Source organism: Manis pentadactyla, chromosome X (genome assembly GCF_030020395.1).
Source record: "Manis pentadactyla isolate mManPen7 chromosome X, mManPen7.hap1, whole genome shotgun sequence".
NCBI classification, from domain to species: Eukaryota; Metazoa; Chordata; class Mammalia; order Pholidota; family Manidae; genus Manis; species Manis pentadactyla.
The window spans coordinates 17,705,174-17,777,262 of NC_080038.1; the positions used below are offsets into that span (position 1 = coordinate 17,705,174).

General features: G+C 37.8%; 1 pseudogene; it reads left to right on the forward strand.

Annotated features, from left to right (window-relative positions):
* The first annotated feature begins 17,529 nt into the window (after positions 1-17,529).
* On the forward strand, positions 17,530-39,225 carry LOC118926173 (40S ribosomal protein S7-like; annotated as a pseudogene).
* Positions 39,226-72,089: the final 32,864 nt, after the last annotated feature.

Sequence of the window (72,089 nt, forward strand, 5' to 3'; positions counted from 1 at the left end):
AAGGGACTGAAGTTGGAGGTTTCCCTTCCAGCAGCTGGCATCATCTTAACTTGTCACCATTGTTTGCAGGGGATCAAAGGCAGAGGCAGCTCTCATTACAGAGTTGTCAGAGTCACGATCTTTCCAAGATTGAAGTTGCCTGAGACTCACACCGTCAAGCAATGTCAGAGCCAGAGAAAGAAAGCCTTTCACATTGTGCTGGCATCCAAGGAGTAAATGGAATTCTTCACCTAAGGAAGGAGACTCAATGTGGGCCATTTGTCCTTCCCCACATCAGACATTCCAGCAGGCCCATGCTCTCAGGCGAGAATAAATGCTGTATTAAGTTCCTGACATGAATGTGTATAACTAAAATAACAGATTTATCAGAAAGCATGAATATATATATATATATATACACACACACACACACACACACACATACACACATACACACATATATATATTCTTTACAATCTTTTCATCACTTCCTTTCACATGGTATAAAACTCCATTCATTCCACAAAATATTCATTAAGCAATTAGGAACTAGGAAATATTTCATCAGAAGTGACATGCAAACCATTGCCTCCAGCTGCTGAATCAATTTACTGAGAAAAGATGAGAACTACAAAATTCTTGGGAATGAACCCTAGGCAAAAACTAAGTTTTATGAAGCAGACTGAATTTTTGATATTCTGACTCAATGACAGACTGTGTCAAATAACATTTCTATGTTTTTGAAAGAGAAAATACAGTGACTGTATTCATGCTCCACATACAATATGGAAAGAAAGGTCCTCATTTCTGGTAGGAAGGCTATCTTGGCCCAACATGACTTGAACAACCAATAAATATTAGTATTTGTCAGGTATATATTCAGTGTCAGAAACACCAACAGAAATCTGGGAGAGTTCTGCTCTGTCTGACAGAGACAACAAAATAGCCCGAGCTTCAGGCAACAGGAAGCTTGAGGAGGAGATATAATCCAACCTAGACTTTGAACTTGAACTATGGGGTCTTGGTAGGCAGAGTAATGTGAGGATAATATTTCAAGAGGAAAATGAAGTCCCATGATATCATATTAGTGGAAGAATCAGGAGTGGAGATCAATACAGAAAGTGGTGTTGTCCTTGTATTTGTATCAGAGGATCCTGTTAGAGCCGGTCCACATTTGCCCCCTCCTCTGTGTATCTTCTACATTTGGTTCTTGCCTACACTGCACTTCCTGTTGTACTACACTGACATTGTCTGTTTGTCTCTCCCATTTGACTATGAGCTCCTCAATGGTGGTGACCATCTCTTGTTCATATTTATCCCCAACATTTAGCTCAGTGCCTAGAAAGAGCAGAGGCCCAGTAATTACTACCGGAAAAGATGAATGGGTGACAAATATTTGCAGCCAGCCATAGGCATTCCCCTCCCCTGTAACCACAGCAGGGCAAAGCACCAGTAAATACAAAAATATCCTTCAGGGTGGTCCAACCCGGACACTTAAAATGGCTACACTGTTAGCATATTCTTAAATTCAAAGAGAACCAATTCCATTAGACAACCAAATTTACATGTCTTTTAACTTGCACTAAGTATTCCCAGATTCTCTCTCTGAGGTGTGTATGTGTATGTGTGTATGTGCATGTGTGTGTGAACATGTCTTGGAAGCAAATCAGCATTGTTGACTAAAGCATAATTTCATCCATTAAGGCTCTCTTGTTCTAATCACACTATTATTTTAAAATCTAACTTCTGAGAACTATGCACCTAATCTGGGTAAATAATTAATCTTGTTGGGAACTATCTTTAGATAATAGGCCCAGTTCAATAACAGGCTTCTAAAGAAATGATACTGTTCAGGTAATCAGTATGTTAGTTATCAGAGTTTTGTTAGGGTTGTTCCTGCAAATTAGGTTTGACATATGGTACTTTAGACGTGGAAATAATCACCAGGGAAGATTCTGGAGAACACATCAAGACTCTAAAGTAGTTATCATGGTACCGAAACTACCAAAAAAATGGTAATTTCTGCCATTTTCCTCAGATACAAATATTTGGAGAGATTTTAAACAGGTTTTTTAGCCCTAGCTACATTGGGAAGAAAAAAATGCTCAACTATTTAATCAAAGCAATTTTCAGATTTCTTCCAGATCTGAAGCAAAGGAAATATAGGCTTAAGTTTAACATTAGAAAATAGCATTTTGCAATGTGTTTAAAATTTTTAGATTTGTTTCTATATTAGAGCTTCTAAATTGAATAATTGGCCTCCAGAGAAACACAGAAAAAATTAAGTACTACTTTTCTCCAGATAAAAAAAAATGTAAATAGTTTCATGGATACACTAAAAGAAATAGCCTTGCTTCCCTAGAACTATCTGGTAAAAATGCATTTTTATAAATTCAATTGGCTTAACAGGAAAAAAGTCTTATGAACATTACATTTTACTTTTACAATTTCAAAGTTATGTCTCACATTATACATATAAATTACTTCTAGTTTTAACTGGTATTTACATAATTTTTTAATTCTTTTTCAGTTTGAATGATTAATAGCCACATTTCCATGGAACAACATGATCTATATGTTGGTCAGTTTAATGTCTGTGATTCCTTCTTGTGTCAATGTACCACGGACTTTGTCATTCTCAAACTAGTGGGTGTTTTCATCCAACCAGTATATATTTCAGTTCTGTTTTAATTTGAGGTTTTATATCTGAGTACATCCCGAAAGTATATATACCCAGTCAAAGTGTCATGACTGTTGTAATAGATTGTCAGCCTTTTCCCCACCAGGTAAAATCAACGTGAAGTGCAGGTAGTGATGCCCACTGCATTCAATCAAACATGAGGCACCATCAGTTGTAAGACATCCCATTGCTTTCTGTATCACTTAGAAAGTAAAAAAAAAGCTGCCAATTTGATGGAGACTCAAGATTACAATGCCCTCTATCCTAAGAGGCATCCTGGTTCCAATGAAATTGAAGTGTTCTTAAGAAATGTGCATCTTACTACCATTTAAATGCAGGATTTTTTTTTCAATGCCCCACTAACACTGGTTATATCAGCATTTTTCTTTTGATAGTTTTAAGTTTAATGTGTATATGATGTTCCCAAGATGTTTAAATTTGCATTCTAACTACTACTAAAGCTGAGCTTTTTTTAGTGGGATGACTTTCTCATGTGTAAATTGGGTCTTCATATTCATTTATTAGGAGACAATTTTATGAGTTTATATATACATATGCTAGAGTAGTAGGAGAATTTGACAGGTATGTGGATATATACTGTGCTGCTTCTACCCCATTCTGCTTTTCCCTTTTTTGTGTTTTTGCCGTATGACACTTTGAATGGCAAAAGCTATTTAATTTTATACCTTTGAATTGACCTGTAATCAAAATCTCCATTTCTTCAATAATGTGCAATGTGTCTCTTCTCTGAATAGCATGAAAATATGATATGTTCTTTTATATGAACTCTTCATTCCAACTCAAATATACCACAATGTACAGTTGGAGGACGGGCTTGAGTTCACATTGATGAGTCTCCATATTCCCTCCTAGTTTTCCCAACCAGGTATGTTAAATTGGTGCTTCTTCTCCCATAACTCAGTTGCTTCTAACTTTTCACATATACGTTTCTTATGAGTCATAGATGTATATAAATAATATAGCTCGCATATGGCTTACGAAGTATGGCGCAATCTCCCATAATATCAGTAACTCTTTGTGATAAGGCACACATACCCGATTTTGCAAACAAAGAAACTTAAATAATTTAGAAAGACTGAATAAAATGCCCAGCAGTGCGTGACAGCACTATGACGAGAACCATGATTCTTGTCCTGATTCAGAATGCTTCCACTACCCCACCTGGAAAACACAGTGATCTGAATATTTCTCAAGAAACTGTATTTCACTCTGTCCTTCAGTGGTTTTATATCTACCTCGATGCCATTCAGTTTTTATATCTGTATATTTCGAATACATTTTCAGGTTTGAATACATTTGTTAAATCTGATGGGGACCATCTACCATCATCACATTTTTTTTAATGTTCATTAGTATTATTAGCCATGTATTCATCTAGATAAAAATCACTTTTCTTTCAAAATTTATGAATTCTCCTATGAAGGTATTAATTATATTAAGTCTATAAAATCGCTTAGAAAAACTGCCGTCTCTACTGCAGTTAAGATATATCACCTCATTTGTACCTCTTTCTTTGTTATCCCATAGTTTTTTATATTCTATAATAAATTCCATGTACCCTGAATTATATTAATACCAAATCATTTTAAAGTTATTGTGAATAGATTCTTTATTCATTACATCTTCAGGCTGTCTTTCATTAATATATCAATTTGAAATGAATATTTGTGAATTTGCTTTATAGCCTGTGACTTTCCTGCACCAGTTTACTCCCTCGTAATTTCTTCAGTTACTACGCTAGGACAGTCTGAGAAGGCAACTGGTTTCTTTTAAAAATACTTTGGAAGCCAGGGAAGAAGATGGCAGACTAGGAGGCTCCTGAGCTCACCTCCTCGCATGGACACACGGAGACAACAACCACATGTAATGCAGCTCACTCTGAAAATGACCTGAAGACTGGCAGAGCAGATCTTCCACAGCTAAAGAATAAAGAGAAGGCCACATCAAGAAGGGTAGGAGGAGCAGAAGCACAGAAGGGACACAAGCTTCCCCCAAACCCTGACAACACAGCAACTTACAAGTGGGAGGGAGACCACAGGCACAGAGGAGCTAGGGGATCAAACCCCACGATGAGCACCCCTGGCCCCTGAAGATCTGCACCAGGAAGATGAGCCCCCACAATGTCTGGCTTTGAAAATCAGTAGTGCTTAACTCTGGTAGAGCAGGAGGGCTACAGGAAACTGAGTCTCCACTTTTAAAGGACCAGAGGGCATTATCAATTGATCTGAGACCCAGCACAGAAGCAGCAGTTTGAAAAGCACCTGGGTTACAATAAACGACATTTATTGATTAATATTATGCTGTGTGCTAGAGAGGCAGGGATCTGCATGAGATTTACTAGGAGTGGAAGTTCTGGCTGGTGCCACTTTTCTTGCCCTCCTTCAGCCTAGCTAGTTGACGCTGGCAGGAGCCAGTTCTGACATGCTCTAACAACCGTGTTAGCACTACTAACTCCAGCCTGATGTTCCCCTGTGGGCCCACCCCACTCACCCATCCTGGAAGCTACCCTATAAAGCAGTTCCCACTCAGGCACACCCAGCAGGCAGCCTCAGTCAGGACAAGAAATCCAAGAGCAACCCCTGCTATAGGGAGGTAGGGAGTTGGCCCCGTCCACCAGTACCCCAGTAGCAGCTGCAGTCAGGCCTCTCAGCCAGTCACTCTGGAAGCAAGCCCTAAGTGACATAAGTCAGACAGAAAAGGACAAATTACACATATAAGCAAAATCATATGGAATCTGAAAAACAAAACAAAACAAAAAAGAAACAGACTCTTAAATACAGAGAACAGAGTGGTGGTTGTCAGAGGAGAAGGGGTTGAGGGGATAGATTAAATAGGTGAAGAGGATTAAGAGATACAAACTTCCAGTTATAAAATACATAAGTCACAAGGATGAAAGTACAACATAGGGAATATAATCAATAATATTTCAGTATCTTTGTATGGTGACAGATGGTTACTACACTTACTGTGAGAGCATTTTGGAATGGATATAATTGTTGACTCACTATGTTATACACCTGAAACTAGTAAATCGACTGTACTTCAAAAAAAAATTTTTTAAAGAAAATAAGAAGTGGTTTGTTATCCCTTTTATAGACGTACCTTTAGTTTTTCTTTTCTTTACAAGGAGCTATTGCTAGCATTTCTAATACATCTTATGAGGGTTCTTATCCCAACCCTCAAAAGGCTTCCCAAAGTTTTCTCTGTTTACAGTAGTATGTCCATTGCTTCCTATGTTAGTCTTTAGTTTTAAATATAATTTGTGGATATTTGATTTTTAGTTTACATTAATAATAGATATTTTCTTATATGACTTCTTGGTATCTATTGAAAATAGTGTTAATTTTTTTAACCTTTTAGTTTATCGTAAACTGTAAAGATAATCCATAAAGAATGCCTGGGTTCATTCATATATTCATTCAATAAACATTTGTGGAGATCTGTTGTCTACTCTGGTAGTGATGTACTGGTGAACAAAGCAGATGATGTCCTGGTTCTCATCAAGCTTACTTTTCACTGGGATGTTAACTACTTAGTCCAAATGGAAAATTACTCTGTGATAACATATTCTGTGTGATAAAATTGTATTGAAGAATTCTGGATCCATAGTAGAGAAGAGAAGGATTAACAATGAGTCTATAACTTGATTCTTTCCTCCATGGGGGATACCTGAATCCATTTCGATCTCAAACCTGTTTATAAATATACTGATACAATTTACTAGCTGGAATATAAACTAAACTCTCTCGGGAATTAAGGATTCTTTTTCCCAGGGTATACCTGATCTGTTTGGATTGTTTATTGTAAATAACTCTGCCGTTTATGGATAAATGAGCTGACCAGAGAATGGGAGGTAGTTACCAAGGCCTTTTGGCTATATGGCTAGCAAAGTCTAAAAATGAGAGACCTCCAACCTATGTGGATTTCCTGGGCTATCTTTTACCACTCACAGTTAGTCCTCATTATTCCCACCACAAACGTATCCTGACATGGAAAAGAGATTAGGCACCTGCAGCTCAGGGATGTGGGCATCCCAGCTATCAATACGGGGTTTGCTGAGGCTCCTTTCATGGATCCTCTGCTAATCGTTCACAAATTGTAGTGCTGGGTAAGATTTCTGTCTTGTATGAATCTGACTGACAATTTAGCCCTGTGTGGAGTCATAAGGAAAACGTGTCATCCTGTTTTGCCCAACCCCTTTCAGCAGACACAGTCCCATCTGGTTCCTAACCAACACCACAGTAACCAATTCAGTTCAACAGACACATATTAAGTGTCTGGGCATGTGTTAGGCACTGACTTGCTGCTGAAAATACGAGGGCAAATCAATTCTGTCTCTGACTTCCATTCAGTTACAGTCTGCTGAGTCAGGAGACTCAGGTCCTTGAAGGCTGGAGAATGAAATTTGCCTTGTTAACCTAAATCTGGTGTAAGATATGCCCACACACTCACCAAACTGCAGCTTTCTTCAAACCTCAGTCCCACTACAACCAGTGTCTTTATCATTCATATAATAGAGATTCTGGCATGATTTCTATTTCTGGAATCTCGTCTTTAGGAACAGGAGACTTAACCAGGATTGGAGATATTTTACATGCTTTACAGAAGCTGTCAGAGCCCAACCTATAACTCCAGGGCCTACCGTGGATATCTTCTGCAGCGAGTTCCTGTGCAAACTGCTTCCTGTGTCTCTGCCTGCAGGCATTCTCTGGCTATAGGATCTGCTGGACCTGCTCTTGGGGCAACCCAAAAGTAAGACAAAGTTGACCCCACAAGATCAACCTCAACCAATAAAGGATGAGAACTGCAATAAATACCCCAGCTTTCTCACCTCACAGTGGGCCCATCAATTGTGAAGCATGTTCCCCCAAGTCTTTCAGAGCACCCCACCTCAGAGTCTGAGCCCAGATGACCCTAGGTTTCCATTTTACTGACTTTCCTCCTTTCCCTCTCTCATTTCCTCAGTGTGTCACCATACTTCTTTGGCTCATCACCCAAATCCAGTACTTGCATATGTAGCCTTGTCTCGAGGTCTGTTTTGGAAGAACCCAAACTAAGACAATAGGAATTTTTGCACTTTTTAAAGCTGTGACCATCATCTCTCCCCAGAGTTAGACCCCATCCCAGGCCCCTTATCCAACAGCCAGAGATTTGCTAATGTGAGGACAAACAGACCAGCTGTAAAGTTCCTTTTCTCCTCAGTGTAAGGCTGGAGGCACTGAAAGGAGTAGGGCGAGGACAATGCAGGTGGAGCAGAGACAGCACCAAGTAGCTCTGTGCTGTATGGAGAAGGAACGAACAGCTCTTTCTGGATTCCAGTCCCATGACGTGCCAACAAACCCTGAATGCAGACCCCCTTCATCCAGAAGGAGGAGACCTCTGGCTGTCCATCACCAGACCCTGAGCCAATAAAAAATTCCCCACCTACCCCTAGCGCGGCACACTTCCCCCTCCCTTCCCTGTTCTCCTAAAAACTCCCCAGCCTCCCCTCCTGGGCGGGACTTCCCCAGCCTGTGATAGCCAGACTGGGGAACCTCGCCTGGGAATTGCACTCAAATAAACTGCCTGGCCCTTTGTTGCCTCTCGTTGCCTGCTTATTTTGGCTAGAATTTATCTTACACTCAGTAGATTGGCTAATTTGAGTGTTTAGATCAGACCCTGTGCTACACCTTCCTTTTTCGTTCACTATACATTAGACTAGGGATCAACAGATGTCAAGACCATTTGTAAAGCCAGATGAATTCTTATATCCCTGATACCATTGGGCAAGGTTTCCCTACTACTAACTTCAACAAGCTGCAGACCTGTGTACCAGAGCAGCATTTTCCGTATTGCATTGATTATATGTGTCAATTCTTTGTCTCCTTTATTATATAATAATAATTTTGAGGATGCAGACCATTTTGTATTCAGTGCCTGATACAAAGAGGCTTTCAAAAACAGCTCATGTATGAATAAATGAATAAGTAACCAATATACCACTAGATATCACTCAACAGAAGATCCATCAGGCTTTTCAAGCTCAGTATATTGAAAATGAATTCATCATCTCCCACTCCCCGATTTTCTGCTCTATTGTTTTACTTCATACTTCAATGAATGGTATAGTAGGGGCCAAGGGCAGTCTGCTGCAAGATGTGCCACTGTGACTTGTGAGCGGAAAACAATCAAGGCCCGAAGACTCAGAAAGACACTTTGACCTCCTCCCCCACCAACTGTATAAAAAGAACTTAGATGGAGGAACTGGCCCAGGAAGAGTTATCACCCTAGGTAAATACATTGTAACATGAACTAGACATTTTAATATGAACTAGGGGTGGTAGATAGGAAGAGACATGGCTAAGTCTGCTGAAACTCCTATGTCCCATTGTTTCTGGGGCCCAGCAAACATTTGTTTACCAAATATTTACTCTTGTCATATTCCTGTGAATTCCTTCCCTTTGAAGTCCCAGATGCCTACCGCCTTCTTCTTGGTTTAGGATGATATATATATACTTCATTGTCCCTGACTGTCTCTAGAATCTATATCTATGGATTCCCCATATGTATGTAATTAAATTTTCCCCTGTTAATCTGTCTCATGTCAATCTGATTCTTAAACCAACTAGAAGAACTTCAAAGGGTAGAAGAAATTTCTTCCTCCCCAACAGTATTGTTTTTATCTTATTGATGTATGTTGAAACAGTTTCTACAATATGGAAATTATTCCTTAATGATTTGGCAGAACTTACATGCAAACAATATGGATCTGGTGACTATTTTGGGGGTAGACCTTTGACAAATTCTTCAATTTTCTTCTATGGCATCATACTGGCATTACACTTTATATTTTTTGTGATTTTATTTATATTTTTAATTAATGATGTCTAAGTGTGGGTAAAACTGCAGTATTTCCAGAATCTCTTGCCTGGCCTTAGGGCATCTCCGTATCAGTAGGTGTTTCCAAGGGGTGGAGAGAAGTCTCCATATCTTTGGATTGATATGTCTCCATATCAATAGGTAATTACAAGGGAGAGTGAGGACATATCTGGACCAAAGAGGTTGGGTGGGGTCCCTTTCTGCAGCAAGAGACACCCGGCAAGCCGAAGTGGACTACTGCCTGTAAGCAATAAATTCCCTTTGACTGATTTTTCCCTTTGACCTTATTTTTCCCTTTGACTGATTGACTTCGAAGGTAATTTGACCCAGACTGGGAACATATTTTTCCCCCAGAGTTACAATAAGTGTTGTCAATTTTGACCATAATTTATCAACTGGTTATCCATCCACATTTTTTTCCTCTATTTCCCTTTTCTTATTGTTTTACTCATTTTAATTTTTCTGTTTTAGTTTAAATTTAGGTTTAAAATTTTTTTATTAATATGCATATTCAGAAAAAAGGGAATTTAACTCTACTTATTGTTTTGGCTGAAGCACATTAATTTTAATGTTACATTTTCATATTTTATTATGATTATTATACTAGATTTCCTTCCAGATTTGGAAACTATTTAGAGAGTACTCTATTTCTGTGTGGGTGACCTGTTTTATAATTTTTTTTTAATTTACTTATCTTAAAATGTTGTAGATTATCTCAGCATCTTTGTGTCCACATATGTGATTATTTTCCATAAAAGTTATATAAACTTAAAATGAAATGTATTTTTCTATTCACTAAGACAAAGCTTTCTTCTTTTTCTTCTTTCCTACATTGTTGAAGAGTGTAATTTCTAGTTTGAGTGTCTGTTTTCTTAGTTTGTCCTGTTCGGATAGTAAACATAGAAACTAGTTGTGGGTGAGGGTTCCTGAGGTCCAGCATCTATGGAAGGAGTTATACCACGCTGAGGTAGACTTCTGGGTATGGTGTCAAGTGACAGGACAGGGGTTGAAAACTATAAAAGTAAAAGAAGAAAATGAAATATGAGCAGGAGCAGACTCTCGGATGACAATCAGAATTCTGTTCATATAGGACACAGGTTTTTTACCTTGTTTTGTCTTTTAGATGGTTGTGATACCATAGTTGTTACACATGATTTCAATATTTGGGTTTGGGTTGCTTAATTTATCTTTTATTGTGATTATCAATTTGCTTATAAAATTTACTTTCTCTAGTCTCAGATTCTGCATTAATAGATAGACTTTAGATGATCCAATTATTTCTTTATCTGTAAATGCATATTAGTTTAGTATGTCTTGGTTTGATTTGGTATTTTAATATGACTGTTGACCTTTCTTGTTCACATTTAATGTTATGATTTTTATGTCATTCTCTATCACTCTGTGTTTATTTTTAATGTTTTAACTGACTTGCTCTTTGTATTAATCAGTTTCTATAGATGACTTCAAAACCCTTAGGCTGAGCCAGAAGGTAATTTGATCTGGTTTTCTAGCATCATTATATCCACTAAAATTTGTCTGAAGCTTTATATTTCATAAAATATTTTTATGGAGCATTATTGTGTGCATGCTAATTCAATCATTTCCAATATTCCCTAATGGAAATACCAATTGCTATTCCCAATACTTGCCCTGTCTTAATTTTGCATCTGAGTAACCAGAAAATATCACTAATGTGGGTGGGCTTCATCCAATCAATTGAAGACCTGAATAGAACAAAAAGGTTGAGTTAAGAGGGAGCTTCTCCTGCCTGACTGCCTGGAGCTGGAACACTGATTTTCTCCTGCCTTTGTACTTGAAACAAGACACCTCTTTCTTGGTCTTGAGTCAGCAGCATTCGGACTGAACTACATCTTCAACTCTTCTGGGTCTCTAGCTTGCCAACTTCACATTTTAGGGGGGGCTCCATAATAACCAAAATCCAATTCCTTCCTTATAATCAATCAGTCTCTCAATCTCTATGTATATAGAGCTAGACACACACACACACTCTTATACACACATATATAACATATATATATACACATATATACATATATATAATATACATCTATCTTTTTATTTCATGGAGAACCCTAACTAATATAATCAACAAACAAGAATTACCAATTTATTCTCAGGCAATCCTGAATTAATTGAGTTATTATTGGGAGTGAAGTCTACCGTATTGTTTAAACATCAGAAGAGGCTCAATTGCTGTTCCTTATATATTAGTAATAATAGCAGAGCTTCTTCCTAAGTCTTAACTGAATACTTCCTAGTGTTTTGTCTTCACTAGAGAAGATGACCTATGCTTCACAGAAGATTCCATCATATTCCTAAAGATCATTATTAAATCCTCCTCATGTGGTGCATCCTTTATTCTGAAGAATTTCACTTTCTTCTTCCTCTCCTCCTTAGTCTTAACTTTGTTTTAATGTGAACCCTATCCATGTTCTCCCCATCCTTCAATATTTATAAGTAATGAATTGCACAGCAGTCAAATAAGCACACTTTAATCAAAGACTATCTCCCAGTACTGTGGTCAGTTGGCTACTGGTTAGAATCCAGATACCACTTCCGGATTTCCTAATATCCAGAGGGAAATTCCCTACTTTGTCTCTCTGGGCCTATGTTATTCCTCCCCTAGTCATCCTTTCCTCCAACTACTTCTCCATTGTACCAGCTTCACTTTAAATTCTGATATTTGTGCCTCCATGTGTCAACTCAACCATTATTAAAGTCATCCATTTAATATGTAAATAACCCAGTGGAGTCAAACTGGTTGGAAGAACTTGGGAACAGAATTGGCCAATGTACAAGGTTACCTATAGACTTGGTCAAAGGTTTCTGCTCACTCTCATCCTCCCATTCAGCTTATTTTCTGTTGCCCTTTTAAGAAACATTATTTATTCTATCAAAGTCACAGATGAGAATATCAAACAACTTATCTGCAAACTTAGAATTAAATGACTTCACTTAACAATTCCTCTGAGGTACAGCAGTACGTTAATTAGCCCCTGAGTTACATTGTTCAGGAACTTGGAACCAGTACATAGTCATCTAGCATACACAGTGTTCCCCCTTCATATCTATGAGCTTTCTTTCAGTCCGCTGAAGTTATTGTTTTAGCTCTCTCTCATTTACCAAGCTCATCTCTGTGTCACAGAAGGAAATTAGGTTGGAGAGTGCGTAATTGTTCTGAAGCCACAACAGTTATCACCAATATACTCTATTTTTCAGGGTATGTACAATTTGGTCTTATTCCCTTTAGCATATAAAAAAGCTAATTTATTGATTTGTGGTCTCCTTTTAAGTACTGGTACTCTGTACTGGAATATTTTTCATCTGCTTTTGCACACATTATGAGTTCTCAAAATTGTACTAAGCCTTAAGCCCACTTATTATAGGAAGAAAAGAAAGGACTGCTCTTTCATCTGACTCCAGGTTTACTACACTGCTAAACAGATGGGCTTAAAAGAACAGGGGAAAGGACTGTTGTTGCTGATATAAACAGCTAGTTCTGCACTTTAATTCTTAAGATATTTCTCTAAAACATACAGCTACTTCAGCCAATGTTTCCTTAATGGAAGAATTCATAAAAAGAATTGTATGTTCATCATGCATGTTATCTTAAAGCTGCAGTCTCCTTTCAGAAAGCAAAGAACTTTGGATTTTGTTTATGCCTTTTTAATTTTGAAAAAGTAATACACGCACTGGGTAAAAATTAAAAGATTCTGCAGGATTTATTATGAAAAGCAATCCCCCCGACTCTGCCACACATATACATCAGTTCCACTCTGCAGAAGCAAACTATTTTTAATAGATTTAATTTTTATTTTTTTCTGGTAGTCATCTTCCCAAATCTGTATGAAATTTATTTCACACCCTACCCTCCTTCCAATTTTGGGTAGTATTAATTTTAGTCATGTTGGCAGGATATACCCATTCTAAGTTTAAAATGCTTCTCCCCTTTGTTCCTCTCACCATTGCTTCTTATCCTCCAGATTGCTAAAGAGAAATCTGATGCAAATCTGGGTTTTATTTTTGTTTTTGTGTTTTGCAGGAAAACTCCTGCCACCTTCCTCCAATCTTTTATGATCCTCCTTTATCAGCTGTTTCCTGACATTTTATAATGTGTCTGTCGTTGCCTTTTTTGTATTCCTTTACTCCATATTCATTGGATTCCCTCAATATGATAAACATTTCTTTTTTCAGCTTCAGGAAATGTACTTCTAACATTTCTTTGATTATTTCTTCCCCTTTATTTTCCATTATCTTTCTAGAACTCCCATTAGCCAGATGGTAGTCTTCCCAGATGGATCCTTTGTGTTGCTTATCTTTTCTCATATTTTCTCTCTATTCTGAGTTCTCCTTGACTTCACGTTCTAAAACTTCTATTTAAAAGTGTATGTTGGCAAGCACATGTTTAATTCCCAAAAGCTCTTTCTTATTCTTTCATTTTCTTTTCCATATTGTTCTGCTCTTGTGTTGTGATCGGTACCTTCTCATCATTCTGAAGATACGAACTAGAGATTTCTTTGTGTTACTATTTCCAGAACTCTGTTTCTAACGAGGGTCAATTGCTCTCTTGTATCTGCTGTTGCTTTTGTCACAGATTTTAATAATTAAAATCAAACTGGTCTACATGTAGACTTCTCCTTAGATCCCTTTCATGAAGGAGGAAAGAAAAACACAGGGCCTGGTCTGCCTACATGAGCCAGAAGCCAGAAAGGATTTGTGGATGAAATTGCAGTATTTCCAGAATCTCTTGCCTGGCCTTCATTCATCTCCATATCAATAGGTGTTTCCAAGGGGTGGAGAGAAGTAACCATCTCCATATCAATAGGTGACTACCAGGTGGAAAGCGGAAAGCCAGTGCACACTGGGATGGGAGATGTTTGGTGGGGCCTTGGCAGATGGGTATTGAGAGACATGGGTGAACAGGAGAAGACAACTGCTTATAAGCAATAAACGGGTTTCTCCCACTTTATTTCTTGCTTTGACTAATTGAGGCTTCAAAGTTCTTTGCCCCTGGCTGGGAAGCTACTCCCCACCCCAGAGTTACAGGGTTATTCTCTTGTTCCTTCAAAAATGATACACCAGTAATTAGTCAAAGTGTGGTCCCTGAAACACCGGCATCAACATTAGCTGGCAAGAGGTTAGCAATGCAAGTTGTCTGGCACTAGGCCTACTGAATCAGAAACTCTAAGGTTGGGGCCCAGAATTTTGTGTTTCAACAAGACCTCTAGATGATCTGTTGCATGTTCACATTTGAGAATCTCTGAACTATACACACACAGTCATCCATCTCCCTAAGGCTAAGGACCCCTGTTTGCAGCTCCACTGGCCAGGAACCATCAGGTTCAGTGTGATTTCCAGCAGTTGCGTCCCTCCCCCATCTTTAGCTAAGGGCCATTGATTCCCATATGAAGGCCAAGCCCTCCCCCATGTCCTGGGTGCAAAACGTATTATAGCAGATGGATTCAGCTATAATACTGGAATCAAGTCTGGAGCTCTTTGAGATTCACCTTGTTCATATCCTATTTCTGGTAACTGGACATCTGCCTTCATCCCTGTTCTGGTAATCATACTAATATCCCAGGACATCCAGGAGGCTGTCCTACTAGCCCCCACTGAATTGGGCTATTCCTAGTGTAAAATTCAGCAAATTGGCTGGAAACCTGCTTGACTTTCTCGCTTTCTGGATTCTCTGTCAGAAAATAGGGTCATTAGCCCCCCATGACAGCAAACCAGGACTTAGTTATAGCTTCAATCTATCCCAGGAATGTGACCTTTTAACAGTCAATCTGAAATTTCCTGATCAGCACCAGGTAATCTGCAAGATTAAAAAATCCTGATATTTCCTTCCCCCCAAAAAGAATTTGTCCTGGCCTGAAACAGTCCCTTCTTTTCCTTTGCTAATAACTTCCTTTCCCCAACCCCCTGCCTATCTAAGCCTTCCATTTTGTGCAGCTCTTTGGAGCCATCCCTCTACTTGCTGGATGGGATGCTGCCTGACTCATGAATGGCTTAGTAAAGCCAATTAGATCTTCAAATTTACTCAGTTGAATTTTGTTTTTTAACACTGTAATACTATATTGTATCCACTATTGGGAATTGTCCTTGGGTCTGACAATGCAAGCCTGACGGTGATCCAATATGTAACCACAAAGGAGAAATCAAACAGTAACTTTTGTCGCATTTGCTCCATACCCTCATCAAAGAAGCTGACTGGTCACCCGCAAAATCAATGGGCAGCTGACACAGGCAATTATGTGTGGCAAGCCATTTTTAGAGTGTCACTTGTGAATACATTCAGGCTGGGTCTAAGGAGGGAAAGTGCATTTGCCAGGTGACCTGTGGAGCAGCCTGCTGGGGAAGAGTAAATAAAGGGAGAGCTGACCATTTGGTCCCAGGAAATGACACCTTGGCTTCCCTGATGGGAGTTCCTTTGATTTGCTTTGGTGGAGGCCATCCTTCTCCATCTGTGGTGATTTCAGCAGGGATCCATACCGTGTACAGCAAACAGCAATGAGCAATTATCTCACTCTAGCAAAACAATGGGAAAGAGCTTAGGAGAAGAGGAAAGCTTAACTTGCTCCATGCAACCGACCAAAACTATGACTAGCATGTTTGTTCCACTCAAACCTGTGCTCCTGCCTTGGATCCCAAAGCTCCAGAGATGCCTTCCTGTTCAATTCATATTTTGTTCCTGGCTATATTTATAAACAAATAAAAGGAATTTCTGATTCTAGGGCATGCAATCTAAAGAATAAAGGGGTCTTTTGTGCCTTAAGAAAAACAACTCAGTGGAGCCACTAAGAGTTAAAAACGATAAGACCCTAATTTCTAGGTCAGTTCATAGTGTAATGAATATTATGGATTAAAATCCTTATTGATTCAGATGTTACAGAACTTATTCAGTGAGGTGATGGATGGATAACTGAAAAAAATGTTATCCCAGATGAAATTTTCAAATGGAATTATATATTTCTTTAAAGAATTCACACATAATCAAGCTACTCTAAAACATTCAATTATACTAAGGTTCCAGAAAAAAAAATAATATGAGAGAGAGGGATAATAACCCTTTCAGGTGATACATTTTGGCAATGTGACATGGCCTAGAGAAGTCCGGTATGTGGCTTTATATATATAAACACGTATTACATAATATGTATTACATATGTATTTCTACTTATTGCTTAAATAAAAATAAAAATAATAAAGTATTGTGTGTTTATTCTTAGAAGGCATTATCCTAAGTACTCAGGAGTTACAAAAATGAATATATTTTGTCTTGAATGAGATCACTGAACTATTGCGGATGAAAAATATACATGAGCACATTCAAGAGGAACCACAAAAAGCATTTGGTTGCTGGCTGTGTCTCACAAAGCTGCTTTGTCCCCATTCATAACTTCCTCAATACTCATTAGTTCAAGGAGCCATGGGAAGGTGGTGAATATGGTGTTACCTATTTTTCAGTGCACATCATCTGACCATCTAGTCACTGCTTAAATGACTTGCATTTTAAATTTTTGTCTGCAGAAAACATTAGGAAAAAATAAGAAGAATTCAATTTAGCAGAGATCTCTTTCTTGTTTTATTTTCTATTCCTAGTATTTTGTATAGAGAAATTGAAGGGAAAAAATCAAATGATCATAATACTGGACACTAATTTTCGTTGCAATGTTTCTTACGAGGATGAATAGCTAATCACTGGAAGTACAGGAATGCGTGGGCCTTCGACTCCCAGAGTTACTGAGGATTTCACAGGACTTTCAGAACATGAGTATATGGCTCACTACACACAGTTGTGAGATTTGTGCACTACACAGATCTCGGGTGCAGCCCTCACAGTCTGTCCTGGGAATGAGAAGCCATGTATTTCTGCACTCCTGGAGGTTGCTTAACTGCATACCTTAATTTGGACTCAAATGTGAATGTTATCTAATAGAATACCTGGCCACTACATTATTTATATCCACATGCCTGAAAAGGCATCAAATGGCATTACTGTCATTCCATCGAACAATACCATTATAGCCTGCGGCTGTTCAAATGACAACCCCCTTTACAAATCTCTCAAGACTTCCCTCTCCCACTCTCCAGCTGCCATATTGTGCAAGGTAAGTTGGAAAGAGCCACGTGACTCCAATGTTACACCTTGCTCAATTCTAGTATGATTAGAGGCACTGGACCTATTACTATTTCATTAAAACAGACAACCATATTTATAGTCATATTCTACTACATGCTTGGAAGGAAGACAACAACCCAATTTGTAGTATGATGAAGAGGAAGATGCCCTTTATAAACACCATTTCATATTCTAGTTAAACATACACATTTGCTCCAGAAACTTCCAGGAAATGGATACAAAGTATGCCATACACATATTAAAGATGAGTTTGGGGAAGACTTTTTTTATTAATTCCTTTTTTCCCTGACTACTAGTAGTGTTTTATAATCTTTCAGTCCCTGTCCTCTTGTGACAGTCAACTTCTGACTGATGAGAGGAACGTTAGTACAGATGCAAAACACTGTTCAATACCCTGGTTTTTCCCCCTAATTCTGAAGTGGCATTTAAAGCCAGTATTCTAATCACAAGCAAGAGTCAGGCAGCTGCAAGATAGTTCCAAATAGGCTTGGGAAGATGTTATTTCTACCCTTTGGTATGGTACCAGTCCAGTAGTTTTCTGTTCTCAACAAGAAACATAATCTACTAACCTAGTGGAAGCCTTTGAAACATGGTCATCTCCATGGAGCATGCCAAGGGTAAAGGACACAGGTCATAAGTCCATCCAAGCAATTTCCCTGGCCAAGCCTAATTTCAGGCATGTTGCACAGGTATATTTTTCAGCCTTGTCTTGTCCTTATTTGGTCCTATCATTAGGAACTTCTCAAAATACATAAATAGCTGAGGGATCAAAATTCTCCAAGTCCACCTTAAAAATCCATGTTCCAGGGTTAGCTGATGAGTCTTCAGTTGGGTCACCAAGGGATATGAAATGGTCTGAGATAATGTGGACTCTCAGGAAGCAAAGGGAACTCAGCAATGAACAGTTGCAACTAAGGAGGTTCAAAGAAAGCAACTGAGACCTGCTACCTGGAATCCTTGTCAGAAATGAAATTACTTGGTGTCATGGAAAGAGGGGTTGTCTTAAAGATAGAAAAATTTGTTTCAAATCCCAGTTCTGCTACTTATTACCTGGATGCCTTTAAGCAGACCACTAAAACTCTCAGACTCAGTTTCTTCAGCTATAACATTGGGATAATTTTTGTCTTGGAGGTCCAAGATAGCAGGGTTATTGAGAGGAAAAATTAGACCATAAATGTAAATGTGTTTTGTGAGCAACAAAGAACTATACAAAACTCAGGAATTCATTTTCTGGGAGATATCAGTCAGAGGACGTGAAAAAAATATCCCTGAAGTGGAGTAATAATAAAATGTGACCATACTGGTAGGAAAAAAAAGAGAAAAGATTTAAAAGAAAAATCAAGGTTACTAATCATTCCCACTTCAAGACATATGATGAGCACATCCATATCTTCAATCACAATGGAGTCAATACAAAGACTTTATAGAAACCATTTTCTCTTATTATTTGTAAGCTTTTTTACCCACTAGTGTTTAGAAGAAGCTATAATTTCTTAAATAAAGTCTGTCTGTAGCACAGACTGTTGCCTACTACTGCCCATTCACTCTTGTTCATAGCAAGCCTTGTGTTATAGATGGCAGCAATAGAGGAAAGCAGGAAGAGGGGGTGCTATGGAGGTATAGAAAGAAAGGGGGGTAAGAGGGAGGGAGGAAGCCTGTAACAGCCTACTACAAATAGTGGTAGCCAGTGAGATGGAAGCAAAAGTCTCCAGGTGGGACTTCTAGGGACTCTTAAAGGGGACTAATTCAAGTGGTGTGACCTGTCTTTCCTTCTTCTAGGTGTCTGGAACATGGAACACTGAAGTTGCAACAGCCATCTTTTGCAGATGGAAGCTGAGAACTAAGGTGGCAAGGAAAGTGATAGCAAATGCTGGTGAACCCAGCATACCTGTTCTGGACTGCAACCCCCAAGCTTCCATTTTCACTCTTACTATAGTGATAATGTACTATCCAGACTTTACTGTATGATAAAGGTTTAAAATTCATTAGTAAGGTCCTATTTCATAAAACCAAGCTTGGGTCAAATAAGATCTCACATCGTTACATCCAAGACTATTTCACATCAAACTCCTTGTTGCATTATCTTAATTAAAATCCATAAGAGTTTTGTTTTTCTTTTTTTAGTTCCATATTCCGGGCAAAGCAGAACACATTCTATTGGCTTCTACAGGAATTAATGTTGCCAAGACAGCTGGAGAAGACTATGAAAGCCCGTTGGGCCTTGCAGTCAAGCTTTGTGTGTACTTAGGGAAAACAGCTGAGAACTCCACATCCTGATTTACATAATAAGGACAAACTTGCATTTCCAAGCCACACTTAGTTCAAGCACCCAGTCTTCATATAGTGATAACAATATCTAGTAGTAGCTAGTCCAATTTCTTCTCTAAATATTTATGCCAGATTTCAGTGGGAAGCTACTCATCATACAGGACCAGAATTAGTTTAAACGCACCAGGGAACTAAGCCATAGTCCCACTCATTTTCAGACACAAGAGCATCATTCTTATTGTGATGAGCTGGCATCTGTGTCAACAGAGTACAAATTATTCTATTTTTTTTTCTATCTCCAAAGGGATGTCATTGCATACATAGGATTTCTAATTTAAATTATTTAAATTTGGATAAATCAAGTCACTTGCAGAATACCTCACCATTCTGCCTTTGATGGAAGGAATTGGAATGAACATCACTCTTTTCAAACTCAAAAGATCTTTTAAGACTGAAAGAGCATCTCATTGTTTTATCCCCTAAAACATGCGGCACTCTGCCTGTACATACATTCAGTAAAAGTTGGCTCAATTGAATTCACTCAATTGTTCAGCATGTTTATGGGGTGACTTGAGAGGCAGACATGACTTAAGGATACAGAGAACCTCAGAGTTCTGCCATTCACGACCACAAAAACTGGCATTTATCAATCTCTCTACACCTTGGTTTCTCATTAATAAAAACTCAGCAACATATTTTTTGTCCAGCCCATCTCTTGGTGTCATTGGGTGGGTCAAATAAGGTAAATGCCTATTATTTTGTAACATACTGTTTTTTTTGTAAGGTATTATTTATTATGTGTGTCTCTGTGACAATGTTTTTCCCTTTATTTAGCCCTAGTGAATGTTTGCTTTGTTTGTGAAATCATATCCTTCAACCAAGTACTGCCTTGCAGCAGTGGCACTACGTTCATCCGCCCGAGCTGAGTTGCAGTCACTTATACAGTGGTGACCTTCTAGCAGTACAAAGGAATTCGGGCTTCCTCCTTACATAGTTACCTCTTCTTTCATATGTCAATCAGCTCAGAGACAAAGTAGGGATATCCCAAACATCTTCTGCAGAGGCCCTTAGCATCAGCAATTTAAGATCGCCAGCCTTAAGGGGGAGAGATGGGGGCGGGGCACCTATGTGGGTTCCCTGACCCCCACATATGACTGTTTCATAAATGAATGTAAAAGCGCTCTGTAAACTGAGTATCTAGAGCTGTGGGAGGTTTCTTCTTGGGCTACATGTAACCCGTATGTCTTTGCTTGACATGTCGAGGGGTTTGGAACACTGGCATACCCATATGCAAATGTGAAAGCAAATCCCAAAATCAAAAACAATTTTTATCGGGATTAGAAACCATCTGGAATTATCAGCAACATAGAAAACACATGAACTGTACTTAGCTTCCACATATTCTAAATTAAAGGCCTTACTTTAAAATTTTGGCTAGAATCAGAAACAATAATATGACTCAGAAAATCATAGAAATGAATCCCTGAACACCACAACTGGTCTTTCTGAGTCATTTGAAATATGCCAACCAGCTCAGATCAGACTAAAACCCATCAGCAATACAACAAATGTATGGTCTGTGACACTATGGATACCCACACAAGAATAACGTAAAGAAATACAATCCTGTGGGGCCTCCAGGAGCTTAATTAAAATAAAATTAGGAAAGGCAGAAAAATATTTAAGACTGTTCCTCCTCTCTCATTTTTCCATGGGGAAACACCAAAAATTAAAATTGTGCATCATCTTAATAATTGTTTTATTTAACATTTATCGAGCATGAGTTAATATAAAGGATCAGATTACTCATGGGAGTCAGAGGTATTACTCTGTAATATTCTTTACTAGTAAATTCAAGAATGCATGCACTCAGAGAATAGGTGAAGCAGAGAGAGCATCAGGGCATGGAATACAGTCTTCCCACATCAGAGATGCAGTCTGACCTGCGTTCCAAGATGAGGTCTCCAAGTTGGGTGTCCTGTCACCTCATACAGCAGGGCATATTTTAGGTTATGAAAACACCTCCATTTACAGCCAGATAGTCACATAGCTTACAGGACATTCTCCAGAGAGCCATGACCCATAAATCCATGGACGTGTTTACCAAAGGCAATCCTAACCCAGAGATGCCCAGCAGCCCATGGCCACGACTTCTCACAAACACCATTAGTCTGTTCACCAGCTAGCTTATTAGCAAGTTTATAAGGAGATCAGCCCGAGTCATTTGCCTTCTTGCTGTCTCATGACTGCTCCCCCCAGTAATGAGAGAGAAATGAACTGAATTGCAGGCCAAATTGGTGAACCCCTTCCTGCCCAGAACATCCATTATATTCCAGGTACAATTCCTAAATTCTTTGCATATGTTACTTCATGGAATCCTCTCAACTCCATGAAGTAAGTACTATCATTCCATTTTCCAAATGAAGAAATTCAGGCAAGAAAAGCTAATACAACTTGCTGAAAAATCCCACAGCTGGAATGCGGCAGAGCCAGGATTTAAGACCTAACACTTTGGCTTCAGATTGTTTTCTAAGACATGATATGATTCACTTCTGGAATTCTAAATCTTTCTGGGATCTCTCTTTTGAGACTTATATTACATACTTAGGATTAAGAAGGACAAAGATTCTATAAGCTGGTTTTTATATCTTCAACTGTGGTGGATTAAAGATGGATGACAATTGTTTTACTTTCGTCCCACTGAGACGGGGTCTATTTCCCCAACCCTTGCATCTGTCCAGGCTTCTGCCTGTTTTCGCAAATAACAAAAATGGTGGAAGTGACACTGTACTACTTCTTGACCTAGCCTTAAAGAGGCCTGACAGCTGCCACCTCTGTCTCTTGGTGCGCTGAGCCACCACAGAAGAAGTGTGACTACTGTGATGGACAGACCATGTGGCGGGGCACTGGGAATGGAAAGGGAAAGTGGCGCAGCTGAGCCCATGTCTCGGGACATCCCTGCCAAGGTGTCAGGCATTAGTGAAACTGTCTTGTACCCTCCAGACCAGACCAGCTAGTGGCTGAATACCACTGCGTGACCTCAATCAACAACAAGTCGAAGAATAATCCAGTGAAACCAGAATTGCTGACCCACAAAATGATGAAAATAGAGACACGGTCTCCCATTCCCCATAATACGCCTGGGTCATGGAAAGAGAATCCCTAGAATGGTATGAACTGCTGGGCCACAAGAAAAAAATGAGAAAATAAAGAAAACAGGGGCCTCTTCAAAACAGCCTTATTTAAATTTTGGTTTTTTTAATAACAAAAGTGAACATGAAAAGTTGTATTTAATAAATGGTATGCTCTTATCTTAAAAGTTAAGGGCATTCGAAGGTCTAAGAGGTCAGGAAGATTACTTCATAAGTTGCAAAATGAGTTTGCAAGAGTCCAGAGCACAAGTAATGAGCGTGGGTGAGAATTTTGAGAGGGTCACATGTTTGTGTTTTCAAAGGAAAACTGTGTGGGTGGTTTAAATTACACCAAAGCACATTTAAATTTCTGCAGCTATGTTAATATTAACCACATCTATACTGTGCTAAATTTCCCAAAATGAAAGTGTCCAAATCTTTCTGTGTAGGAGCTGTGTGTACTGCCTCAAGGCTAATGAAGCTACCGGCCTCTCTCATGCCTAAACATCCATGACCTTCATCAATTATGGGCCAGAGAGTTCAAGCTAACTCCTGGCCTTGCATATCCTAGCAGCACAGTTCTCACTGCTATTCTTCCTCTATGACTTTTTTTTTCCTTTCTCTGCCTGAACTTCTTTTTCTACCTCTTTCCAATACACAATAGCCCCTATACTACATATGCATGTGCACATGTACACCCCACACACACATACCACAGGGACATACAATGCAATACCAATGGTAACAAAAGGGACAAGGATCATTCTTTCAGCCCTGCATCTAGTATTAAAGCCATCAGACATGCTTTCAAAATGTTACGTCCCTAAGCATTTACATCTATTATTAATGGCCCAATCTCTCTTCCTTAAAAACCTTTAGCTCCAAGATGTCACATACGTTAAAGATAAATCTGACCTATTGAAATATGAAAATCAAGCAGATTGACCATTAAATTGAACATCAACACAACAAACCAGAAATGTTTTATAAATGTTACTTACTGGATAAATTATCTGTTCATTTATCCAGCTGACATTTACTATGTATTTTCAATTTGCCCAGCACGAGCCATGTCATTCTGTCTGATATGCTGCTCACAACAGCCCTGTGAATTAGGTATCATTTTATCCATTTGCCAGATGAGGAAACAAAAACTCCAAGAGTGTAAATGGCTTATACAAAATTACAGAGATACTCTCCAGTAGTAACCAAGATCATGGCCCTATTTTATATTCACTCTCTTTTTAATATGTCCAACTCAAGCCCAGTTCTAGCTAGAGATTTGTTCCTCATAATTGCAAAAGATTCCATTATTCACAGAAAAGGAAAAGCCAGTCTTTAACAAGTTTACATGATTTTATGACTTTAAAGAAGCCCCACTACAGACCAGAACTAGGCCCTCTGATAACTATGATGTTAGGTCATATTCATATTAACTACTAAGTTAAATATGGGAAAATATCAGTATGAAAGGCAAACTTTTATTGTATATCAACGTTATGATACATGTAACAAAATAAACCCTGCAATGAAGTGCTATTTTACAGGAGACCAAGAAGTGCTTCAGTAGCTGAAGCTATTGATGTCTCATCCACACCCTTAGGGCCCCCTCAGAAGTCACCTACAGCTTTGTGGATAGTTCCTCTACATGCCAGCACCTGTGTCACTCAGTCCAGGGAATTTTTCTGGCTACAGGAGTACGTTCAACACTCTTAACTTGAAGAGCTGAAGAGTTTAGGACCCCCAAAGCAATTCTTAACCAATGAGAGATAGGAGTTGGCAGGTAAATATCCAACCTTTCTACCCTTCAGTAAGACAATTCCAGGGTGTGTTCTCCACAGACATTAACAAGCTCTGGGTGGGACTGAGACACAGTCACTCACAGTAGTAACCTGTGTACCCATTATTGTAATATACCCATTAGAGCTCTTCCCCCTTACTGTCTCACTTGCCCACATGTTGCAAGACTTCCTGAACCCATCTCCCAAATAAATTGCTTATTCTCTAAAGCAGATCACATTTTCTAAAGATAGCTGCATCAGTATATCCCATCCCACATATTTTTCTTATAATGTGACATTGACAGTCTTCCATCAAAAGAGGTGGAGTATATGTCCCTTCCCTTTGCATCCAGGAAGGCCTATGATTACAGCAGAAGAAACACAATGCGACAGCTCAGCCTAGGTCATAATAGGCAGTAAAGCTTCTACCTGGCCTTTTTGAAAGGCTCACTCTTGGAATCCAGCCACTGTGCTATGAGCCAAGCAAGGCCATAGTAGATGGCTGCAGTCAATAGCCCCAGCTAACTTTCCAGTCAGCAGCCGACATCAATATCAAGACATAGGAGTAAGTGTTCAAATGATTCTAGCCCCCTGGCTAGAAGTCAAGTAGTGCAGGAGAGATGTTCCTTCCAGCCATGCCTAAATTACAGACATGTGAGTAAGGTAAGTGCCACCACTGTTATAAGACACCAAATTTTGGAGTTGTTTGTTACTCAGCAGTAAGTAACTAGAACATACTAAAATTTTTGTCTCATACTCAAATTCTGCTTTGGGAGGAACCCCAAATTAAGACGGGGAGGGCCCAAGGTCATTCAACTAGTAACCAGCAGTAAGTGCACATGAACTCAAACTGCCTACTCAAAGCCCCTGCCGTGTCCACTATACTCTACCACCTAATCATTGAGCCAAGTAACTATTTGGTCTCTTAAATGTAGAGACCCCAGCATCTCTAAAAGAGGAAACAAGATGGAACTGTGTTCCTCAGTGTTCTTGTTATGTAATAGATACTAAATATGAATACAAAATAGTCCCGAATGATCATGCCTCAATTATTTCCACTGCTCTTAATGCCACATTCCAAGTCCTACCCATTATTCTAGATACTTCTGCCAGTTCCAAACCAGGAGAAAACTTAAAAGGACATTACTGCAAGGGAGGAGAAAAATATAAATAGCTAATTATAGGCTTTAATGTTTTGCTTTTCATCAGAGTATTCTCAGCTGAGCAGTAAAAACTAGGCACATTTTCAAGAAATTTCAGATGAAAAAATAAAAAGGCAAATAGTGATTCATCTAGATTTCTGCCCCATACAGTGTTTAGAATTAATGTTGCTAACAAAAGAATACAGACATGGAAACATAATGTATATTCTAAAGGAAATTTCACTCAATATACTTTTTTTAAGAATAGAGATGACTAAAAATTAATCTGCAAAGATGAAATCCAAAATCTGACCCAAAATTGTAATTCTCACTATTAAAATAAAATTAAAAGGGAATTTCAAAATTGTTCTATCCTAAGCATGTTACCCACCACATTAAATCCACCTCAGCACGTTCAAATAAAGACCTGCTAAAGGAATTAGCACATGGAAAGAATAAATCTCTATTTCCTTAAAGTTCTCTGTAGCATTATGAACACAGTACTTACCAGAGGTTAAGTACAAGAACATCAGTTTCAAAGAGACAAAGCACCAACTCTATCAAACCCTTAAGTCTGTCATTGTGACTTTGTAAAACATGCCACGGCAGCTATTTCAGTGGATATATCTAACCTAACTGGATTTCTTTTGACAAAATTTATTTACTGAAATAAGATCTCTGCTTTAACTCCATCGCTCAACCTTTGGCATTGGTCCACTGCACCCATGATTAATTTAAGACTCAGCTGGTATTTTTCTTAAATATGTTTGCTTAATAAAATATACCTTCAAATTAGTTCCAGGCTCACTCTTCCATTTTGAAACAAAACAATGATCAGTAAGATAGATCTTTGTAAAATGTTAATGGATTTCAACCAAATCTAGTTAGAGGTAGAGTTTGAGAGAAGAAATTTCACTAAGTGACATCTGGCCCACTTACCTGTTTATCAGCAGTGATGAAAACAGTACTTCAACATACACAGCTAATTTCAAGAATCATTAATTAAGCACTGAATCTCCTAGAAGGTATGAGATATACAAAATGAATCCTCGGTCAGCCTAGGAACTTGCTTTCTATTCGGTCAAGGATATTGTTCAGAGTGTCTTGTGAGACACAATCTAAAGTATTAAAATCTCTTTCAGAAGCATGCGATTCCACAACCGTTCCTAAGATCTTTGAGGCAAGGATTTCTCCCATAGGAGAGGGCTTAGCTCATATCCAGAAGACACAGACACTTTTTATACCATTACTATTGTTTTCCTGGCTCCCTCTAGAATTTTAACATATCTGGACTGTTACGAGATTCAGTGCATTTAAATTTCTTATCTGGGCCATGGCAGCAGAGTAGTGGGGAATAGCATCTAGGAGGTAGAGGCTTATTAATGGTGGTTATGATCTTATGACCTACAGTTAATGCACACAGGGTATGTCTGCCTTTCCTCCATTGTAAATAGGGACAATCATTTTGTGTACTTCTCATAGGTTTATTTTGAGAATCAAATGTTGGTAGGAATTATGCATAAATGATGAAGTCCTATACAACCCTACTACAGCACCTATCAGTTAGCTGCCTGTCCCCTTAGACAACTGGCATTCATTGTATCAATGCACCCTCAACTTGGAGGGACCTTGGGGTCTTGTAACCCAATCTCTACTCAATGTCAAAATCTCCCTAGCACATCAGTCCCAGCAAGAAGGAAATTCCTGCTGTGAAAGGTCTGTAATTTCTGGACCCACAGTCCTTAGGGCATTGGCAAGCAGCCACTACAGCTGGGGAGGAGACCTCTCCAAGCTTTTATCTGGTTGAAGCAAGAAGCAATAGGCAAAGGAGACAACTAAATATGAAAACTGTTGATCTCTCTTCCTCTCCCGTTCTAGCTTTACCCTCAAAGTCATGACTGTAATACAAATCTCAGGAATCATATTTTTTCATCATTCAGCACTGGCCCTGGTGCATAATAGGGGTTCAATATATTCTAAATGTTAAAAAGGTAAAGTGAAGGTCCTTCTACCCCTCCAACTGTTCCTTCAGACTCTAAGATTCAGAACCCCTTTAACAGGAGACAGAGGCTAAAATATAAATACTAAAATGAGAACAAAAAGTTCAAAATGAACATGAGACCTCAAGAGTTGACTTCTTAGGATAACTTATTTCTGTCACAAAAAGTAACTGGTATCAGACACTTTTTCCTGTTGAATAATGGAGAAAGGTTTGGAGCATAGCAAAGGAACTAGTTGAATTGATCAGTTTTACTTTTTATTTAATTATAATGCAGTTCAGAATAATATGAGGTGGGATTCTTTTAGAAAGGAGGTTGGGTTTTTGTTGGTGCTGAGAAAAGATAGAAAGAGAAGAGCAATGAGGTAGACAGAATTACAAGGAGGAAAAAAAGGATAGTACCACAGGAAATGGTCTGCAAGAAAGCAACAGCATCTTCCTTCAAGACTAATAATGTGCTAACCTCCCAGGAACATATCTCCAGGAGAATTAGAGAAAAAGGCATGGATATTGCATGGAACTCACCAAGGAACACTAAGCAATACCTCTGGAAATGCAGAGAGATCAATGCAACGTCTAAGTGCTAGAAGTGTCTCTTGGCTGAGGCTCCAAGTGGTAATCCATAGCAAGAAGAATCCTTTTTTCACATCTCACCATTCTCCTTCCCTCCTTACTCACATTTCCTCCTTCCCTTGCCTCCTTCATCAGTGAATGTGAAATCCATATATTTCCCTTTACCCATGTCCGTCACATTTGGAACAGTGGGAATGAGACACAGTCTATCATTAGAAATAAAACTGTACTAAATAGTCACACCTACAACTGGAGATAATAGCCCAAGATGGTTCTCATTTTGCCCACTGACTCACCGCCCATCAGTCCACAGAAAGCCTATCTTAAATCTCCCTCTCCCTACACTCAACTCCCTGTGTAAAAGTTTCCTGAAGTATTATTAATGCTCTGACTTCTGGCTGTCAGCTGATTGGTTCAATCTGGCTTTTCTCCCTGCATGGAGCTAGAGAAGGGACAAGAGTACTTCAGAATAATGTGAATAAAGCCACAAAGTGAGAACCCGGAGCATCCACAAGCCAGACATGCACCAATGTGGATGAATTTTAGAAACATATTGAACAAAATAAGCCAGACCAAAAAAGCTACCCATGAGTCTATTATATATAAATTTCAAAGAGAGGCAAGGTGAACATACTCTTTGAAGCTAGGATGGTGGCAACCTTGGGATGGAAGGAAGTAATGACTAGAAGGGGATGTCTGGCACCCAGTGAGTGCAGTGTTCCATTTCTAGATGCAGTTGCTGGTTACAAATGTGTGTCCCTTTTGATAAAAATGCACATCCATCATTTATATGTATATTTTAATGAAGTCAAGTTAAGGAAATAAATAAATGGAAATCCAGAAGCATTTGAGATGTATACAAACTAACCTTAAAAATAGTTACAGTGAAACAAAATAATGAGATCAGATGCTAGCTGGATTCTCTGGCCTGTTGAATGCTCCAAGTTTGAAGCCTGCTTTGTCTTTGCTAAACACGGAAGCTAGCAAGTACAAGTCTGTAAGGACTCACAAGCATCCAACTGAAGAGTTTCTCCTGGAGATGATTAGATGGATTGAAAGAAAATAGTGAAGAGAATGTCTCACCGTGTAATTCAGTGCTATTTCATACCCTGTCTAGAGTTACCTAAAGTTATCCTTTTTTCGCCCTTGGATTCAGTGCCATGTGACCCACACTTTTATGAGAAACAATACACAACTTAGCTGGCTTGCTGAAGCAAGAGTTTCCTTCACGGATGCTATGCTCCATCTCCTTTAATCTTCAATCTCAGCTCATTTCTTCCCTGCCTGGCCACCTGAAGGTGCTATTTTGACATGCATACTCTATGCAAGCGTACGGAAAGAGGGTTTGATAACTTCACAAGTTCATTGGTCTTTTCTACATCTAAGTAAATTTGATTCAATATTTAAAAATGGGAAACACTGAATATGTCAAAATCAAATATAAAACTCAAAGGTATTGGCTGTAGCTGAGTCTTCCAAGTATATGAAAATGTTTTTTTCAGCATCTTCAAAAGAAAAAATGTTTTCTAGTTTAAATGCATCCACATATTTCCTCCTAACAAGTGGCTTTGAAACAACAGTAATTCAGTATTTTTCCATCTATTTATTCATCACTATGTTCTTATAAATAAGAGCTGGGTATAGAAAGGGTTATTTTTATTTTGTAACATTGATACATCCTTTTGTAGCTGTATGTCTTTAGGTATTTTGTCCATTTGGTTTCACAGTTGGTAAGGTTGTTAGGGGTTTGCTAACTCCTTGGTGTCTTTGATAAAAAGAGCAGTTTTTCTCATTGTGTAAATATTTTATTCTTGTTGGACAATGTTCAGAAAATAGAAGTTTAAATAAGTTAAAAATACAGAATATATATGTGAGAAATTAAGAATAGCTTGCATACGGTTTTTCAAAGCTAATTTACAAAGGTGGCAATTGATCCAACTACCCTCCTGTGGGGAGGTCACAGGTCTCTTTGCTCTTTGGTCTGCAGGTTTATGATCAAATCACCCCAATACTCACTGTCCAATCCCTGAGCTTCTCTCTGCTCAAGTTCAGCAGAGGTTAAGTATGTTAATGACAGTCATCTTCCTTTCCAGGGCATTAAAAGGTGGGGCAAGAGATAATATAGGGCTTCGAATCTAATTTCTACTCATGTTATATATCCCAGTCTTCAAAACTTTCTGAAAATATCAGGATCAGATACCTAAGGTAGCTGAGAAAACTTAATTTTATTGAAAGATAGAAGGGGAGGGATTACATATTTTGCTTTTTATCACAGTGGCTCCAATTTCTGGCTATTGAGTTGAACATCCTATAATTTGGTATATTCAGATTTTGTATTTTATACTACAGCTTGGAATATAATGGTAGTAACAATGCTATTTCTTTTTTAAAGTGTCTCTTTAAAAAAATCAGAACAGAAATAGCTCCAACTACCTCAAGAAAAAAACAAAAATATTATCTATAATATGCCACTAATTTGGAATTTTAAACAAAGAAAATGAAATTATGATTACAATTCTGGCTCAGTTCAAGGGAGAAAATCCTAATCAGAGCTGCCAATGGTCAAATGGGCTTTGTTGTGGATTAATGAGTTCTCTGCCATGAAAGAAACTCAAACCAGGCCTGTAGATCCATTTTCTATAAATGTGTTCTGATGTTTCTACAGAGTGAAAGACAGAATTGAATGAAGGCTCTTGCTTTCTCAAATCCAAGTTCTACAGTACCCAGTGGAGCTCCCATCAAGACCCCAGCTCCTCTAATATGTCACACAGCCCTTCTATAGCATGGTGAAAGTCATGATATACAGTAGAGTGGGTCGTAAGGACAAAGGGTCATTTACTATAGATTTCTATATAGATTGGTCAGTGACCCAGCTTCTCAGCTTTTACTTTGACCCCAAGAGAAGTTTGAATGGGTCACTCTGCCCCCATTCCTCACTTCTTCATAGGAAAGTAATATTCCAGAGAAGTAGAATGCAACCTCCTTTGCTACCTCCTTAAAAAGACAAAACAGGAATTCAGAACTATTCATCTATAATGTAACCAGCAAAACGGTAGAAGCATTAGATTTAGACACTGCCTCTTTACATTTAGGCCAATTCAACAGACCAAAAGGCATAAAAATCTTACAAACTGACTTTGAATTGTAGAAACCACTGGATCTATGTTCTTAAACTGCAGTCTCCAACCTTCTGTGATCATGCATAAAATGTATGCATTCACTCACTGAACAGATGTCTACTGAGCACCTACTATGTGTTAGGCATGCTTAGGGGTTAGCAAACTTTTTCTATAAGGGGCCAAATAGTAAATGGTCAGCTTTGCAAGCTGTATGGTCCCTGTCACACCTACTCAATTCCCCTGTTATAATGTAAAAGTAGCCACAGGCAATCCACAAATGAATGTGTATGGCTATGTTCCAATAAAACATTATTTACAGAAATAGGAGGTAGGCTAGATGTGGCCTATAGGCAGTAGTTTACCAACCCTCGGTCTTGACCCTTGAGATATAGCAATGAACAAAACAGAAAAAACCCTTCCTCATGGAGCTTATATTCTAATGAAACCAGTAAAAAAAAGTTAGCATGTACTCCAAATATATGTACATGCATTTATTTTTAAATTCTATGCGTATAATAGCATATAAACACATTGCATGCATTACAAAATTTATGCAATACACTAAATTATAAAACAAGTATTAAACAGATTAAAATAAATCTCATTTTAATTTTTTCATACTTTTATTATTTTTTTCACATTTTCACTAAAATTCTCACTACTATTATATTTTGGTGAGAGCAATATTTTTTTAAATATTGGTTTAACATTTTGGGAACCAATTTTAAGCCAGTTGTTTCAGATATAATGGCTGTCACAGTGAAAAATTCATCTCACAAAGATACGTAACTCCAAATAGGAGAATTGTATTATTGGCTGTGCTTCTGAAACCATAATTACCATTTATAAATCTCATCCTCCAATTATGCAAAGAATTTCATTAAATTTTTGCCTTATATATTTATAGCTTCTGCAGTGTAAATGAGTTGTGACTGCCAACTAATTGGAAGGTAAATATTGGAAGGTAAATAAACATTTGTTGACTGACTGAATAAATGAATAAAAATTCATTGAAAGCATTTGAAAGATTTTTAGGGATGTCTCAAAATTGACATAAAATATGCTGATGAGTTTTTTTATATGTGACATACTTACATGGTTTTAAGCAATAACCTATTATTACTAAAATTTAAGGCACATAAACATATTACCTGACAGTACACTGGGGAAAGGAAGGAATACGGAGGTCACCGCCAAGCTCTCCGTGCAGTGGAATGCCATACTTCCCCAAAGGAAACTCACATAAATGATGTAACAAAGGACCATTCAGGAATCAGAACAGATGAAGGCTCCAGGGTCAATCCTTATGTTTAATATCAGTAAGGTTTTCTTTGGGTTTTTTATTTTAAAAATGTATAGGATCGAATGGACTCACTGATCACGTGGTACACCCTTTGGGGTGCTCTTTGTAAACAGTACTCTTCAGAGCTCTTTATTATGTCTGTAGTTTGCATTTGGAGAATGCCCTTTCCAACTCTGGTCTATTTGTATAGAATTTTAACCTATATTGTTGCATGTCACCAATTTCAGCAATCTAGCTCACCTTTGTGTACTCATTCTTGAGAGTAACAACTTCTTATCACAGCACACAAGTATAATGATGCAGAGAAAACTCACATTAAATGAATCTCTCATTCACACCTAACTCAATCACAACCACTTAGTTGGCAATTTGGGGTTTCTAACTTACGTGTGCTCCAGTCCAAAAGTTGAGAATCAGCAAGTTTTAACTATCTGAACTGTTTGGCAGAATCTTGAAAACTTCAGATGAACTTTAGCCAAGTTTTTCTGTCCTAATGAGAGGTTATTAATCAGTAGTATGTTTACAGTCATGAAAGGGCTGTTCAGAATTTTAATAAATGTCACCTAGAAAATTAACAAAAAAGTAATTAGGAAGATTTATTACCTGATTCCCTATCACCTTCATGGTCAAACCAAAGAAAAATGAAATAAAGAATGAGGATTACTAAAATCTGAAAATTTTATAAAGATGCCCTCAAAATCCTCCTCAAAGAGCCAGAGAATTTGGCACGAGCTCCTCCCTGATCAGCTAACACCTGTAGCATTTTTCAGAATGTTAAGTGTTTGTTAATTTCTCAACCCCTCCCTCCACTCTGGAAACAACTTTAGAGCAGGAAATTTTATCTTTTTATCTTCTTTGTGTCCACTATCACATAGCAGTGTTCAATTTTCATTTGCTGAAACTGAATAAAATGTTGTAGAGGTCTGAAGGCTATTTTAAATTTCCATGGTTCACGATCGAAGAAAACCTTAGGAAAGTGAACTTTATCTCGTGTTCCTGAAAAAATAGGTAGGAAATATTTCCTTCTTCATGTCACAATTTTGATTCAGTTAAACTGTTGTCTTAATACTCTTCTTGAAATGTATTTCACATAATTTCACATACATGAAGTTTAAAAATGTGAAATTAATTTGACCTACCTTCTTATAAAGGGAATAGTTAAAACTCATTATTTGGTAGTGATATGATCAACAGCATAAAAAACATCTAAACCAATCACAGACAAACTTGGAACTACTAAGAGTCCTGTAAAGTGACTAGATATACTATCAATAGACTTTTTCTTTATCAACAATAGCCAACTACAAAATACAATCAAGCATAAGATACCATTAACAAGAGCACCAAATTCTGTACATGTTCCAAGAATTAACTTCACCAAGAATACACAGGACTGCTAGAGAGGTTTTTGTTTTTAATTCAATGAAAGAACATAAAGGGAAATCTGAGGAAATGAAGAACATTAGCATTCCATGCTCTTGAAGGGATGATTTATTATAAAGATGTCAATTTTCCCAAAAATGACCTATAGTCAAACCAATTCCAAGCAAAATTCCAGCTGGATTTATTTTGATGAACTTGATAAACTTCTTCTAAAATGTGCACAGAAATGTAAAAGTCCAAAAATAGAGAAGACAACTTGGAGAAATATGACAAAGAGTAAAGAATTGCCCTATCAGATATTAAGATATACTAAAAGTCATAATAAATAAGACAAAATGGAGTTGGTGCAAGAACCAACAAACAGAGCAGTGGCACAGAAGAGAGAGTCATAACAGACCCATGTCCCTAACATACAACAAAGATGGTCCCATACACAATCCAAGAACAAAGAATGAACCAGTTAGTATACAGTGTTGGAAAACCCTTTTTGAGAAAATTAAACTGGATTCTTATATAACACCTTATAAGAGTTGGGCTCTAAGAGGACCAAAGACCTAAGTCTGAAAAGTAAACTATAAAGTAATGAAAGAGTAAAATAGCCTCATAACTTTGGAATGGAAAGGATTTAAACAAAATTCAAAAATCACAATCTATAAGGTAAAATGCTAGTGAATATTATCATATCAAAATGAGGAATTCTGTTCAATGACAAATTAAATAGATAGATGACAGAATAGAAGTACTTTATAATGTCTAAAATTGATAGGGACTACATCTGGACTATAAAAGAAGCACCCACCAAACAAGAACCCAAAAGCAAAATGGGGAAAAGAAATGAACAATTAACTCAAGAAGAAAGCAGTTAACTCAGGCATATTAAAAGATGCTCAAGCTCTCTAGCAATTAGAGAAATGTATACTTTATTAATGTCAGATAAGCAAAAATTAGAAAACTGGTATTCCTATTACTACTGTTGCATGACAAATTATAAAACTTAGTTGCTTAAAACAGCTACAGTCGTTTCATATCTCATGGTCTCTGTGGGACAAGGATTCAGGGAGGGCTTGGCTGAGAGGTCCCGGCTCAAGGCCAGAAGGTGTCTGGAGTTGGAGAACCTAGGAAATGACCAGACACCTCTCATCCTCATGTAGCCTTCTCCCTGTGGTCTGTCACATGAGCTGGTTAGGGATTCCTCAGAGAAGTCAGATGCCAGACATGGTCGCTCAGGGCTCCAGGGCAAGTGGTCCAGCAAGCAAGGTGGAAATAGAATCACCTTTTATAATCTGGTCTCAAAAAACCACATGGTTATTTCTGCCATGTTATTTTGGCCAAAAACACTCAACAAAAGCCTGCCCACATTCAAGGGGAGAACTGGACTTTACTTCTTGGTAGTAAATGGCAGATTTCTGTGCAGGATGGGAGACCCTGTTGCAGCCATCTTTGGAAAATGCAATGTGCCACAGCTGGATAATTCCAAGTGTTGGAGACATGTGGTAGTATAAAGGATGGACAGGTACAGATATTCTAGAAAACAATCTGCCAGTGCCTAGACAAATTAGGTCTATCTATATCATTTGATATTACAACTCTCACTTCTGGCTATATATGCCTGAGAAATTTTCTTATGTTGTATTAAGAGGTCATATACAAGGATGTTTATCACAACATTTCTTGAAGTAGCAAGGGAATCGGAGATAATCTATGTTTCATCACCAGAGGAATGAATAAGTGAAATGTGATTAATGCTTACAAAGGATTACTGTACAGCAGTTTGAAGCAATAGAGTAGATGTACACACAGTTAACATGAATAGAATATTAAAAACCATGGAGCTGAAAAACAGAATAAGAATTATAGTACAATATTATCAATATTTTTAATAAAATTTCATGCCCATGAAATAATATACTGTTCAAGAACACAAAGAAATGAAGGGTAGATCTCAACCAATTAAATGTTTGCTTAGTTGCAGGGAAGAATATTGGGGTAAAAATGAAGGAAAATAAAGAGATCAAGAAAACAAGACAGGGCCATTGCGTTGACCAAGGATGCACCTTGAACTGAGTATAAGTAATTCTAATTTAACATCTGATTTAATAATAATCTCTAAAAGCATAGTAAGACTAATTATACGAGGTAGGATTTTAGTCAAAAACCTTCTAGAAACTTATAGAGTGACACTTTGGCCAAGTTACAGATGTTTCTGTAGCTCAGTTTATTAATCTTTTAAAATTAATCTTTGAAATATAGTCAATGATTGGGGACCAATGAGAAATACATTTTCAAGCAGAAGTGGTTTCTCAGAAGTCTTCAATTAACATATCACATAGATGTCGCTTTAATTAGGACTAGAGCAAGAGTATGTGAAAAAAATGTATTTTAACAACACAAAGGTTCCTAGGAACCTTAGGAAAAAAAGAAATAAACAAGATTTCTTAAAAAAAAACCTTTCCAGTAAATTAAAACAGAGGTATGCAAAACAACAATACACATTTTGCATTAGAAAGGCATTGAAATGCCTGCCTATAGGGTAATGGGGTGCAGGGAATAATTCATTAACTAAGTTGTCACATCTACATTTAGATTATAAATTAGGCAGATAAATATTCTACCAAAATAATTACATTTCTAAGAGAAAAATTTTAATATTTTAACCATTATTCCTATTTATTAAAAGATTTTAATCTCTCTGATGTCTCAGGGATTGAAACTGATTTCATACAGTAATAAAACAACCATGGGTCCAATGGCAGAATGGTGGGAAATAGTCAAAGACAATTTCATTTCCTTGATATGACTTTGACATCTGAGTTCAGTGTTGGCTGACTGGTGTGTGCCTCTCCTTGCTTGGCATTCTCATTTAATAATGTAGTTACAGCTGTTAAAGTGGAGATAATGTCACAAGAGACAGAGCTAAAGCTCAACTAAAGTGCAATGAGAATATTAGCCCTTTGGGGTGCAAGAAATATTAAGAAGTCAACCAAGGCCCAACCAAGACTGCCACACCAAGATCCTTTACAGATTTAACAAAAGGCTGCTTTAATTTCCAACCCCCAGAAGACACCCTGATGAGACTGCAAAAGAAAAAGTGCCCTGTACCCCTTATCCTCTCCCATTCGGAACCTGAGAAAAACTGAGCAATTTGCATTTAACGTCTTTCTCAAGGTCACTGACAGCAACATTCGCTTATGGGTTTTTACTTTCTAGGACTCTGAATGGAAGGAGGGTGAAAAAACCATAGACCTGAGTTCCCCATATTAGTGAAATTCTAAAAAAAAACACCAAAAGCAACTGCAGCCCATTGGTCCTACGTGCCGATATCTGCACATTTGCGGAGGCTCCAACTGAACACAAGCCGAGAGCTATCCAGCAGCTCCAACTTATATGCCCAATCAAAATTTAACTTGTTGTGAGTGACCTCACACTTTGGGTTGTCTCTTTTTAAGAGATATTAATGTTTAATAGTTTCTCCAAAACAGCAAAATGAGCTGGTATAATGCATAAGGGAGAAATATATTTTTTAAATTTCCCCAAATAAAAAACCCAGTTTTCCACAAAAAGATAAACAGTTTACACACATTTTTCCAGTATGAATAATCTTATCTTCATTCCTTAACCTCTACTTGAATTTAAAAATGTAATGTATACAGTAGGTTCTCCTCAAGAAAAGAAGCGCCAAGAGGTACATGAAGAGGCATTCATTTTTCTCCTGGTTGGTAACTGCAATTAGAGGGGGAATTCCATTGATAATAATATGGACTAGCAATTATGTAGGAACTTTGGAAAGTACTTAACTATGTGCCAATGTTACCCCCTTTTTACAGAACCTCAGGAACTGAGATATGAAGTAACTTGCGCAAGCACAGAGCTAGTAAGTGGTAGAACAGGGGCTCGAACCTAAGGAGTCCAGCTCCAGAACCTGTACTCTTAAAATTCAATCTATTAAGAAAATATTTCCAGAAGATGGACTGAAACAATTGGCTAACGTTATTTTTTATGGTAAGCTTTGATTGGTCAATAACAGTCTCGATTTTTCCTTGTTTTCCATACGCACTGTCTGAATCATGTATCCCTTCCCGGAAAAGCTAAGGGAGCTCCTGTCCAGGAAGTTACTTAAAATTCTCAGGCTGCTCTTTCCAGGCCGGCACTAGCCAACCTATGTTGACTCTCTCAGCAAGGAGAAGGCCACGTTCAGTTCGAGCGCATAGATCATGAAGCCCAAAGGCGAGAAGCCAGATGACCTTGAGTCAGGCATCTCCCAGGCCTTCCATCAGCTGGAGATGAACCCGGACCTCAGGGCCCAGCTGCGGGAACTGAATATAACAGCAGCCAAAGAAACTGAAGTTGGTGGTGACCAGAAAGCTATTATAATCTTTGTTCCTGTTCCTCAACTGAAATCTTTCCAGAAAGTCCAAGTCTGTCTAGTACATGAATCGGAGAAAAAGTTCTGTGGGAAGCACATAGTCTTTATTGCTCAGAATAGTCTGCTTAAGCCAACTCGGAAAAGCCATCCAAAGAATAAGCAAAAGCATCCCAGGAGGGGATTAACTCCCAAATCTCCAGCCTTAATTCGTCCTTATCCCAAACCTTTGTTTTCCACATGTTCTCAGCTGCACTCTGACAGCCATGCACGGTGCGAACCTGGAGGACTTGGTTTTCACAGGTGAAAGTGTGGGCCAGAGAATCACATGAAACCAGATGGCAGCCGGCTTATACAGGTTCCTCTGGACAAAGCACAACAGAACAATGCGGAGCACAAGGCCACAACTTCTGAAGCTCACAGGCAAGGATGTTAATTTTGAATTCCCAGGGTTTCAGTTGTAAACAAAAATGGCCAAATAAAATATCACTCAAAAAAAATTCTCAGGCTTTAGTTTTCTTACCTATAAAGATATCACAGATCCACAATCCCTAATCCACAATTCCAAAATCCAAAATGCTCTAAAAACCAAAAGTGTTTTGTCAGTCAGCCTATTCAGCCTACCTGACTTGACCCCCTTTGACAGACTCCTCACCTTTCCTCCCCTGTCCTGCCCACTCTTATTTTGTGAAACCTTCTCTGGAGCCTCCTGCTCTTCCAAGGCTGAGCCAAGTGCTTCTCCTCTGTGCTCCCAGGAGCCTTTCAGGTTAGCTTTGGACTATGTGGGAGTGTGTCTTAGTCGGCTGCCTCCTCGACCTGCCTGTTTCTCCTCTCCTCATCTTTTAGTTAGAAATCAACCACAGTGCTCTCCTTAGAGACAAAAAATAAATAATCAAATTCAGGATTCAAGTTACCCAAGGTACACAAATTTTTAAGATATAGTAAGGCAAAACACCAACTTAGGAACCCTAATAAAGCATCCCTGGATGCAAGAGTACACATACAGGGAAAACCCGTATGTTTTGTCAAATAATACATAGTGGTTTTAGTTTGTAGCATGATTAACATGAAGACAATAAACTATCAGGTTTTGAAATTGTGAGTTTATTGTGGTGCTCAATGCCTTTTTATTTTTAAATACAGAGGCAAGCTAACTTCCTCTATTTTTACTAGGACACGGGCTCATAAGTAATGCTTATTCATAAACAAATGTCATGTAACATTAATAGCATAAGTTATAGTTTGAAAGGGCCTTTAGAGGATTACAATGCTGAATTTTTCTGCCTGGTAGTCAGGTTTGCCTTAGGGAACAGCCATTCAAAGTTAGGCATCACATAAGATGACATATCCATAAGATGTGGTGGTTATAAAATCAATCCTTTTAATAATGTTTCACTGAATTACAACATGCCATCCAAGGGTTGATGGCATTTTGAAATTTGGTTTGCTCAACTATGAGAAACAAATGCAGATAAACCAGACAAATCTCCTTAATGTATTCAGTGGTCTTGTCTAATTCAGAGCTTTCACTCCTGTGTTATGATAAAAGTATTTTGATGCCACATTTTCCTAAGCAATATAGCCAATATCTAACCAATACAGTGGTTCTATTCATTAATAGACTTACTTGCCTTGAATAAGTAACCTCATAAAGTCTTGTCTTTTTCTCCCTGCTTCTACTGACCACTTCTCCAACAGTGGGGAAAGAAGTCTTTGCAATAGAATGTCAATTTGCAAATGCCTTGTTTATATCTTTATGCACATTATTTATCATTTATGTCATAGTTCTCCCACTACCATTTTCTCATTTCTGCCATGGTTTATTCTCTCTTCTCTGGTCACACTTCAATGTGTCACATGGGTGACACAACGCTGAAGTGGCTTAGTTTATAGACCATGAAATTTTGGTGACAGTTAAGTTAATTTTGCATGAAGATCAAGAAGCCAAAGCTGCAAAGTCATTCATAGAAAACAACTTTGCAAGGGGAAGGCTACTGTGTAGTTTAACTGAGCCTAGCCTTTTGTCTGGGATTATTTCAGATTGCATTATTCATAGCACATCTCCTGCTTGTAACAGCGTTTTCCTTTCCAAAACCCTTATTGTCTAAAATTGACAGCTTCTCTATGATCGATACATTTGGTCACTGAAAATACAATACCCCTTTCTACAATAAAGTCTGGATCTAACTAGATAATTAAGCAAGTGAAAGCCTGGGATTTTTCTTTTCACAATTATCAAATTTTATTTTCCAAACACCCATAGGCTCATGACTTTCTGAAAAGCTCTGTGTAAGTCAAAGAGAACCAGTTAATAATTCTAGCATAGTGGCTCTCAAGATAAAATCAAATTACAGGGATTCAGTCATTCATTGATTCATTCACAAAAACTCCAGATACAGAATAGCCAAAAGAACACAGCCTGTGCCCTCAGAGATGCTGTACACCAGCGGGAAGAAACTTTTTTCATCAATCACATAAATGAAAAAGTACGTTATTAGGTATTTATTGCTGCATAAAAATTACCTCAAAATTTGATTTAAAAATAAACATTTGTTATGTCAGTTTCTAAGGCTAAGAAATTCAGGAATGGCTCAGCTAGATGGTTTTGACTCAGGATCTTTCATGAGGTTGGGGTCAAGATGCCAACCAAGGTTGTAGTCATTTGTTAGGTTGACTGAAGACTCCAGTTTTTTTGAGACAATTCAGGCCATGCCCCCTTTCCTGGCATAATTATAATCAGTATTCCCTTTATTTTATAAAGTTCCCTGGATTGTACATTACATTCATCACTGAATTTAGAAGCTATATCCAAAGCAAACTACTCCTAAAATGAAGAAATGTCTGCTGTTTCAATTTCTCAGCCTCTCACATGCTCCCATCCCAACATATAGGGTGGCTTTCCTTCCTTGAACATACATCAAGGGGGAAGCATTGAGGAGTGGTCTGGGTTACAGAGATATTTTCATGTCATCTTCCTATGGATAGTTAAAAAAAAAAGAGCCATGGATGGAGTGAGGTCACCTAGATGAGTGCTTAACCCTAACTGAACATTAGAATCACCTAAGGAGTTGTTGTTATAAAAGCTGATGCCTGGGCCCAGACATTCTGATTTAATTGACTGTGATGGGACACTACGTTCAAACACTTCTACATGAATAAAGATTAGGGCAGAAATAAATGAAATAGACAACAGGAAAGCAATAGGAAAGATTAACAAAACTAAGAATTGGCTCTTTAAAAAGATAAACAAAATTGACACACCTTTACGGTAGACAAACCAAGAAAAAAAGAGAGGACTCAATCAATAACATTATAAATAAAAGAGGAGACATTACAACTGATACCACAGAAATATAAAGGACCATAGCATACTACTATGAACAAGTATAAGCTAACAAACTGGCCAATCTAGAAGAAATGTATAAATTCCTAGTAACATACAACCTACCTAGACTAAATCATGAAGAAATAGAAAATCTGAACACACTAAACAAGAGTGGCGTCTGAGTCAATAATCAAAAACTTCCCAAAATAAGACAATCCTAGAACCAAAGGCTTCACCAATGAATTCTACCAAATGTTTAAAGAAGAATTCACACCAATCCTTCTCAACCTCTCCCACAAAAGGAATGAGTAGGGAATTCTCCCAAACTCCTTTTGTTAGTCCTGCATTTGATACCAAAGTCAGATAATGACACTACAAGAAAAGAAAATTACAGGCCAGTATCTCTGATGATCATAAATGCAGAAATTCCCAACAAAACACTAGAAAACCAGATTCAGCAGTACACTGAAAGGATCATATGTTACAATCAAGTGGGAATCATCTCTGGAACACAAGGGTGGTTCAACATATGAAAAATCAGTTTGATACATCATGTTAATAGAATGAATGATAAAAATCATATGATCACCCTCAATAGCTGCAGAAAAAGCATTTGAGAAAATTCAACATCCATCCGTGATAAAAACTCTCAACTAATTAGGTATTGAAGGAATGTACCTCAACATAATAAAAGTCATACATAATAAGCCTACAGCTAACATCATACTCAATGATATGTTGAAAACTTTTCTTCTAGGATTAGGAACAAGACAAAGGTGTCCGTTCTCACCAATCCTATTCAACACAGTCTGGAACTCCTAGCCAGAACAGTCAGGCAAAAAAAAGAAAAAAAGAGGCATCAGAATTTAAAAGGAAGAAGCAAAATTGCCTCTGTTTATAAATGACATGATACAGAAAATCCTGAAGACTGCGCTAAAAAAAAACGTTCGATCTAACCAGTAAAGTTGCAGGATACAAGATCACCATGCAAAATTCAATCAAATTTCTATACATTAACAATGAATTATGTGAAAAAAAGGAAACAATCCCATTTATAACAGCATCAAAAGCAATAAAATAATTATGAATAAAGTTAACCAAGGAGGTAAAATATCTCTACACTGAAAACTCTAAGACATCGATGAAGGAAACTGAAGAGGAAAAAATTAATGGAAAGATATCCCATGTTCAAGGATTAGAAGAATATTATTAAAATGTCTGTACTACCCAAAACCATGTACAGATTCAATGCAATCCCTATCGAGTCTAACGGCTTTTTTTAATAGAAATAGTAAAAACAATCCTAAAACTCATGTGGAACTTAAAAAGACTCCAAATAACCAAAGCAATCCTAAGAAATAAGAACAAAGCTGGAGGCATCACACTTCCAGATCTCAAACTATATTACAAAGCTATAATAATCAAAACAGTACAGTACTGGCATAAAAGTAAATACACAGACCAATTGAACAGAATCAAGGGTGCAGAAATAAATCCATGCATATATGGTTGACTAATATTTAACAAGGGAGCTAAGAATACTCAATGGAGATAAGACCATCTCTTCAAAAATAGTGCTGGGAAAATTAGATATTCATATGCAAAAGAGCGAAACTAGACCCCAGTATTACACCACTCACAAAAATTAACTTGAAATCAATCGGAGGCTTAAATGTTAGACCTGAAACCAGAAGAAACTCCTAGAAGAAAACATAGCAGAAAAGCTCTTGGCAATGATTTTTTGGGATATAACACCTGAAGTACAACCAACAAAATAAAAAACAAGTGGGACCACATCAAACTAAAAAGCCTCTGTACAACAAAAGAAACAACAAAATATAAAGACAAACTAAAGAATGTAAAAATATTTGCAAACTATACATCTAATAAGGATTAATAAATAAGGGTTAAAAGATTAAAATTAGAACTACCATATAATCCAACAGTTCCACTTCAGAGTATATATACAAAGGAAACAAAATCACTCTCCTGGAGAGTTATTTTCACCCCCATGTTCAATGCAGTATTTACAATAGAGCCAAGGCATGAAAACAGCCTAAGTGCCCATTGACAGATGAATGGATAGAGAAAATGCAATATATATCCACACATACACAATGGTATATGCATACAGTTCAGCCATAAAAAAGAAGGAAATCCTGCCATTTGCATCAGCATGGATGAAGCTTAAGAACAATAAGCTAAGTATAATAAGTCAGATACAGAAAGACAAATACTGTATGATCTCACTCACATGCAGAATCTAAACAAACTGAATTCATAGAAACAGAGGTCAGAATTGTGGTTGCCAGATAAGATATGGCAGGTGTGGGGTGGGGGTATTGGGTGAGTATGGTCAAAACGTACAAATTTCCAGTTATAAGATAAATGAGTTCTGGGAAATGTAATGTACAACATGACAAAGTTGCTAACAGAATTGATCTTAAAAGGTATCATGAAATAAAAATGTTTTATAACTATGTGAGGTAATGGATGTTAACTTATTGCGGTAATCATTGCACAAAACATACATATATCAAATCATTGCATTGTACACCTTAAACTACAATGTTATATATGTCAATATGTCTCACTAAAGCTCGAAAAATCAGCTCTACGTGATTTTAATAATCATCCGGGGTTGAGAACTACTACATAGTAAGCATATGGAATGAGAAAAGAAGGTTAAGACTGAATCTTGAAAAACTTCAACACTTACTGGTTAGTTAAGATGAATTGGCAAATGAGACAGGAAGCAGTCAGAGAGATAGGGATAAAATAGCTAAACACTAGATTTCCTCCTGGTTGCCACTTTTTTCAAAGGAGTCCCACATCTACCCATTACCAATATCTAATTGATGAAGGCAGTGTGGGCAAAGAAGGAAGAGATCCTCTTTCAGAATTCCTTTCACCACATGCCAATCCAGTTCAATTATCAAAGCTGATCTTGAGGAAAATTATGACAGAGGTGACAGGTACCTTCCTTCCATATATCCTCCATGCATTACCATAGTGATCTTTCTAAAACAGGTTTATGATGCTACCTTCCCTCTGATCCAAAGGATAAAAACCAAGCTTCAAGATGTGGGGGTTGGGATCTTTTATCACATGGCTTCATTTCCCTCTATGCTCCCTGAAAATCTCCAGAACCCATTCCACGTCACACACTTTCTTGTTTAACAACCAGAACAGCCTCCCTGCAGTACATTTAACAGTCCCTGCTGGCTCGTGCCTCTATACCTTGTTCGTGTTGGTACTCTTCTCAAATACCTTTTTCCCTCTTGTTCTGCCTGGAAAATTCCTAGTCTTCCCTCAAGATCCTGTTTCATCTATTCACTCATTCAAAAAACATTTTGAGCCCTTCCTGTATGTCACACATTCTCTTAGATCTTTGGCATATAAAGCCATACAGAAGAAAGATATTAGCCACCCACTCTGTGTTGTATGGAACATACCAGGAAAGGATACACAGAAGGGATGTACTATATACTTCAGTTTTTTCCCACTGAGAGATAGTAAAAATCCTTACATAACGTGTTCAGAGATTTATTCTATTGTTTGCTTATACATTCTGAATCTCGGTTCCCCTTGCCTTGTCTCAATTTTGGTGACCTTTTTTCTTAAGTTTCTGGTTCATGCTATTCTGTTCTAAAATACATAACATTTTATTTTACCAGGCCATTTAATCTTACTATTTGCTTTTCTAATTGCTCAAAAGTCCACTCGGATTTTTATGAAGGTTTGTTGATTCCAACATATAAAATGTCTGCCACTACTTATATGGGGTCAGCCTTTCTTCCTGTTTGCAAGACTGCACTGACCAATCTCTTTCTCAGGCTTTCAATCTCATTTATGTGTGCATGCATGCACACATCTGTCTGTCTCTTTCTTTGAAGTATTCTGAGTTATTTCTTCATTGGACAGATACCAGGACTACATACATTCCATATAACATCAATAGCCCAAAAATTCCCCTGTAACCACTCAATGACCTGTCAACTATTACCTTGTATGGGCCAGCACTTTCTCCACCTCCAAGTAATGCCAGCCTTTTCAGTATTGATTAATTCAGCACACCTTGGCCCTTCCATCCCCTCACCCTCCCACTCCCTATATTGGCCACAGATACACTATGTGTTCTACTTCGTGGAATCAACGGTTGGAACCTGCACCACACTTTGGAGGATCCTACATCAGCACACCAACCATGGACAACAGCCAGATGCAAAGTGAAGAACTGACTTCAGTCTGTTTTTAAAGTTATTGTCACATATTGGGGAAGTTTATTTGTCTCTTGGTTGCTTGAGAAACCCTGAACCATCAAATAAACGAGATATTTGAGATGTGACGAAAACCATGTTATTCATGCATAGTAAGGATCCAAAGTCTATATGTCATCACAAGGGCTTCTGGAAATTTTAGTAACACTTATCTTTCAATGATCTTGACATTCTGTCTCTTTGAAGGTGTTTGGAAATGAAACAACTACAGAGCTGAACTTGCTTATAGACAGGAACTCTTCCTCGCAGTCTAGTGATATGAGCAACTCAAGAAGAAACGGCAGTAATAGGAAAACTGACAACATAGGTCATTTGTAGAAGGGGAGAGTGACAATTTTGAAGATCAAAAGGTGGTCCTTCCTAGATAAGCAAGACATAGAGATAAAACGAAGGGACATATCTAGATAATGGTTCTTTTTAAAGCCAAAGCCAAAAGTCTTCATGAAACTCAAAGTTGATTTCCGTAAGTCTCTTTCCCAGTATAAGCAATAATCCTTTATTAAAAAAAAATCTAAGGCTTCCATGCACAAACTTGTTCATAAGAGTTTATAGCAGCACTATTTATAACAGCCAAAAGATGAAAGCAACCCAAATATCCATCAAAGGATGAATGGATAAACAAAATGTGGTATCTACATACAATGGAATACTATTTGGCAATAAAAAGTTCTGATTCATGCTACAGTATGGATGAACTTGGAAACATTATGCTAAGTGAAAGAAGCAAGATACAAAATCCCACATATTGTATGATCCATCTATATGAACAAGGAAATCTATAGAGACAGAAAGTAGATGAGTGTGGAAAGGATGGGGGTAGGGGTGTGATAGACATAGGATATGGGGTTTCTTTTTGAGGTGATGAAAATGTTCTGAAATTGACTGTGGGGATGGTTGCATACCTCTGTGAATATCTTACAAGCCACTGAGTTGTAAACTTTAGGTGGGTGTGTTATACTGTATGTGAATTATTTCTCAATAAAGCTGTTTAAAAAAAATCTAAGGCTAATTACTTAGAACAGATGCTACTGTGGTCAATGAGATGAAAATTCATCCCCTGAAATGAGGTTAAATCTCATTCTATTTCAAAACTGCACCCTGCATTGAGTCAGCCATCTTGAAATTACATTTCTTTGATAATAAAAAACTGGAGAGGACTGTTTGAATGATCTAACTCCAAGTCATTCCTGCCGACTGGAAAATGCTCAAAAGTACACACTCCTCAATAGACAGTTACTTATAAAAGAGAAAAACAAGTTAAAAATTGATTTATCCACACATAAGGTGGTCATTTCATGTAAGCAATAAAAATAGTAAGTATATAGTCAACACAGAAAAAATCTTATTATAACAGCAACAACAATAATTGAACATACACCATGATTACAATTATTTTTAAGCTATTTATATATGCAGATAAAAATTGAAGAGCTTATACAAATATTAAAATACAAGTTGCAGTGTTAGGGAGGGGGAAATCATGGGCGATTATTGCCTATTTTTTAAAAATTTTATAATACTGTTCCTTTGTCTGCATAAAAATAAGTAAAGCATTCCAAACTGATGGGGTTCAGGGGTGATACATTTATGTACCACAGACGTAGTTTATTATTGCCAAGGGAAGCAGTGCTGCCATTCTGTTTCCTTCTAAACTTTATTTTAATTAAAAAATGGAGAGTGATCCTACAACAGTCCAAGACCAAATAAATGTCCGCTCAGCATTTGTGGAAAATGCTTAGACTAGTGGACAACGATGAATTAGCCTAATTCAGAGACTAATAACATTATAGAGTGAACTGTCATCTTGGTGCTTACATGTAATGTGTCTCAAAGGAGCAAATGTGGATGAATGCAGTGGACGATTTCTACCTCCATTACCAAAATAGTTGAGGAGTTGGTGACGGTTTATTCAGAGACCCAGATTTTATTAGCTTTAGCTATTAAGAGCAGCCAGCTAGGGAATACTAAAAGCTCACTAGTAGAAAACTGTTTGAATTGATGGATTCAAGACTTACCACACTAAAAATGAGGATTCTAGGCTCTTGTGGAAAGACAAAACACAATGGAAAGATGAGCACAAAATCACAGTTTCTGTAGGCTACATGCACTTAATATAATAGAATGCACACAAGTACAGGTGTGAGAAATCAATAGAATGAATTGTATTGCTCTCCATGCTTTTTTGTTCTTGAAAAGCATTTGAAATCCTCCTAGATTAGCACCCACAACACTTATGTTTTATAATAGTGCTGATAGCTACAGTTTGCAGAACACTTTATAGTGTCCAAAACGTATTCATTTACTTTATCTCACACGGTCACTTCATGAGCCCTTTGAGGACTTAAGGCAAACAGTTACTCACCTTTTACATGAGAGAAAAAGAATTTAACCCACCAGCTGCCACTCAGCTACAAAGTGGCAGAGTCCAAACTTAAACTCAAAGAATCCGACTGCAGGCCACCCACATGTCTTGCTGTGTCCCACAATAACATTAAAGTGATGAGAGAAGAAAGCTAGTTTCCAGCAAAATTCATATTTAAGACACAGCTTTGGCTCTCTTCTCAGCCCTTTTCCTACCCAGAATTCCTATGCTCTCAGTTTTTTTCTCTGAGGGAAGAAACCTCATTCATGCTAATGTGTTAGAAAGATACTGACTATACTCCCAAAGTTGGCCTTTGAATGCTAGCAGGGAGCATTTTTAAAAACACTGAAATGAACTAATGGTGGAATTTCTAGAATCGCTAAAATCAGGGGAAAAGAAATACATTGAGGGCCTTCAAATCTTTCAACTGTAGGATCATTTATTCTACTTATGATACTGATTCCCTTACAGAATTCTCATCAGTTTGGGATGCCAGCTGTGGTAAAGTACAAAGAGGGAAATAAGGTTTTGCTCTACCACATACAAGCTGTATGACCAAGAAGAAACAAAACCAAATGACTCTGAGCCTCCATACCCTCATCTGAAGAATGGAAGTTTTTATTCACAGTGTTGGACTGAAGATAAAATGAGATAAAACTTCATTTCTTGAAAGAGGTGATCATTATTCTTCATATTTTCGGCTAGCTGTTTTTAGAGGCTTTTATCCTCTAAAATCAAGTTACTTCCTCTACCAGTGTTGTTATTCTAGAAGCAGCCTCATTTTACAATTTACTGTTAGCATTACAGCAAAGGCCAACTCATCTAATATGATGAATGTGTTATAAAATCCATTTTTATAACTTTGAGAATTTCCTAGGAAGGTTGGGAGTTACCATGACTTCAAGGTAGTCAAAATTTTTTTTTTGCATTTCCTGAGCACACAGAGGGCACCTAGGATATTTAGAATAACAATATATTGCTATTGATTTAGATACATGTAGGTATTATTATGCGTATCTATCATACACATACCCAACTTTTAAATGTAAGCCCATCAAGCTTATTAACCCCATGCCATATCCCGCAGTGTTCATCATGTTTCAAGACTCCTTACGACACATATCTGGCAATTTGCCTTACAGTGTTAATGTTCTCCAACTTTGATGGTATGTATCCATCTGTCCGTGAGGTATGGATTTGAGGAGCCCCAGGAGGGCTGTCCTATCATATCATGTCTTCCTTCTCCTAGCCAGCATAAATTCTGTAGCTTGGGTTAAATAAAGAATAAGTGTCTCACTACCATTTACACACAAATATTGTTAGAGGACATTATTTTTTATCACCTCTTGTCCTTAACTCACATGATTTCTTTCCAACTCTTAACTAAAAGCAATGTCCTGTGATGATGGGACACTGAGAGGGGCCTTTGAAATTTAGGAGATTAGTGAGTTAGGTCTAGAATGTAGGTCACTTACAAGAAGGGGTACATATGGGCATTTTAGTAAAAAGGCAACAAAAGAGAGGATATCATTAAAGCTTTCCTACTCACCATCTATTCTCTTTTCTACCTTTCCAGCAGCATCCCAGTTTGGTCCCTATTTCATATGTAGCCCCTGTGCTGCAGGGGGACTCAACTCCGCCCCCATGTCCTGAGATAGGCCTAACTGAACTAAAGTCTTCCTCTTTGCAAATGATTGGTTCAGGATGAGCATATAACTCACTGAGCGCCAGTGAGATTTCCAATGAAAGGCCTTTGGTGGGGGGACTGTCAATTATTCTGCATTTTCCCTTCTTTCACATGCTATCAAGAACAAATGTGATATCTAGTCACAAGAGGAAACCAACACTCAGAAGGAAGCTGAGCAAAGATAATCACAGGAAAATGGAATCAAAGCCACTGGATGAAGCATACCTCAAGCCCACCTTACTGTTGCATTTCTCCACGTGTGAGCAAGTACCTTTCCTCACTGTACACGCCTGGTGGAGTTGGACTTTTTGTGACTTGCTGCCCATGCAGCACAAATGATATGGAGCCAAAGACACAATGTTGTGTTGTGTGGGTCCCATAGCCACTGTGCTCTGAGCACATTAAAAAAAAAAATCACAGGCATCTACACCATCTGTCACTTGTTATAAGTAAAAGCTAGACAGAGAAAAGACACATGACTGTCCAAGGCATTGCTGTGAAACCGACAAAATTTAGGCTGAAATATTCCTTTCTCTTCTATCCTGACACTTTTGTTCTCCTGCATTGCATTTTTTTTTCACCATTGAGATCATCTACAAACTGGGTAAATGTTCTACAAAAATGTCACCTTCATTTTGCAATAATTTGAATACATAATTATTCATCCATCTAAGAAAAACAATCCATTTTAGAAAATTAATTATTGAGTGTATAAAGTGCTTTCATTCTTAGAATCCATAATGTGAATTGGCTGGATCATAATTAATACTTTCCAGCCTGATTCTTATAAAGGTGTCTCTCCAATCAGATCTGACAGCCTGCTTGCCCAACTTGGCTCTTGTGCTTTCAAGATCTTAAGAAAACAGAAATGAACTTGAAAGTCGTTCCAAATAGGAATGTAAAATTAAATATAGTGTTCCTAACTGACAACTAATATTTGCATTTATGTAACTAATATTGCTAATGTCATAACAGGAAAAAAAATAGAATTACTTTTAAGTTGTTTTTGCCGACAAAGCTATACATTAATCCCTTCCTAAAGTAACAGATCCTGAATGGGGACAACCATAACATGATTGCATTTTGCAATCTCTGCCCTGTGACTTTCTACTCTATGATATATATTTAGCTTTATTTTCATAGTAAAAGAAGATTTATAACGGTTGTATTAAATATTATGAAGCCAAAACATGCAGAATAAATCACTAATAATATAATAAGTACATAGGACTCCATTTTGGCCCATATCCAATGGACTTTAATTATTAAGCTATTTAAACTGATTATAAGACAGGATTTCAGAGTAGATGCCATGCTCCAGTCACTATGAACAAAGTGGGAAAAGACAGTTTCTCAGTATGTATCTGTAATTCATAAATTTTGAGTTTTTTTTGAACGTTATATAAATGCTTGCTATTAAAATATTTCAATTCACTCCCACACCAAATAGGAGCCTATTTGGCATCTCTACATTTAGAGCCTTCTGGAGGCAATTCCCTCAGATAATGTAGTTTCTACCCCTGTAATAAACTCTGTGACTAACATTGCCCACGTGAGCTTATGTTAAGGTCACAGTGACCCAATCTGCCACCTGGTGCAGTAAAGATTTCTCTGTTGCCACGAGGTGTATTTGCCTGGTTTCCTATTGCAGGTAGAGACATCATCTTCCATTAGTTTAAGAGACAGATGCTGTTGCTCCCAGAGGTCAGCAGAAAAATACGAACTCATAAGGACATCCCAAACAGGTCCTCCGTATCTTTCAAATGCAAGGATGTGACAACAAAACAGATTTGCATATGACCGGTATCAGTGTCATCTTTAGGCCAACAAGGTCATACTGGTCTTAAGCAATGTTTAACAGCAAAAGGAATACAGACTCAGTAACACTTCAGTTAAGATGTCCCATGTCTGCTTTCAGCTTTTGATCTCTGTTTGCATTACTTTGCTATGCTCAGATAGACACACTGACTCAACCATGGGAGTGAGTGAGTGAATGAGGTTGGCTAATAAAATTGCATGAGACAATTTGGGATTTAATGTATTTGCTTTCAGCAGCTGAAAGCCCTAAGTAAGTGTCCACAAACAAGGGCCCCACTCTACATGATTTCAGAGTTTAAGCAAAATACTCAAGGAAGAAAATCTCAGTTACTTAAAATTTACCTTTTTAGCACATAGGTAAAGGTTCAACCTCCAGAGACACAAAACATTAATTGCTACAGTGCAGGTTGTTTCTCTGTTCCCAAGCACCACCATCAAAATGACTTTGACAAAAATACATGGAGTAAAGGAATGTAATTAATTTAAAACAAGAGGGACTGGGAGTTGGGTATAAAAGTAGGATCTGTAAAATCCTACTTAGTAGGATTTTAAATGCTTAAGATATTTCAAATGGAGAGATTTAAAGATAAAGATGTAGAATTACCCATCCTCTAAGACTTGGGAGAACTACTAATATAAGAAATAGTAAATGAAATAGGACTCAAGAAGAATCCTGAGACACAGCTAATCAAAACAAACAAAAAGCAAACACCCTCTTACATTTCTAAGAACCCTCCAGCAAATGCTACTTGGTATCAGATAGAACACTATAAGCACCATGAGATTATGGGAATTTGCAAAGATAACAGCACCTGCCCTTTAAGAAGTAAGGGGCTATCAAGAAGATTTTAGATAATTTGATGAATATATACCATTGACCTTTCTATTGAAATTCCTAACTTGATATAATCCATTAGCATTAATGCAGAAACCCAAGAAAAAGTATTTCCAGAGTCATGAGACAAATCAAATTATGATCTTTAAACAAATAAGATTTCAGAGGAAGTATCTTGTGAAAAATGTCATGAGCTGTGAAAAGAAACCTTACTTCCATTTAAAATACAACTACAAATAAAGAAAGAAAACATGTTCTAGAGACAAATGTTGGACACCTGTCACCTTTATAATACAGATCAATTCCCAAATACCAAACTGTCCAGATGTTTTATTTCTAAAGCAATTCGGTGATACCAAAACCTGTCGAAGCACTGGATTCTATATTATATGCACTTTCTCCCAAAACTATCAAGTAAAAGTCCTTTCCACCTGCCTCAATACTACCTTAAATTAGACCATGGAGAAAGGAGCAAGGGAGGAGTTATAAATCACTGCTTTGTCAAGCCCAAGTCAAAAGGCAACATGTAAATCGCTCTGAGGCTAAAAAAGATTCCTCCCTAAGGCAGAAGAAAGAATGTTTGCTTACACCTTTATAAATAAAGTTCTGTCAAGCTGTGAGGAAAATATACTCCTATCTATAGGGGTAGCCAGAGAGTCAACCCTGTGAATCTCCCATGTAATCTATTCCCACACAAAGGACACTCTCACCAGCTTCCTCCTGGGACAGTAAATAATCACTAATCATCCCAGATGGTGTGAATCTAAACTTATCAGTGACAGACAATAAATCAGGGCATTCTGATGTGTGCCATGCTATTACAGTTCCAATGATTTCACACCGATGGGACATTCAAACTGCTAAGTAGCATAATTAGTTACAGATAATTCCAAGACATTAATCATGCTTGGGATAAATCTTTGGAACAAACACTGAAAATATTCTTTACCATAAATATTAGCAAATGCCTAAAAGGGACTAATTTGGTATTGGGATCATAAGCATGCAGGCATTTAAGATGAAAACCACTTTTTAATACCCAGAATTGATATTTCATCAAATGTTTTATAAAGTGAAGTACCCTTCCACAACTACCTTTTCAATTTCTCAAGTTTTGCTCAAACAAGACATTTTACACTAAAGAGAATTTTAATTGGGACTTCATTCAACTATTTCTTTTTTTAAAAATGCAACCATCCTTTTCATCAAGGAATGCAATATCCACCTCAGGAATAATTAGGAATCAAGAGTGGTTTTTTTTTAGATCATTTCCTACTTCTTACTTCAACACACTGGTTTACTTCCATGAAACATGTCCTATAAAGCTTCCCAGAGTCTTTTAATCTAATGCCCCATTCAGGCCTACTTTTTCTGGAATGGACCTCTGATCATTTATTCTCCTCAGTCTCCCTTCAAAACTTACTCTTCCTATGTTCTCTTCTCTGAGAATCTAGATCGTCAGTAGCTACTCTCAGTAGCCATCCCCAAGTATTAACAACAACAATTTGATCAAAGTTTGTCTTCTCCTCTATAATAGCTGTATTTTAAACTGTTAGGCTTAAAAATGAAGAGGGAGTTGGAGATGTGTTATATTCCTCTCTGGGGACACCATAAATTATGATATATGAGTAATTAGCTTACTTCTAGAGTTGGCTATGTGATAATGGGCCAATCCGAGGTATGTGAGCTACCAATGTGAGTTGTTGCAAGCATCCAAAAGCATTCCTTATTCTAGAATGCCATAGAACACTTACCATGTGTTTCCTCTAGATGTTCCATAAACTGTGTACCATCAAAAATCCTAAATCCATTCTTCCAGATTCTGTATCCTTTCATATAACTTGTGGTGATTTTCTAATTCAGAGCATTTTAACTTTGTGAAATCAAATCCATTAACCTGTTCATTCTTTTTCTTTAAGTTTGGTGCTTTAGATAACTCTTATAAAAGTCTTCCCCTCCCATAAATTAATAGAAATATTCCCTCCAGTCATTTTATAGTACATTTATTTCTGAAATTGATATTGAAATCTTCAGTCTATCTGGAATGCGTCGTGGCTATGGCACGAGCTGAGTGTATAAACTTCCTATTTTTCCAAATTGGTAGCATGTTGTCATAACACCATTAATTTTTTAAAAGTCAACTCTTGTTCCAAATTCCCATCAAGAGCATACAGAGTAAATCAATGAAAACATCTCTATATGAGGGACTTATTAAGTAGCTTTTAAAAACAATGAAGCTGCTCTATATGTACTAATGCCAACAACATATAGATTGAACAGCGACAGTGAGGAAAGCAAATTGAAAAAAAAATCTATGTATGATATGACCCTATTAACAATAAATCTTCTCTCTAGATATAAAACTATGTACACATGTGCATAAATATTGAAAAAACTCTAAAGTCCTACCAATCAGACTGCTAATGGCTACATCTGAGGATCAGGATTAGGGATGGAGGAGAGTACTCTTTTTCCAACTATTACAGTAACATAATTTTAAAAATGTATTTATTTATAATAAGCATATATATATTTTGCATTTTAATGCAAATCTTGCAAACCAGAACAATTCTTTAATGTTAAGTAATAGTGTAATCAAAACATAGTTTCCAAATCACTAAATGCATAGAAAACTTATTTGACTTGCTGGACTGTGACTTGAACAAGAAGTGCACCTCTATTGTCTTGTAGCTTCGGAGGGTTTGGAATTGTTACTGCAGCTAGCCTATGGTGACTGCTTACATACTAGTTAAGAAAATGAGATATGCATATTAAAAGTTAAGAGATCAAAGCAGCATATATGTACAATAGTCCTGATAGTAAGGAGAGTAGAAATGAGACTGAGAAGAAATCCCCAGAAAAGCTTCTTAAAAATGATGGGATGGAGCTGGTCAAATTTTGGTGACATGAAGAGGAGGTGCAGAGGAAGTGTGTGAGTGAAGTATAGAATCAGCAAAGTAAACATACTAAACACATGGGTCTCACTGGAGTAGAATATTTTCATTAAGAAGCAGTGGAGTTAATTCTGAAAATGTAGGTTAGAACTTGATTACAGAGAACACTCAGTGTCAGCCCAAGGGTGTTGAACTTTGTCATGCAGAACCAGTATGACAAATAGGTATTATTTCTCATGTAAATACCAATTGCTAGGGAAGGCTACCTTTCAACTAGGGTGAGAAAGATTCTCAAGTTATAACTCGGTGTGAGTAAGAAATATCTTCATGATCAATTAGCAGTGTCTGACGTGGCTGATGAGGGAGGCATTGTTGTGTGCTGGCTAGGTGCTGACTCTGTTAGAGGCAAGGAGCTTTTTGAGATATAGAGAAATACATCTGACACTGTTTTTGAAAAATAAACAGGACCTAATGTTGACAAGACAAGGAAGAGAGATGGCACAATAGGGCTTGGTGAGGCTTGAGGGAAAGGAATCAAAGGTGAGCCTAAGGTTTGGAGTCTTGAGCCCTAGAAAATTGGTAGCATCTTCAAAAATAGATAATTTAGACAAGAGAGTTCATTTTCAGGGAGGAGGTAATGAATTCATGTTTTTTGAGCTGGTGGCCACGTGGAAATGTCTTGCAAGAAGTTTGGGGAATGATACTGAAAATGCAAAATAAAGGAAAAGGGAAGCTCTTTTTTCTTTTCCTCTTCAGGAAGGCATGTTGCCGAAAGAAAAAATCCATGACCTACTTACAAATCATCCCAAACTCGAGTTCTAAGAAAGGGATGGCTTAACAATCCACTGGATAGAACAAAATTTTAAATTGTGTATTTTTCCCTCTCAAAAAAGCCCCAATGTTTTAAAGGATCAGTTTTGCAACGCAACGATAGTTCTTTTTAAGCTTCGCTACAAAAATTACAAATAAACTACTTTTATAATTTTTAAAGCTCTTATTACTTAGAAGTTTAGCTTGATACCCTTGTAACCAAACTGAGGCTTTAGTTCCATTTTAAGCTTATATTTGGAAAAAACGTTTACCTGGAAAATCCACCCATAATGAGGCCATGTATGGGCCTGGTGCATGGTACTAATTCAAAGTCCTTCCACAATTGTTCGTTTGAGCTTCACAACTCTCCAGTGAAGGAATAAGGGGTTAAGTGAAGTTACAACTTCCACTACACAAATGGATTGAAATGGTACCAAGACAGGTGATATAGTTTACGCAAAGCCCACAGAGGAAGCTAGTGATGGAATCAGGATAAAAACTGAGGTCTCCTCACTCCAAATTCAATGCTGTTCACAGAACAGCAGAGACTTTCTGCCATACTGAAATGCTGGGCTTCATATTGGCTTTCTAAAATGTTACATATTTTTACTCTTCATAAAGACTCTGCTAGGGAGTTCCCTGTCTAATTTTTCTATTAAATTGTGTTTAGTTGCCCCCAAAAGAACAAGGTTATGCCCTTTATGAAAGCTTGAGGCATAGTCCATAAGGCTTTGCAAGAAAGATTTATGATCTCACACAATATTTTACTGCTGTCCTTAAAAATGAGTGGTGAGATAAAGTGGTTTCAATTATGCAATGAAAGCATTGCCCTATTTCAAAGGTAGACTGAATTCAAAACGCCTGAAATAATTGAGTTACTGTTTTCTCTTCTGTTCCAAAATATCTAACACAATGAAAACGAGTGAATTTTCTGGTTTCTTTTATTATTTATAGTCAACAGGTATTGCATATAGCAGGAAAATAATAACTCACCACCAGGACAGGTTTTTCCTTTTTGCCATTATACCACTGCACTCTCTATGGCTAAATGGCACATTGGGGAATCTCCAAAGGCTGTTGAATTTTCTACAGGTTTTTAAGTGTGTGCTTCTCTTCTATCATAGGATGAGGTTTATTTAGACTCTCTTGTGCTTTACTTGACAGAATGTGACCCAGGGTAAAGGACAGAAAAGCTGATTGAACTTATATACCTCTGAGACCTCCAAAAGATTGACACCTATTTTCAGATTTGTTTACAGTCAACTCAGAAAAATTAAATGCTTCCATTTTACACTGGGGTTAAAGATGTAAAATCTACAAGGGCAAAGGCCATTTTACATGTGCCTTTTGGGATTATTTGTAACTCCCAGTATATATTTACCAGTCAATAAATACTTACTCGACTTTGAGAAAAATAATATATGTGTCATTTTAGAGTAGTAAGCATACTGCACTGGTACGAGTGGAGCTGTTTGGGTGTGGTGGGGCACCGGTAGAAACGGCCCTAAACCTCTGTGTTCACACCCTTTGCAATGTGGTGTAGAAGCTCCTCCAAGCCAAAGGTATTATTGCTGACCCACAAAATCATGAACTACATCAAAGGTTATTGTTTTAAGCTTCTAAGTTTTGGGGTGCTTTATTACACAGCAAAAGCTAATTAATGCATAGGAGAAAGACTGACAAAAGAAGAATCCCATATTCCTCTTCAGAAAAGAGAGCTTCTGCCAAGAATTTCGCACATTTGGAAAGTCCCTACAGAGGAAACTTTCACTCCTTTCCTTAATCCCTTACTAATTCCCTCCCAAGAGAACAGGCATATCGCCAGCCCGATTGGCAGAAGGTTGACATTTGTTGGGCTACATCTTCTGGCAATGGGATAAGAAGGTTAAAGGTGGCTGGTCTGTGCTCTTGCCCTCTTCAACCTCCTCTCCAGTGGAACAAGCCCTCCTCTACTTCTGCCCCCTAATTCTTTGTGACAGACCCTTCTGTGTTTGTAAGGTGGCGGGGGTGGCAGGGGAGACCCACCACTGTCACTCATTGTCCTGCTGGTGGTGGTATGTGCAGCAGGCCTATGGGCCTTCCCAATGGCCTCTAAAATGGTCCTGCAGATCCATGTCTTTTCACGGGTAAATCCAGATTCAGGGTGGAAGCAAGAGTGACCACTAAACTTCAGGCTCAAACTCCATTTGCCAACACACATCAGCAGCTGAATGCCCTATGTCCATTCTCAGCCACAGGATCCCAAGAGAAGAAGGGGTGGGTCTTAGCATTTTCTGCTCAACAATATCCACTAGCTGTGAATATTGACCTAAAACTTTTAAATGTATAATGAAATGGAATTTCTCTCTTACATTTTCTAGATTACAGTTCCACTGTTTTTCATTCTATGTTTTACGGGATTATTATTATTAGAATATAACCCTAATTCTTTGTATAGAAAAACTAAACGTAAATGCCTAGGTAAAAACAACACACACTTCCAGTCACTCTATTTTGATCCTTTTATATGTGGAGATGAGATGTTAGCTTTGATCAAACAACAGCAGGCCTTCGTTTCCAATTGTCAGGTTTTCTGCTCTATTTTAAAACTCAGCACTTGGTAATATAACTGGATTTTTTTTCCAGAAATAAGATATAAAATTAGATAATGGATAACAACTCAATTTAGCATGTTAAAAGTGTGTGTTTCACCTCCTTTGCACACACACACACCCATACAGTTCTTTGGGGAGCTGTATTAATGAATATAAAAATGAAACAATATATTTTTGTTTCACCTCCCAAAAACCTTTAAAGAGCATATGATGTAAGGAAATGTGGCAAAAATTGCATGAAATAATTGAAGCCAATACCAAGAGAAAAACTGCCCAGATTCCCACTCAATCTTCAATTCAATACTAGACATTTCAACATTCCAAGAGACCATACCTTTGGTCTTTATCATCTCTGTCCATATGAAATTCAAAAAGAGTCATCAGAACTTCCTTTTAAGAAAGAATTTGCAAAGCCAGCCTAATGCCGTCTATTTCTTTCTACTGCTTAAATTTATTTAATATTGGCAAGTCTATTCAGGCTTCTATTTCTCTCTCAGTCAGATTTTATAAACGTTTTTAAGTTGCTCATTTTGTTATTCCCAGTCACATGTCTAATATACAAATTCATTGACATAAAGTAGCTCAAATATACTTTGATTTAATCTCAATATTATCAGTAATCATTTCTTTCCTATTCCTAACATGGTGGATTTGTATTTTTTTTGTCTATTTCATCATCAATCTTGGTTGAAGTTTATGTATCTAATAATCTTCAAAGAACTGACTTTGGGTTTTTGTTTATCCCTAATGTATTTTTTTCTCTTTCATTAAATTATGTAGTTATGCATATGTAGTTATGTAGTTATGGAATGTCTGGTTGGCTCTGGAGGTTCAGTCTAGAGATGCAGTCTAAAGATATAATCTTGGAGTCATCACATATAGAGACGGTCTTTAAAACTTTGAAATGCATTAGGAGCATCTAGGGGGTAAGTGAAGATGGAGAAAAGAAGAGATCTAAAGATGGAGCCCTAGGGCACTCCAGTGTTTAAAAGTAGGAAGATGAAAAGAACACGGAGGCAAGTGAGAGAGAGCCATGTCCTGAAGGCCAAGGGTGGAAAGTGATGTAAGAAAGAGAAACTCTACCGCATCTGAACAGAGGTGATAGGTCAAGTAAGATGACAACTGAGAATGTTTAATTCTCAGGCCGGCAATGTGAAAGTCACTCAGGGAACTTGAACAAAGTCTTTCAGTGGAGTGCTTAGAGATGAATGCCACACTGCAATGTGCTCAAGGGAGAGTGAGGAGTCCCAGGAAAGAGAGAAAGTAGAGAAAACAAGTTAATTTTGTTTTTAGGTGTAAAGGGGAATAGAAAAATGGGGTGAGGTTACAACTGGAAGGGGAGAGATCAAAACAGGTTTGTTGTCTTTTAAGATGGAAGATACTATAGCTCATAGTGATGGGAAAATTGATCATGCAGAAAGGTAACTGCAGGGGTGAAGTCCTTCTATTCCTGAGGTCAAAGGTTTTTCATAAAGGGCCAAATAGTAAATATTTTAGGCTTTACGAACCATACTACTCAACTCTGTCATAATAACCCTAAAAGCATGTAAACAAATCAGCATGGCTGTGTTCCAATCCCACTTTATTTTCAAAAACAGGCCAGCTCAAATTGGCAGTAGTTTGCAAACCCCTGTTCTATTCAGTAAATATTTTCCGGACTAGAACATAATTTCTCTGAGTAAAATGGAAAGCTGTATACTATATGGTGATAGAACAGAATCTCTTTCATAGTAAGATTCTGGATTAAACAGTGTTGCCACCCTTCAGGAAGGTTCCTAGATCTGGACCACATCCTCTCTTAGTCCCATTCTGTTTAATTCTCATCGGTACCTATAATAAAGAAAATGCTTAAGATAACATACAGCTGAGAAGGAGAACTCTTTGACAATAGAAATATAAAAATGTTATGTCAATTATACTTCAATAAAAAAAGAAATATAAAAATGTCAAGCAGGATAGCAGGGCTGAAACCAATGTAGAATAAAAAATAAATCACACAAGACCTAACATAGAAACCCACATGCAAAATACAAAGCTCTCAGGTAACTGTAATTTAAGCCCCATAGCACTCAAAATAGTGACCTAATTTTCCAAACAGCTAACATTCATAATTAGCCTACTTTGACAAATATCTAGTATCCAGAACAATGGAGAGCATTGTCTCAACATGGAGATTTATACAATATTACAGGAACTACATTTTAAGAGGGGATCTGATCTACAGCTCACTCTGCTTGAAGTATCAAATGGCATTTAACATGGAAAACAGAGTATTTAGGATAGGCATGAGATACATCTCCTAACACTTCAAGAGCCATCATCTGAAAGGGTGAATGAGAAGTCATTGATTATAGGATAGCTCATTTCTAAACAACGTGAGATTTTGCTAATGGTTAGATTCGTCCATACGTGCTGCCAGGTGAGTTGGTGAGCTCTCTAAAAGTAAGTCACAGTGAATAGAAATATCAAATAATCACATTGTATACCTTAAATATATATCTTGTCAATTATATATCAATAAAGCTGAAAATATAACCCTATTTTATCTGACATTCAAGTGTTGACTGAAATAATGTATGTAAAGCCCTTTGTATAGTCTGACATGTAACAGGGGCATAATAAATGTTTAAATCATTAATATAAAAAGGTAGAAACAATATGAATGGTCTACTTCTTAGAGAATCACAGGAGCCTTTTTTATGTTTAAAAAGGACTTCAGAAATGTTAACATAGATTTAAGCAGCCCTTAGGAAGTAACCAAAGCATGGAAAATAAAACATCACTCAATTTTTTGTTGTTGTTGTCATTAAAGCAGCTGTTCCATCAAGAATCTGTTCTGCCCGTTTTATAGATCTTTCTGGAATACTCCACTGGCAAGTGCTGTGCCTGGGCTGTCAGCCATAGGGTTCAGCAATGCAACCACCAAGCCATCATTTTTCCAACTCATTAGACCATATCATTAGAGCTGTTGCCGCCACAGCCGTTATAGCCCAAGGCATAAATATGTCTGAGCCTAAATTTGGGAACTTAGAGCTGATCCTTCATTTTCGTCAATTTCATTTTATTTTACAACACAGTTAAGCAGAACATTCTCCCAAGGCTTAGATCATGAGTCTTTTGTCTTAACATTTTTTGCTTACAAGACTATTTCTGGACAAGGTAGAAGTAGCATCTCCTTGGTGCTTCTCCGTTACAGAAAAGGGCAGGTCTTGCATTGCTGGTAGCCTGAAGCTGGCTCTGAAATGATCTGTCAAGCACACGGAATGTCAGGTTTTGACTGTTTCAACGTCACAGAAAAGCAACGCTGCCGCGTGCTCTGTTTGGCATTTTCCTCTTTCAGATGCTTTTCTGACCGTTTAACTTTTTGGATGAATTTTGTAACAAGATTCAATTGTAAGGGCTGTTTTGTGAGAAGACTTGCTTAAATGTTCATTTCTCACCATTATTTGCTTTGCCCCTGGAATCACACAGGCTAAAAATCTAATTACATTTGTTGACATTCCTCTGACCACTTATTTTTCAGGAGCGCAAATATAAAACTGTACTGACAACACAATCCGAACGAGCGACTGTAGGGTCTTTTATCACTGATCAACTGCTTTCACGTACACCATCTCATGGGAAATCCCAGAGGAAGGAGCTTATTCAGTGCTACCAGAAAAGAATTTGTTGGAAGACCCTACAGATGAAATAGTTGAGGGTATTTTAGGGACACACTAATGAGACAGTATCTCAATGATTCACATTAAAAATATGTAGAAGACAAATGTGACTAGACGAATTCTGAGTAAACACAAGTTGCTATTTTATGGGTGTCAGACGTATGTCCCAGCTATGTAGCTGCTCCCTAGGGCTGATGTAACAAAGTGCCACAAACTGGGTGGCTTAGAACAACAGGAACTTATTCTCACAGTTCTGGGGACTAGAAGTCTGAAAGCAAAGTGCCAGCAATGTAGATTCCTTCCGGAGGCTCTGAGGGCCCCTCTGCCTTAGCTTCCGGTGGCTGCCAGCAATCCTTAGTGTTCCTTGACTTAGAGATTAACCATTCCAGTCTCGCCAATGTCTTCACATGGCATTCTCCCCTGTGTCTCTGTGTCTGTTTGCTCTTCTTTTAAGACACAAATCATATTGGATGAGCGCCCACTCTAATCCAGTATGCCCTCATCTTAACTGGATAAAATAAGCAAAGACCCTATTTTAGTAAGGTCACATTCACAGGCACGATGGTTCGAGACTTCAATGTGTCTTGTGGGGGGACACAATTCAACCCACAACACCAGCCTCACCAGTGACAACAAAGTTACAGTTCTCTCTCTTTTTATGCCACAACAGTTATAATCCTTTCTAGCCACAGACCTGCTTCTTGTGACTTTGCCTCCAGCGTCTCTGCAATCTTCATATTCTGGAACACACTCCAAAGAGAGCCTTCCCTTCACTTCCGCTCTGGCCTCCCCATCCTGTGGCCCTTTGGCTACCTTGGTTTCTGATGATCTTTGTGAGAACACCACTCGGCGCAGTACAGCTACATATGCTGGTGACTGCTATCAAATCCCACGCTCGCCTTAGGTTTGGGGATGCTGTCGATGGGCCTGGAGGCTCCAAAATTTTTACCCTGCCAAATACTGTGAGCATATTACTGCTACTGCTACTTTTGCCTTCAGTGATGAATGGAGGCAGGGGTTTGACCAACCTGGGTCCATCTCCCTTTGCCCAAGGGAACTAGATTTACAGCAATGAAATTGCACCCCCCTCTTTACGTCTTAGAGTTTAGGCCAGTTTAAGGCCCTTTACACATCAGCACAATAATCCACAGCCTTTCCTGTCCTAGGACAAACCTCCTTCCAGGGGGACAGACACTGAACGCCCACTGTCCTCAGAAGAAGCCACCAGTCCCTCATCAAGATGTGATCTTCTCATGTGGTCTCAATAATTAGAAATAAAACTGCCACTTTGTGGTTGAAACTGCAAGCTGACTATGCAAATACATTCTTCTCCTTTTCCTTGGTATCAGAACAATTATTTGTTGGGTGTGGGAATAGTCTCAGCAATAAAATATTTGTCCAAGCTTCTACTGTAGATAATGTTAGCCAATGAGATGTAGACACAAGTTTTTCAGCAGGGCTGTTGGGAAATCTGTTTACAGGGGCCTGACTCAGCATCTTTTTCTCAACTGGGACATACGGCTGAAGCTGCAGCAGCCATTTTCCACCATGAGGTTACCTTGAAGATAAAAGCTGAACGTTGAGGATAGCAGAGCAAAAAATCAGAAGGAAACTGGATATTAGTGACATTGTAGAGCCACCAAAGTACTCTGGACTTCATTTCCATTGCCCCCCAGGGGATATTTACCAATGTCTGTAACATTTAGCAATGTTTGATTGTCACACCTGGGGGCAGGGGGTTCTGTTACTGGCATCTAGCAGGTAGAGGTCAAGAATAAGACCAAACTTTCTACAGTGCACAGTACAGCTCCCACAACAACCATTCACCCGGCCCAAAATGTCAGTAATTCTGAGGTTGAGAAAGCTTGCATTTAAGGATAAAAACCTTTTTTAGTTCAATCCTATGTTGTTAGCAGTCAAATGTAATTCCTGGTACACCTTGAAAAATTCTCAAAATCTCACTATGATGCTGTCATATGTATAAGAACCAAAATGAATACTAAACAAAATGTTTGCATTATGTGACTCAGGCTTCCCTTATTTAAATTTATTATTTCCACTGTCAGTATAGAGAACAATAATTATGAACGCTTTAAGGTACTGCTGGGCAAGGCATCATTAATAAATGTATCATATCACTGTTTTCTGCATTAAAAGCAATAATATTGATTCCTCAAAAAGTTAAACACAGAATTATCATACAACCCAGCAATTTTACTTAGGTATATACCTCAAAGATCTGAAAACATGTAGTCAAACAAATATGTACACACAAGTATTTATAGCAGCACTATTCACTGTAGCTAAAAGGCAGAAACAACCCACATGTCCATCAATGGAAGAGTGGATATGTGAAATGTTTTATATATATATATATATATATATATATACATACACACACACACACACACGCATATACATATACACATACATATATACAGTGGGTTATTATTCAGCCTGAAAAAGGAGTGAAGCATTCACATACACTACTTGAACACGAATGAACCTCAAAAACATTAAGTGACAGAGGCAGACATAAAATGTCACATATTCTACAATTCCACTGCACGTAACACATAATTTCCAGAAGAGGCAAATCCAGAGACAGAAAGCCAATCACTATTTGCTAAGGGCTTGGGGGTAGAGGAATGGGGACTGACTGAATAGGTAGAGTGTTACTTTTTGGGATCATGAAAATGTATTGGTACTAGATAGAGGTGATGATTGCACAACACTGTGAATATACTAAATGTCATTGAATTGTATACTTTAAAATACTTAAAATGCTCCTTTTATGCTCTGTGCATTTTACCAGAGTTGTAAAAAAAGCAATAGGCTGATCCTGGTTTTTTCTGTTCTCAGAAAAAGTTGTTTGGGACCCACCAAATTTCCTGAGGAACCAGAGTCTTTGCCTACAAGTTAGATTGACTGAGGGAAAATTCAGAATCCTAGCATTTTGACTGGATGAAAGTAGAAGGTCTATAATATCAGTTGTTTATAAAGTTTGAGAATTGGTCATCTCCAATTCCCAAACCTTCTCATAATAACTGCTTGTTCTCTGAAGGGCTGATAGGAAAGGGGAGAAACAAAAGGGAATTTTGAACCTGAAAAATGTTAGCAGCAGAATCTCTGCTGGGAGAAGGTTGTGGGTCCCAAGTCAGGTGCCAGCTCCTCCTCCTCCAAGACTCTTCCAGAACCCAGTAGAATCACACTGTAACTTGGTGTATTAAGGTCGCTTCAGTCCAAAAATGCTTTTCATCATTCTGGTGAAATTCCTTCATATTATAAGAGCTCTATTTAAAGGTTCTGTTGAGCACATCTCAGAAATCTATGAATAAGCTAAGTTTGCATGTCAATCTATTCAAAACCAGAATTAAGTTCACTTTTCAAAGAGCTTTTTCCCCCCAACTAGATTGTTGGCAGAACTCTTAATTTGAATTGAAGTGGGAAAAATGCATAAACCTTCTAACTCCTTTTAGCTATTTATGGATAAGGAATCATGGTAGGAATGTTCGTTTTCTGATTCTACAAAAGGAAAAAATACCCCCACACTGACTTCAGAATTTAAAAACTGATAGATGTTTCTCTACTTCCAGAATGTGAGTTCAAACAGGTACACCTCGCACTTTAATCCTGTTTTACTGCCTCCATACAGTGACTGTTTATGGTTACATTCACACAAGAAAAATTAAAGAGAGAGTAATGCTCATGTGAACTCATAAAAGCCTATTTTAGTTTTCAAACTAGCCCACACATATCATGCAAGTGCTATTACCTATGATTCTTAGAATTGAAGGATTGAGTGGTCATACCAAAACTTGTTTTTAAATATTTCTAAGCTTAAAACAGTTTTAGCTTTACCAAACTATGTTATGAGCTGAAGCTAAATGCGTCAGCAATTAGTTACTTGAATAAAGTCAAAAAAAAAAAAAACCGATACATGTTAAAACTAAACCTGTTTTTTTACCATCCAATCCTTTAAAAATTTCTTCTAAATAACCCATAATCAAATCTGTCAGCACTCAGCTGCTCGCTCCCAATTCCGCACCTATGTCATTTAAGTTGCATAAAGTATGTGAACCCAGATCCAGATTTTATAAATTATAATTATGGTCACCTTCATTTTATTATTTTATTTATTTATTTATTTATTTATTTATTTATTTATTTTTGAGAGGGCATCTCTCATATTTATTGATCATATGGTTGTTGACAACAATAAAATTCTGTATAGGGGACTCAATGCACAGTCATTAATCCACCCCAAGCCTAATTCTCAACAGTCTCCAATCTTCTGAAGCATAACGAACAAGTTCTTTCATGGTGAACAAGTTCTTACATAGTGAATAAGTTCTTGCATGGTGAACAGTACAAGGGCAGTCATCACAGAAACTTTCGGTTTTGATCACGCATCATGAACTATAAACAATCAGGTCAATTATGATTATTCGTTTGATTTTTATACTTGATTTATATGTGGATACCACATTTCTCCCTTATTATTATTATTATTATTTTTTAATAAAATGCTGAAGTGGTAGGTAGATGCAAGATAAAGGTAGAAAACATAGTTTAGTGCTGTAAGAGGGCAAATGTAGATGATCAGGTGTGTGCCTGTAGACTAAGTGTTAATCCAAGCTAGACAAGGGCAACAAAACATCCACGGATGCAGAAGATTTCTCTCAAAACAGGGGGGGTGAGGTTCTAAGCCTTACCTCTGTTGATCCCCAATTTCTCACCTGATGACCCCCTTGCGACTGTGCCTGTCTTAGGTTGTTCCTCCCTTGAGTAATCTTACCCGTCTCTGGCTAACCAGTCATCTTCCGGGGCCATACAGGGAAATGTGAAGTTGGTAAGTGAGAGAGAAGCAATATTGTTTGAAAAGGTTAGCTTTTTACTTTTTTGCAGATTTATGCCCTGTGGCTTCTATGCCCAGCATTTGTCCTGAGGTATCTTTACCACTTGGAAGAATTATGATACTCGGTAATTTTGATATGAGGCACGAATTCTACTTAGGGGTTGTAATTATGAAGGAAGAAGAGAAGCTATAGAAGTAGCAGACGGAAGAAAACATGGGAAGATTGATTATTTCTTTGACATATCTTCTTGTAGTGTAACATAAGCGTGTATAGGTTTTAAATTACTAATTAAATTGCGTGCACACATTAACATAATAGGAATACAGCTACATAACCAAAGCAGACCTACAATTACCAGCCATATCCAGTGAAACCAAGAACACCAGTTAGGCACCCTAGGCATTTTGGTCACCTTCATTTTAAGACCAAGATATTCTGCCTTTAAAAAAATATGTTTCCTCAGTGCTTAACATTTATGGTTTGGTGCATGAATGGCTGGTAGTTAGCAGAGGTAAAGTTGTAAAATCAATGGTATACCAGCAACTTGGGAAGAAAAATGCTGTACCAGATATTGTTGGTGTCCCACCAATATCACCGACCTTTATCAGTTCCTGAAAGCAAGACTTCCAAATGCCAACATCTGCATTTCTTTGCCTGAAGGCTTTTTCTGGTCTCCAAAGCCCACTCTTTCCACATGCAGAAAGCAAGCCAGAAGTACCAAGGAATTAGCAATCCACCACAAATGCCCTCAGATTATGACTGTCAGGTGATAGTATATAAATGCCCCTACTCTTGCCTCCTTGGTTGCATAACTTGGGATCATGTTCTACATTGCTAGACACACACACACACACACACACACACACACACACACACACACACACACACCTGCCACAAAAAAGTCCACATTTCCCAGCCTCCCTGTAGATGAAGGAGGTTATGTAACATGTTCTTACGAGTTCTTCTTTTCTTTCCTCCTTCTTGCAAATAGAAACACACATGTTCCAGAACCCAGCTTCAGCCAAGCAGATGTGGACCATGTTTTAGAGGACTGAAGAGCAATGACATGGAAGGTCCCTGAATGATGAGGTACAACAGGAATGTCCTGCCACCATATTTTATTCTCTTTGTTATAGCCACTTCTCTTTCACCCTAAAAGAGCATTCAAAGAAGAGTAGAAGTCTCCATGCATAAGGTAGCATGTCAGGATATGACACTACTGTAGGGTGAACCTCTAAGCAAATGGCACATCTACAAGGTGATGCCATGAGCTCTGAAAACCTGATCTCTCACTGCCATCCCGTCACTCTTCAACAGTCTCCTCAATGTCACTTCCAACTCCCATAAGCTTTGATATGCTGAGGGAAGCATGAAGCCCTTTCTACATATTTTAGCCCCTGAGAATGGATGTCAGACTTGCTTTAAATTCCCCAAGGAGCTGAAAATGAGTAAGAGGACAATATGGAAATGTACTTCGACTTGATCAAGCATAGCTCTAATGTGCTCATAATGTCAGTTCAAGCAAATTAGCCACATGCTAACACTGACATCATCTGAAATGACGTAATTCTCCTTACTGAAAGCCTGCATCTGAGTGAAAGGCTACACTCATCAAGATGGATGGACAAAGAGGGGGAAGAGGAGAGAGATTCATGAACAGAATTATTTCCTAACCTTCAGAGGACTTTTGGTTCCCCAAAAGAAGAGAGATCCTAAAGGCAATAAGCAAAGATACATGAACTATGCCTGGCTACAGCAGTACTCTTCTGTAAAGAAAGGCTATTCTGTTTATGAGTAATAGCTTTAAAATTGATAATCTATGTAATGATCTCTCTTCCAACAGAACAAAATAACCAAATCAGTTGCATGAAACATAAAAATACTTTTCATCATTTTCAACTCAGAAGTTTTTTTAAGTTTCAGTTTCTACCAAGACCCATCAGTGTCACTCTCACTCCCTTGATCAAACGTTGTGTCTTTCTACTGTTACACTGTATTATTAGGTTACACACACAAAAAGAACATATTTGCTTACACAAATACCAAATATTCCAAAACTGTCTGGACACACACTCAATCTCAGGTCCACCATGTTCTCCCACATTAGGAACGAATGTTAAAGGCTCAGTCACGAGTATACTCCCAATTGGTTTCCATATTTTGCATATCCTAGGACTGATTAATTCAATTATTCAAAGAGCTTTTTGGAAGACTATTTCTAGGGTAAGTTCTCAACCAACCATAGCTGCACACTAGAATCACCTGGGAAAATTTTAAATTTCTAATGCGCAGGTCACACCCTATACTACTTAAAGAAAAATTTCTATGGGTGGGTAGTAGCCAGGTACCAGTATTTTTTATTTACTGTTCCCAGATGTTTCCAATGCAGAGCAAAGGTTGAGGATCCCTTACATAAATGAACTCCTACATCTACTTAACTGTACCTCCTGGGCTTCCTAACATTTCTAAATGAGGGCTTTAGACTAGAGCTCAAACTTTAATGTATACTTGAATTACCTGGAGATCTTGTTAAAATGTGAGTTCTGATTCAGTATGTCTAGGATGGGGCCTGAGAATACATTTCTAACAAGCTCCCAGGTAACATGCCAATGCTGCCGGCCCACAAACCCGACTTCGAGTAACATGGAGAACTGCAAGGTGAAGTAATTAATGCTATGCCAAGTGCAGGGTGTGCCAGTGTGCCTAAGAATGAACAAAACCTGCAGTTCTGTGAAATGCTGTCCTGCAGTTTTCATCATCTTTACTCCTTCCTTACAGTTCTCAAATCTTTTTTTTAATGTATACACTGTCCCAGATCCTCAGAGTTTTATGATGTGTTCAACAATAAGTCCACATAAAGTTCTACACTGTTTAGGGAACGGTGTAAGAAAACAAGATTTGCTAAATCCAACATTTGTGAAATTCAAAAGGGAAAGGCACTCAGGTAAGATTTTGAAAGAGAAAAGGTGTGTCAGAGAAGCGGAGGGCAGGGAGGCAGCTGAGAAGTCAGCCTGTTCCCTTGTCCTGTAGCCAGTCCATAACTCATTCTTTCCCTTTTGTCTAAGGGAAATGAAAGGTCATTTGCACTTGAAAGCAGCACTTAGAGAGAAATGTGCCTTCTAAATTCCCAACACCTAGATTTTTGCCATAAATAACTTTAAAGCAATTCAAACCTTTTTCAAGAGTTCAAACTGTAACATTTCAATTAAAGTGAAATAACAAAGATCCACCTTTTTATACTGATTCTTCAACATAATTTGGAAAAGAAAGGAAAATGAATTCTTTCTTCTTTGGAATCTTTCTCCCCACCTTAGTGGTAAAATGAAACGTGCAGTGAATTCTTCAAGTGTCTCAACAGTCCTTTGATCCCATTAGCATCTACCATGACCAAATATCAAAGTCACTTTTAAATTCTTCCAGAAAGAATGGAAGAGTTACGTGCTGGTGTAAGTAAATGGGACTAGGATTCCCTGCAAAGTCACTAAGTGATAAACAGAACTGGATCCTAAGTACCAAAAACTAAAAGCCAGATGGAAGAGGAAAAGGGGGGGGGCAAGGGGGGGGGAACAAGATCGAAGACAACAAAGGCCTCTAATGGAATGAACTCTCCAAGGGCACAGGATTCTCATGGTGGCTGTGGTCAGAGAATTCGCTTTGACACACATACACCTACTTGCATGTTAATATTAAATTCTTGCAACTTGTCATTACTGAAAAGAGAGGTTCCTTCCTAACCTGTACTTATTTTGTACCTGACTGAGTTCTAGTGTCGTGTGCAGTGTGACATGGTAGAAAGTGAGTGGTCTCTAGTTCTAATCGCAGCTCTGCAACTTCCTAGATGTGTGTGGTTTGCACTTGGGAAAATTATTTCCATTCTCTGAACTTCAATGTCCTTCTCTATAAACTGGGGATAAAAATGTAAATATGGCTGGATTGCTGCACAAACAATTCTCAATTTAAAGCGTCTGACACTTAAAGTTCTTTAAAATTGTTACTACCATTTTCTAATAAAGATCACAAGCTTGTTTGGTCCTTGTAATGCCCTTTACATCAGGTGAGCTTAGGGAATTAATGATGCTGATGACCTAAGCATTTGGCTAAATATGATGTCATCCTCTTGTCTCTCCACTCTCGGTGACATGAAACATTTAGTCACTAAAGCAGGCAAACAAGAGGCTTGTAGGCCCAATGCAGCAAATGAA